General features: G+C 42.4%; 11 non-coding genes across 11 annotated transcripts; all 11 read left to right on the top strand.

Annotated features, from left to right (window-relative positions):
- The first annotated feature begins 9630 nt into the window (after positions 1-9630).
- trnav-cac lies at positions 9631-9703 on the top strand. The gene has a single exon. It is a non-coding gene; the product is annotated as a tRNA-Val (tRNA).
- Positions 9704-12996: 3293 nt separating this feature from the next.
- trnad-guc lies at positions 12997-13068 on the top strand. Its single transcript has one exon. It is a non-coding gene; the product is annotated as a tRNA-Asp (tRNA).
- A 4390-nt stretch (positions 13069-17458) lies between these two features.
- On the top strand, positions 17459-17531 carry trnav-aac. Its single transcript has one exon. It is a non-coding gene; the product is annotated as a tRNA-Val (tRNA).
- A 6141-nt stretch (positions 17532-23672) lies between these two features.
- On the top strand, positions 23673-23745 carry trnav-cac. The gene has a single exon. It is a non-coding gene; the product is annotated as a tRNA-Val (tRNA).
- A 3586-nt stretch (positions 23746-27331) lies between these two features.
- On the top strand, positions 27332-27404 carry trnav-aac. The gene has a single exon. It is a non-coding gene; the product is annotated as a tRNA-Val (tRNA).
- A 6144-nt stretch (positions 27405-33548) lies between these two features.
- Positions 33549-33621, top strand: trnav-cac. The gene has a single exon. It is a non-coding gene; the product is annotated as a tRNA-Val (tRNA).
- A 3600-nt stretch (positions 33622-37221) lies between these two features.
- trnav-aac lies at positions 37222-37294 on the top strand. The gene has a single exon. It is a non-coding gene; the product is annotated as a tRNA-Val (tRNA).
- Positions 37295-43447: 6153 nt separating this feature from the next.
- trnav-cac lies at positions 43448-43521 on the top strand. Its single transcript has one exon. It is a non-coding gene; the product is annotated as a tRNA-Val (tRNA).
- Positions 43522-47128: 3607 nt separating this feature from the next.
- Positions 47129-47202, top strand: trnav-aac. The gene has a single exon. It is a non-coding gene; the product is annotated as a tRNA-Val (tRNA).
- Positions 47203-53354: 6152 nt separating this feature from the next.
- On the top strand, positions 53355-53429 carry trnav-cac. The gene has a single exon. It is a non-coding gene; the product is annotated as a tRNA-Val (tRNA).
- Positions 53430-57037: 3608 nt separating this feature from the next.
- Positions 57038-57110, top strand: trnav-aac. Its single transcript has one exon. It is a non-coding gene; the product is annotated as a tRNA-Val (tRNA).
- Positions 57111-65027: the final 7917 nt, after the last annotated feature.

The following is a 65027-nucleotide window of genomic DNA, read 5'->3' as shown; positions in this document are numbered from 1 at the left end:
TCTGAAACTATATATTATTTGGGAAATGGAGTCTGCAAAAAACTGAAATGTAAGATGAATATTCTCTTTTGCTTTATTGTCAACTGTTGTTATGTTAAACAATACATGTATCTAAACTTGGTTAAAAAGGGATCATACTCAGAAATGTTGCATTGTTTTAATATTTGACTGTTTTGTGTGATACTGTATGTTCTGTACTGTTGATGCAATGACACACAGCAGTGACTTAATAATATTTTGTGAAATAACGTAAATTACTATTGAATTATACCAGATGATAAAATAGTATGTTATTGAAAATATAGAACAAAGCCATGTTGGTTCACTTTTATACAAACTTAAATAAACTGTGAGATATTTCTCATGATTCTTGTCGTGTTTACGCTTCCTTCTCTGTCAGATGGAGTCATCGAGCCTAATCCCAATAACTTTGTGTAAATCAACGAATATTAAAAACTAACAAGTTGTCCTGCATTTGAAATGTTTGCAGTTTAAAAGTTTGGTAAAGTCGAGAACTGTAGTTTGGTAAAACTACTAAATTAATATCTAAAGATACTTTTCTATTTTCTATAGCCTGTAAACTGAACTCCATTAAAGGGGACCTATCATGCAAAATGCACTTTCTGATGTCTTTTCTACATCAACATGTGTCCCCGGTGTGTCGGGGAACTCACGCAGCGTCAGAAAATAAAACCCTCTCTCTTTTCCTCCGTACCCAAATCTCTAAAAACGGGGAACAACGGAGCTGATCCAGATTTGCGTCCGATATGACCAGTGGCGAGCCGTGATTTTATACCTAGGCCCTCTGAGGCCCCATATTTCCACGCTCGCGCCAGGGCCGGGGGAGGGGTTACATGACGTGCATCTTGTGCTGCATTCACTTGCACTCGGACAATTAGAGACTTTCTCTCATAAATGTCCGATGAGCCACAACTTTTCTTTCAAAACAAAGCTGCCAACTGGGGTGGCAAGGCCTATTTTTTAGGGTGGCAGTTGCCACCCCGGTAGGTGAAACTATAGGCTACTAGCTACAGTACAGATGGAACTAGATGAGCTGTTAACTCTCGCTCTGACTTTTTTTTTTTTTAAACTCTCGCTCTGACTTAGACAGGTTGAAAGAGACGACACACGCATTTTTCCCACCGGCATTCCGCGAAGACCCGCCCTACTGTGCCTCTGATTCGCAGACTGTTGGTGGGGGGAAAAAACGCTGACGGGATGCTGAATGTGATTGGACCAAAGCGTTGACAGACACACAGACAGTGGAACAGTCGGACATGCAGAGCGCTGTTTGTAGTGGACATAGCGGATCATTTTGACTCGTTGTTTTGTGGCGATGTCTCGCAGATAACACAGATAATACATATGAAAAGTATAATTTGCTCAGAGTCCAGAGACAGTTGTAGTTCGGTCCGGACCCGGACCGGAGTCCGGACTTTGAGGATGCCTGGCCTAGAGGGCCCTGACGGCTCGCCACTGGATATGACGTAATATCTGAAATGTGGACCCACGGCCCAATCAGAAACGTTGCTATCAGAAACAATGCCCGACTGTTTTGGACGTAATATGGTCGGTGTTTACATTAGCATCGCTAACACTCAGAGCTAACCTGTACTGGAGAGCATGTGTGTGAAGAAGCAGGAAGTAAAAAGGAACTCACCTTGTTTCACCGGCAAGAGAGAAAGCCTTTGAGCTCCAGACTGTTTCAGAGAGAATCCTTGATAATCCATGATATGGCGTTTCATCACGGCAGCATTTAGTGTAGACAGTAGCTGCCGGGTCCCGCTCAGTGGCGCCTCCAGAGATTGTTCATAGGGGTGGCCAAATGGGGCCACTGAAAATCTTGGGGTGGCCCACCAAAACCAAGCATGTAATTGTTGTAAAAGTATAGACTAGAGGAAAACAATGGCAAAGAGAATCACCTACTGATATACTTTGGTTTCTTATTTTACATTTTCTGATACTATTCATCTGAAGTGAATATAATACGGATAGTTAACATTTCACTTCAAACAACATTTAAAAGAACCTTGTTTTGTGTTATGTATACTTGTGTTGGTGATTTATTGTTTTGTTTTTTATATATGCTCGTTGTTCTTTCCTTTTAAAAAGACAAATACAGCTTAATTTAAATAAGTTCCTTTATTGTAAGGCACACAATGTTCAGCATTCTCAACACATACAATATACAACAGCAACACAACATGTTCTTCAGTTATATTCTGTCTCTAGGTTATAAATAGTTTTAGACAAAGCTGTTTGTGTCACACTGGGATCAAAGATGATTGACATGACTTTATTAAATCAAGTTTTAAAACATCAAATCAAATCAAGTTTTATTTATATAGCACATTTATAAACGATTTTTGGTCGAGCCAAAGTGCTGTACATAAAATAAGAATAGCCTAGAGACACTTTACAGCAAATACAACAGCACAGATTGTTCAGAATATCAGTATGAGAAAAACGACACCCTCTATCCTTAGACCCTCTATCCTTAGACCCTCTGTACTTAGACCCTCTGTCCTTAGACCCTCTGTCCTTAGACCTTCACATCGTACAAGGAAAAACTTCCAGAGAAAACCCACAGTTTAAGGAAAAAAAAACATGACTATTTTATTTCAACAGGACCCAAAAACACAAGGGGTATAAAAGGGTAAATACATACTGTGATTGAACACAAAAACACCATCTATTATTGACCTTTATAGCAAATTCAAAACATTATAAATTATACAAAACACCACCTTTTAGTATTAGACAGAAAATACGTGACGAGACATTCTATTTTTTTAGATTAGGCCACTGTGGTGAGAGTAATACATATAGCTTGTATTCCATTTGTTTTGAAAATGTATATTTATACTTTATAAACAAACTGGTTACCCTTTTTTTAAATTAGCATACAGAACATTATGAAACAAACTGGACTAATGGTCGGCTCTAGCCTCAGAACACAGAAGAGGAAACTGCATAGATTCTCGTTTCATTTTGAAGGAGCTGCAGACCTAAAGTGTGTAGAAGACTGTTGCAAAGGTTACACGGCATTTCCGGTTATAGTCACGAATAAAATGCAATCTATTGATTCGTGTTCACCAACACGATTTCCCCCTTTTTTTCGTGTCACACAGAACGATTTTAAAAGCAATGTATTTCTATTGGTAGTGTGTTTCGTGCCTGCACCACGTATTTTTGTCCGGTCGGGTCGTGGAAGACCGGAAGCTGTGGGGTTCATAAAAACATGTTCTTACTCAATATCAAGCCACGATTATTGTTTTTATTTTAAATCGTATAATGTCGGACTTTTTTTGCCGTCCGTGAGGAAAAGAAATGGCTCAGAGCCTCAGAATACTGAAATCTGTATTTTTTAAATCTTTTTTTCCTTCTAATTTGTTATTCCTTGTTGCAGGCACGAAACATCCTACCAATAGAAATACATTGCTTTTAAAATCGTTCTGTGTGACACGAAAAAAAGGGGAAAATCGTGTTGGTGAACACGAATCAATAGATTGCATTTCGTGACTATAACACGAAATGCCGTGAGACTGAGTTGCACAACAGGGACATATGCAGGACAAATGTATTCATAGGATATAGCAACATTTACATATGCTATAAGATAGCTCAGAATTGTACAGTTTATTTGAATGTACGATTTGGAAATTATTATCTTATGTGTTCTGAAACACGGTGGAGACACGAATTAGAACCGTTAGCAAGACACAAAATATGCACAAACCGTTCGAAAGGACTCAAAACAAGTTAAGCATAATTCAATATGTAAACAGAGTACACCAGAATAATAGATGTAATATAAGATAAGATACGATTAGCTAAAAGTTAATGTTCGTGGTTAATGTTTGGGAGAGAAGACACTGATTCGAAACATTTATATAAAGTAATATGAGAGGATAGTTTAGTAAAGTATGAGACAAGAAAAAAAGGGAAATTAATATGTTCTTTGCACAGTTATCTAAAGGGTGTTTTATTTATTTTTAAATAAACATAAATCCACCAATGAACTAGCTAGCAGCTAACAGTTAGCTTAACATTGGTGTATGATGCTCGTGAGCGAGGTAACTGATCCTAAACAACAGGGACATTTGCATATATTATAGAAATAAGATGTGCAGAGTTCTCTTAAGGGTGCTTTTGAATACAATATGTGATCTAAACTTAAAGAAAAGTTCCTGTAGTGATTTTATATTTAAGCACACATTTTTCAAATTATATTTACATAAAGTAACTGTCTGTTATCACCATGGGGTGGGGCTTCCACCTGCAGAAAGAAAACTGATCCTGAATCAGATCTCTACCACTCAGGCGGACACGTGGACATGCATTCGGGAACTTTCTGTGGACGTTTTTAGACTTGTTTGCACGGACATTGAGCAGACTGCAAACCTTCTGCGGACCATGGGGGAGTTTTTGATGCACTCGTTTTTACATTTTGCACTTTAAACAGCTGCGTCGAACAAAAAGGGGTTTGCAGCTCTGTTAGTAAGTATCGTCCATGTTTGTTTGTGAATTTGTTGCATATAAAAACGTTTTCTAAAACCAACGGCGCTTTACGAGATGTTCCCTTGATTCAAATAACTCACAGCCTGCAATTACACGAGGGGACAGGATAGAGGAAAGTATATTTATGTGTTTAAGTTTCAATGTTCTCATTCAACGCTGTAATGTTGATTTGGACATTAGACTATTTGAAGTTGTTGCTAAATGTAATAACATTGTTTATTTCCTGTGATAATACAAGTATATTCATGTTAAGGGGGGTGGGAGTAATAAGCATTGGTGGAAGAAGTATTAAGATCCTTAACTAAAGTACTAGGAGTAAAAGTAATGCAATTAGTAAATGCAGAAATACATCGTTTGAAAACGGTATAACAAAGTTAAATTAATATATCAGTGTTTATTTCTTATAAATTACCAACAATTATTTTATTTATAAAAAAAATATTTTCTTTTATATTCTCTTTTTGCCTCTTACATTTGTTGTCTTTAACTTGTACGTTCCCTTCAAATCTAGAGGTAGAAGGGAACTAACAACACAAACAGAAAGAGGATAGGCCTACTGATTTGCAAACTGAAAATATGTTGTTTAATTAATCAAACATAAAGATGGCTCACTAGCCAAGTTACGTAACAACCCGAAGACACAATAAAACACTTTCTGACAAAAGAAAGAGATAACAATAAACACTGTATAAAGATACACACTTAAAAGAACTAGATAACGTCTCACTCAGAGACAAGACAACACACTACACGCTCGGAACACCTCGGGAGACAATCAGGCGGAGAGAGACACGATTCAAGAGAAAACAACAGTTTCATTAAGTGGGGAACAGCGCCCCCAAAATCCCATGTGTGGCCACAATTATATTACATCCTTAGTGATAAGAACTACCAAAGAGAATGAATGGTAAACATTTAAGGGAGTTAAGCCTTACTGTTACCATGGAAGATGTTCAAGTTTGTGGTTCTAAACCTGAGGCCTGTTCTACGAAGCTGGTTCAACCTAACCTGGATATGTTTGAGTTAGCCGGTTGGCCTAATCCAAAACATACGCGCTCTCGCTAAACTGTACTACGACGCGGGTTATCAAGTGGATCGCTCAAGCCAGCCGTGTCCTATCTAGTTAGGTGTTCACATGAAAGGGGTGGTATCTGGAGCATTCGACCAATCACAGACATGGAGAAGCGCACTGACAGCGCAGCGTCATACTTCCTGAATGAAAAGTCAACTTTAATATTAAACATATGAAGAAGTTAAACTTTAAACATCCATGACTTAAACACTTGATCCAGGATCAAAGCCACAGAGCTGCACCTGCAAGGTGAATACAGCTGGGAACAGAACAAGTGTTTGAATGCGTACATTAACAGGTTTATGATATCACTGCCCCGTCTAAGACACCATCTGACTTTCATTACATTTGTCTCGAGTGTTTCCTCAACTTAATGTGTTGCTTCAAATAATGCTTCTGCATCCAGTCTGTGACGCTGTGAGTGTTGCACGGCCAGATACGGCTCAGCTGACTCAGATCAGGAGATGATACATTATGAAGTGATATGGACTGTACTTAATGTTACTCTGATCCGGTTACTGATGTTGTGGCAGATATTTCAGTAAGCTTTCTTAACGCTAATGTTATAATATTCAGATTGCTCTGAAGATGGAGGTGATATTCTATTAATGTTCACGTTCACACAGTCGCTGATTGTTGCCGGCCGTCTTTCCTGCAACGGCAGCTTTTCTGTATTTCCTTTCTCCTGTAATATGACTTGATCGCTTTAAACTCCGCACACTGAGCTCTGATTGGTCAGCAGGCGGTGCTTTCACTGAGTTGAGCTCTTAGCCTGCAACCTAACCAGGGGGGTATACTACGAAGCAGGATGTTCGCTTAGCGGCTAACTTCAGGGAAAACTCCGGCTTTCCGGTCCTACGAAGCTGGTTCTCTTTTTAGCGGGCTAGATCTCCATGGTAACTTATGCTTAGCGGCTAACCTGGTCGGGACCAGGTTAGGTTGCAGGCTAAGAGCTCAACTCAGTGAAAGCACTGCCTGCTGACCAATCAGAGCTCAGTGTGCGGAGTTTAAAGCGATCTAGTCATATTACAGGAGAAAGGAAATACAGAAAAGCTGCCGTTGCAGGAAAGACGGCCGGCAAAAATCACCGACTGTGTGAACGTGAACATTAATAGAATATCACCTTCATCTTCAGAGCAATCTGACTATTATAACATTAGCGTTAAGAAAGCTTAATTAAATATCTGCCACAACATAAGTAACCGGATCAGAGTAACATTAAGTAGGCTACAGTCCACGGCATATCACTTCATAATGTATTAGTGTTGCACGGTGTACCGATACTTGAAAGGCACCGCGATACCCTGCCGTTAAAAACGGTACGATTCCTCCGTTTCATTAGTATCGGTACTTTAAGAATGACGGGGAAAAGTACTCTTTAATAAGAGCCGTGTGTGTTCAGCGCTCTGCTTCACTCCCTGCACTGCAGCCGTGCCTGTAGTCCCGCCCCTCTCAAGCACGCTCAAGTCCCTCCCCTCTCTCGTGCACGCGGCCACGCGCTAGCTGCCAGAGCATGTGAAAAAAAGAGAAGCATGGCTGCAAGTGGGAGTGCAACTGCCGCTGCGCCTCGGCTTGTTGACAAAAAAGACGCCAGAAGCGAAATTTGGAAGTATTTGAGCGATATCTCTGACAGTGAGGGCAAGCCTACGGACACCACGAGGCCTGTCTGTCAGACATGTTTTAGATCCCTGCAAACCAAGGGAGTCAACACATCAGACTTGGCTAAGCACCCGCCGACCGGCATCCAGAGCTGTTTAAAGAATTTAAAGACAGACAGGTTAGAGAATGTGATAGATAACATAATTACATCATGCTCAAGCCCATGCCCTCAAATCTAAGTCAAACAAGTGTAATTTGTAATCTTTTTAGCTAACTTACAATAATTCAATAATTATTTATATTACTGTACTATTACATGTTAATACAATTAAAAAATTATATTTTATAAAACAAAAAAGTTGTTTGACATGATGCTTAATTTAATTTAATACGAATTATTGTCATTTATTTTATTTATTGTTCTCATTGTTTAAAAGTTGGTGTTATGGTTCTGGTGTGAAATAAAGCACAATAATTACATTTAAGACTGTTTCCCTTTTTTTAAGAAAAGTATCGAAAAAGAATCGGAATCGCAATTCTTGACTTGGTATCGGTATCGAAACCAACATTTTGGTATCGTGACAACACTATAATGTATCATATATCTCCTTATCTGAGTCAGCTGAGCCGTATCTGGCCGTGCAACACTCACAGTGTCACAGACTGTATGCAGAAGGATTATTTTAAGCAACACATTAAGTTGACGAAACACTCAAGACAAATGTAATGAAAGTCAGATGGTGTCTTAGACGGGGCAGTGATATCATAAACCTGTTAATGTACGCATTCAAACACTTGTTCTGTTCCCAGCTGTGTTCACCTTGCAGGTGCAGCTATGTGGCTTTTATCCTGGATAAAGTGTTTAAGTCATGGATGTTTAAAGTTTAACTTCTTCATTTTTGACTAGTATTAAAGTTTACTTTTCATTCAGGAAGTGTGACGCTGCGCTGTCAGTGCGCTTCTCCATGTTTGTGATTGGTCGAATGCTACAGATACCACCCCTTTCATGTGAACGCGCACCTAACTAGATAGGACACGGCTGGCTTGAGAGATCCACTTGATAACCAGCGTCGTAGTACAGTTTAGCGAGAGCGCGTATGTTTTGGATTAGGCCAACCGGCTAACTCAAACATATCCAGGTTAGGTTGAACCAGCTTCGTAGTATAGGCCCCTGGTCCCGACCAGGTTAGCCGCTAAGCATCAGTTACCATGGAGATCTAGCCCGCTAAAAAGAGAACCAGCTTCGTAGGACCGGAAACCCCGAGTTTTCCCTGAATTTAGCCGCTAAGGCAAGGCAAGGCAAGTTTATTTATATAGCACCTTTCAACACAAGGCAATTCAAAGTGCTTTACAGAAAATGAAAGACATTAAGAAAATGATATTTAAAATCAGTCATTAAAAAGAAAAGCTAATAAAATAAACATTAAAAGAAAAAATACATGGATAAAAGTTACAGTGCTGTCTAAGATATGAATAGTTCAATTAAAAGCAGCGACAAAAATAAAAGTCTTCTTGCTGGATTTAAAAGTAGTCAGAGTTGCAGCGGACCTGCAGGTTTCTGGGAGTTTGTTCCAGATATTTGAAGCATAATAACTGAACGCTGCTTCTCCATGTTTAGTTCTGACTCTGGGGACAGAAAGCTGACCAGTCCCTGAAGACCTGAGAGATCTGGATGCTTCATCATTTAGCAGGAGGTCAGAAATGTATTTTGGGCCTAAACCATTCAGTGCTTTATAAACCAGCAGCAGTATTTAGAAATCTATTCTTTGACACACAGGAAGCCAGTGTAAAGACTTCAGAACAGGAGTGATGTGATCCACTTTCTTAGTGTTAGTGAGGACTCGAGCAGCGGCGTTCTGAATTAGCTGCAGCTTTCTAATAGATTTTTTAGTGAGACCTGCAAAGACACCATTGCAGTAGTCGAGTCACTGAAGATAAAAGCATGGACAAGTTTTTCCAAATCCTGCTGTGACATTAGTCTTTTAATCCTAGATATATTCTTTAGGTGATAGTAGGCTGATTTAGTAACTGTTTTAATGTGACTGTTGAAACTCAGGTCAGAGTCCATGACTACACCTAGATTTCTGGCTTTATCTGTTGTTTTGAACATTGCAGACTGAAGCTCAGCGCTAACTTTTATACGTTCTGCCTTGGCTCCAAAAACCATTAAGCGAAAATCCTGCTTCGTAGTACACCCCCCAGGTGGAAACTCTTGATCAATATTATTAAAACATATAATCATCATATTGTACATTTAATCAGCTGATTGTTGATCATAAACAGATTTTCTAACTGTTTTGACATATATGGTTTTGAAATGTATCCATTTTTAAAGTAATATTAAGCATGTACATCGAGGTTAATCTACTCGTTCTCACAATAAGAGTTGTAGTACCGACATATATTTATTAGCTAATCACTTGCATGTTCCTCCATCAGTTTCCGTAGTGTAGTGGTTATCACGTTCGCCTCACACGCGAAAGGTCCCCGGTTCGAAACCGGGCGGAAACATCGTTTTTAAATTTTTGTTGTAAAGCAGTATGGCAGGAACAGATATAAGACATTTTAAAAAGAAAGGGATGGATTTACAGTAACACATAATAAATAATTTCAGTATGCATAGATTTCAGTACGAATATAACCTCAATAAATTCACAATAAGGAATTATGTGGCAGCACAAATACCCCTTTTGGAACCAGTTACCTCTCGAGATATGGAGGACGCAACATAACATAAGTATACGTTTCTTCATCTTTGCGGGGTGTTCTTTGTGACATTAGGATTACTTTGTGTTTTAATATTTGCCTTGAGAGATGTCCTGTATATCCATTTTCGAGCTGAAATGTACACGAGCTAACTAGCTATTTTGAAAATCACACTTGCTCGTTTGTAATTGGCCCGCTGGTTTTATTTTTGATGCAGGCCAGCTAACAGTGTAAAACAACTTTTCCTCTGACATGTTGTGGAAAGTATAAAGTAGTAGAACTCAAGGATATCATTTGTTATAAAGTACTACAGTACTTAATTAAAAACACTGAATCATGCAGAACATGAACACACGTTTCTACCTGTGTTCAAAATTATTCATTTTTATTCAGAGTTTCTAACCATTGCAGTGTTTTCAGAGTATATCTAACAGCAGTTTATTGTAAACGAATACGGGAGTTAATGGTAAACGTACTGTTGGTGTTAAATTATATATCTTGGGCATTCATGTAAACAAACACACACACAGGCTTTCGGCTCGAGGAACTCACGGCAATTTCCACTCGCCACTCGCCACCTCAACAAAAACCAATAAACTCACGCACACATAAACCCACATGAACGGTAAGCGACTACATTTCGTAATTCATCCCAAAGTAGTGTCTACATGCATTATTTAATATAACTTACCTTATTACCTTAGTCGTTATGTCCTGGGGCCTCGTTTATAAAGGGATATACGCTCAAAAAATGGCGTACGCCAGTTTCTACGCAATGTTTGCGATTGATAAAATACTAACTTGACGGGAAAATGTGCGGTCCTCCACGCAAACTCTAACCCATGCGTACGCACTAGCACAAAAACGGGAGAGACGAGAAACTGCGACACCGTTGGCAGAAGGAAGAATTGAGAGAGATATGTGGGGGGGGGGGTTGAGACGCACGGGCTGCAGTGGAGACGCTGAGCACAGCTGATCGAAAGCTGGAACACAAACCACCAAATACAAAACAATAATTCAGATCCAGTCGTCATGACTCCACTCCGGAGGGATTCTCCGTTCACTTCTTACAGTCTCTCATCAAGGGGGGGGGTCTCCTGTCCCCGGTACAAACACACTGCCTGAGGAAGGCTATGCAGGGTCGGCGTCATGGGGGGTCATTCGCGGGCCATGCCCCCCCAAATGAGTCACTGTGCCCCCCCAACGCAGGGTGGGCAAGCCTTGCCACTTTTTTTTAAAAATCATATCAGTGAAAACGTTTCCACTAAAGGTTTTTTGTGCGAAATACATCATAAATAAATAATACAAATATAAAACAGCCTGAGGTGTGCTCACTGCTGCTCTCTGATTGGTGTGTTGCTTGACCAATGACCCCCGACCTTTGTTTTGTTATCATTACGTGGCTGTGTGTTTAGATGAAAGCCCAGTGGCGATCTGTTCATCTGTTACACTGATTATACAGTAAAGCCATCGAAAATAATATGATATACAGTAGAGTACAAGTAGCCTACTTCTGGGTCTCTGTGTTTCATTCAAGCTCGGCTCTGTGTGTGTGTGGCACGAGCGCATTTTGTGAGTGCGGGAGTGGTAACGTGGAATGTTGTTGTTAGCATCTGGTTAGCTAGCTATGCTAACGGATATAAAGAGCTGTTTCTACACCAAGCTGGAGGAGAGTCCTCTCCTGTCAGACTGGGAGGATCGTATAACCTCAGCTCAGTGAGGTAAGGACTCTCTCAGTGTTTAGATAGTTAACTTGAGTGTAAGTTATCTCAGTGGGTCTCAAACGGTTTGGTCACCATTTATGTAAACAAGTATTTGCGAGGAATACCTTTATATGATCATTATAGTTATTAAAGAATAAGAGACTAAATGAAAAACGGGTATGAAATAGGCTACTATAGGACAGTAACACAAGAATACAGTTTAAAAGGGGAGTGATTAGTAAAATATCCATAAAGAAAAAGTTAATCTGTTTACAGTTCTGTTTCATATGGATGCTGAGAGATAGGCTATAGATCTCTTCATTTGGCTCTCAAAGTGCACCAGATTGATGCTTTTAACTTCAATATTTTAAAAATAATCTTCCCGGGGGAGCTTGCCCCACGGACCCTCCTAGAGGAGGTTAGGTCCACCCCCCACCTAAAACATGTTCACATGGATAGGATACTAAATACATTTGCACACTTTTCATATGGTGGCCTATGTCCATATGTTTCTGTTTTGGTGGTCGTGCCACAACCGTGCATGTATGCACAAGTCATAGTACGCTATACAATAGCACTACACCCCTGCAATGTGTGTGAAATACACTTTACAGCATTTTTTTTAATTGAAGTTGCGTTGGTGTTTGTGTGTTGGTTGTTGACGGCAGTATGTGCCCCCCCATGATAAATGATTGCCCCCCCATTCGATTTGTTCTGGAGCCGACCCTGAGGCTATGTGTATTGTTTTTGTCATTAACCTTTTTCGGACCACTTATTTATTTATTTTGGTGACGACCCGACCTCCATGCTGCTACTCTGGTTCAAACTGCATCCACCAAACAATATGATTTATCTCCACCTCCCCAAAAGAACCAGAATCTGACACGGTGTGAGATGTTTTTTTAGCTGTTCTGTCGTCATTTCCTGCGATCTTCTTCATGCAGTCAGTCAGAATGAATGAATGAATGGGCGTTTCTTTGACTATTTATAGGCAAATATACGTGAAGCCCGCAAAAGCTGCGCCGCATTTCGAGTCGATTGTGATTTATAAAGGGAAACAGGCGTAGGACGTGCCGTATGCACTTCCCTCGCCGGGACGCAATGTTTTTTGAATTTGTACTACGTAAGCAACCTTCCCACGTGAATCCTGCGCACGGCGTTATAAATGAGGCCCCAGAGCTGAAGTAGATGTGTGCAGTCACTCTGCTTTCTCCGCCAGCCAACAGCTCCACTAGCGGCCAAAGATATATAACATCCGTAGTGGTTTATCACTACCATAGAGAATGAATTGAAAAGCGTTTAGGAAGTTTTAAATAATTAACCAACAGCGCCATCCTCTAATTGACTTTTGTGTGGTGGATAAATAGGGTACTGCAGCGAGGTATTTTCACCAATTCCTCGTTAGTATAGTGGTCAGTATCCCCGCCTGTCACGCGGGAGACCGGGGTTCAATTCCCCGACGGGGAGGAAACATTTTTTGTAATATATGATATAATTATGTTTTTCTATTTTTCTGTTAGAGAAATACCAGCACATCATCACCAGTGAGTTTTAACCGGACAGGAATTTATACATTTTGTAAAATTATTATTAATCTCTGTGCATCTTCGGTGAAGAAACACCATTTCTAAAGACTGCTTACCATTTCTAAATGCCAGATATAATATGGTAGTTTCCTAAATATCCAAACCTTCCATAGAAATAGTAAGGCTTATCTCTCTTAACTTTTACCATTCATTCTCTATGGTGGTTCTTATCACTACAGGTGTCATATATTTTAGGCCACAAATGGGATTTTAGGAGCGCTGTTCCCCCCTTAATGAGACACTGTTTTCACTGTTGTATCATCTTGGCTCAGAAGAAATATCTAAAAAATGTATTATGTTATTATTATTTATGTTTCTTTTTTAGACTATTATATAATACATGATCATTATGTGCTTTTATTATTGTCTTCTCAAATATTGTACATTAAAAGTGTATTGTTGTAGATGTTGCTGTTATAATCCTTATATTTATTATAGCGCTTTTTATCAATGACTCTCAAAGCGCTTTACAAATACACATTACACATACAGATCATACAATGGTCATCTACTGTGGACAATACCCACAGGAGCAAATTCGGGTGAAGTGTCTTGCCCAAGGACACAACGGCCTGACGCAGTGGGGTGTTGTTATAGCATTAAAACCCATTGTCTTAATACTGGTGAATCCTTTGATTTCTGACTTTTTTCATATTGCTTTTTATTTCAAGAACGACCCAATGAGAGATAGAGGAAGAAGGGAAGTTACCCGGCCCGGAGGCAGCCTGTCGTCCCCTTTTGAAACCAGAACCAGAAGGAGGACCTCCACTTCTCAGTCGTGCGGGTTCATGAACAACTGGAAGAAGTTATTGAGTATGGTGCCAGAAGGTTGGCAAAACTAGAATAAATCCTGTGCTGGTGGTGTCAAAGACACAGAACAGGGGGTCCGCGGGGTCTCAAAAAGTATTAAAAGTTGATAAATCAATTTAGCGAAAATGAAGGCTATTAAAAAGTATTAAACGGCATCTTCCAAGGTTTTACATTTTGTATCTTGTTTTCAATAAGTATATAAATGGTCCAAAGAGGTTGTGTTCTACAGTCTGCCTGAATGTAATCATTGCGTAGGTGTGTAGTGTGATTCTGTGTAGTTTATTGATGGCATCCCGTTGGACTTGACGTCATCTGAACAGGACATCGCACGCTCACTGCTTGATAGCTCGTGAAGGTCCGTTTACGCCGGTTGTTAAACAACATCGTTATGGGGAAATGCAAGTCTGCGTCCAAATGGTTGGAAGATCAGGAGGAAGGACAATCAATACTGTATATAGTCAATGTGAGGTGAAGTGTGTCGCCAAGGTAACCAGTTAGAACTCAAAGTGGAGATGAGGTCTTAAAATGTATGGGAAGGGTCTTAAAAGGTTTTACATTTGACTTCAGGAGTCCTGCAGAGACCCTGAAGAAAGAAAAAAAATCAAAACATTTGACAAAACTAACTCCGTATAAGCTGTTGAAGATGGATCCTTTTTATTGTTTTATTACCTTTGGGTAGGGATGGGTATCGAGAACCGGTACTAAGTCAGTACCGGTACCTGATTGGACGGTATTGGTATACCGTTAAGCCGCTGGACAAACGGTGCTGCTATCGGTATATGAATTACGTTACTTCCTTAGTTTAAACAATTCTGGTTGGTTTGGAACCCTCATCCCGTGTGACCTATCCGGTTTGAGTACCACTGATTGGCCACTGTGAATGCCACTCGTCATCTCTCCTAACAGCGCTCTTATTATTGTGAGACTCCCGGGGGCAGACCATAGGGGCAGACGCAACATCTTGCAAGAAACAGCGTCTCAAGGCTTCTTAACATTTAACAACCTATTAATGATGCATACCCACTTAACAGGAAAAACTCAGCTAACAGACGATATGAACCATTTGACCCACGGTACAGAAGTCCAACACCAAGAGTCTAAATCAACACTTAAAACGGGCTAACAGGGCTAACGGCTACTTTAGCACATAACTGGCAAAAGCGATATTTTCTACGTAATTGTATCTGCACAAACAACACCTCACATGAAAGCTGATTCCATTGGTGTCTCATCACTGTACGACCAAAGCTCACTGAACTAGCATCCTGGAAAGAGCAAGAAAACATCTTCCCTTTACGTAGCCATGATGGTAGTTATCAAAAGTTGTGTTTAAGGGCATAAAAACGGTTAATCCAATGTCTCTGTGTAACTTTAAAATGATAACTGATAATCCATCATTACAATTATTAATAATAAACGCAATATAATGGTTAGCCGGCCGGAGCTTCCGGTTTAGGAGGTCACGCAGTGTCTCGTTGTAATTACCGCCCCCCTTCCAGAGACACACTGTCAAACACAGTCATACCTGCTTGGTATGACATTGAAAAAGTTACATTAAATAATAAATAAATTACAATAAAATGACTGTTGTTTAATCTTCACATCTTGTAATCATGTCTATAATTTTGAGCACCAAATGATTGAAAAGTATCGATAAGAGTATCGAAAAATACCGGTATCGATAAGCAGTATCGGTATCAAGAAAACGATACCTACCTTTGGGTATTTTATTTACAGTCAGTTTTTTTTTGTCTACAGTACTGGTGGTTCCTGTTTTGAACATGTCAAGAAATATGTTTATTAATATGTTATATTTAATATATTACATGTGCTTATATAAATATGGATGTTTCCTCCTGGCTTTGAAACCTAGGACATGACAGCAACAGTAAGGCTCATCTCCCTTAACTCTTACCATTCATTCTCTATGGGAGTCCTTATCACTACGGATGTGATATATCTTTGACCATAAGAGGGATCTGGGGGGCGCTGTTCACTGAAGACTCGGGGTTGTAATCAGGTTGGATGTGGCTATATAATGAATAACCACTAGAGGTGCTCTCACTGAGTTTCCGTAGTGTAGTGCAGTGGTTCTCAAATGGGGGTACGCGGACCCCTAGGGGTACGTTGGAGTACTGCAGTGAGATTTATTTTATGTTAATGAAAAAAAAAAAGTTTGAGCAGTGTGGGTTTTATATTAACAGAGTTACACATATTTCAAAACGCGAAGTGTAATAACTGCAGTTTGCCTCCCTGTCAGAATGACAAAGGTCCTCAGTGAAGCTCAAGCCCATGTTTCACTACATTAAGTACAACTTATTAAAAAGAACAGTTCAATGCAACTAATGTCGTCTTAGTGTTATTGCATGATGTTAAAATTGGTTTGCCATGAATTTAGTGATGGATTGTAAACATTTGAAATGTAGCATTTAAAGGTGGGGTAGGTACGTTTGAGAAACCGGCTCGAGATACACTTTTTGTTATATTCCATGGAATGCTCTTAACATCCCGATAGCAATGAATATCTGAAGTGCTTTGACAAAAAATCCATAAAAAATGTCATCTGTGGAAGCCGTAATACTGTAAAAAGCACGACCAATCCGTTTAGCCACGGATTGGATTGCCGCCCTGTCTGTCAGCCTTCCATCTCGTGCACGCACAAATGTATCTCGTGCCCTCATTGGGCGTGCATTGCGCGTTCATGTGTGTTGGAGGAGGTGCTCTGTAAGGAAGTCTGAAGGAAGAGGCGGATTCTTTTCGGCTGTGTACTTTCAAATTTTAGTACCCCACCTTTAAGTGTTTCTCAGTGATAAGGTTGTTGTTTTAATAGTTGTTTGAATTTTGTTTTCAAAGGGGGTACATTATTGAAAAAAGTTTGGGAATAACTGGTGTAATTACTGTAATTACTGGTGTAACTGGTGGTTAATATCACGTTCGCCTAACACGCGAAGGTGAGCCGTGTATAGAGAGGCGAAGTCCCGCCCATTTACTTCCTACCCATGGGACCTTATTTCTGGAAACATTATGTATTGAAGTCTGAACATTTCAACTGTAAAGATGTGTATACCGTCCATGAAGGCAGCAGACAAACTGCTACACTTTCTAACTTGTCTAATTAGAGCCAGGTGTTAATTTTCACATGAAAAGCATGTTGAGTAAAAATGGTTGAGTCGATTTTAGAGCCCCGGTTACCATGGCTTGTGAAATGAACAGTGTGCATGTAAGTTTAGTGTGTATGTTATAATTGTTGATATAACTTTTGTTAAGCATCAGTTTCATCTTCAATGCAGGGCCTGAAACATTGGAAGTGTCTTACACCCTTCAAAAGTAATTTTCAGAGGGTGGTTTCAAAGGGTGTTGTGGGGTTCACTATATATTACAAGCAGGTGGTTGAATATCCGCCCTGACGGGGAATCGAACCCGGGTCCCCTGTTTGACAGGCGGCAAAGGCCCTTTCATCTGTTTCCGTAGTGTAGTGGTTATCACGTTCGCCTAACACGCGAAAGGTCCCCGGTTCGAGACCGGGCGGAAACACATTATGTCTTGTTTGCTTCCACACATATATCAAATAAATGAAATAGATAGAAAGACGTCATTCATTGAAAAATGCCAAAATGTCGAGAAAAGCGAAATTATCTTGTAATAATTGACAACAATATAATTTGGTGTTCATGTCAATTATGAGACAGATCGCTATGTGTCCCTTGATTGTCTGTTTAACGGATATTACTGATGCGTCCTCGAACTCAGCTTTAAGGGGGCGTCAACATGCACGTGAGTTGCTGTTGCTTTTTGGCGGCTGTGTGTTGCTTATGAAGCACCTCGTGGGGAGTTTTGGTCAGAGACACTTCATGGCCGCATCACTTCTCCATCTTTCAAACCACCGGGTTGACCGGCGTGTGCTCCGGTCCTCCGTAGGTATGCTGCTGTCCGCCTGTTGTGCTAAAACCTAGCCTTAGCTTTCCTTTGAGGGGGAGGCTAACATTAGCATTGTGCCGCATCGTTTTCTCTATATAAACCAAACACAAAAAGTAAGGAAATGTGTGTTTGTTGGATTATGTCTTTGCTGAAACAATACTTTTTGGCAATACATGTCATACCGTAGGAAAGCCTGTGTATATATATCTTTTTAAATGGTGCCACATTTGTGAGGAACATACATTTGTGTGATCGGCCACATCTTTTTTTTTTGGCTGTTGACGGCAGTTAATGATTTAAAGTTACAGATGCATTTATAAATAAATAACATAGTTGTTCAGAGTACAAAGTGACCAAAATGTATTAATTGATATTAAATATAATTGGTTTGGTCGAGGTAAAACATGTTATGATGTCATTTAACCATATTGCAGTGAAGATATTGGTGTCTGTAAATGCTACTAGTATACAAACTGTAGTATCATATAATGTCCTTTGTTTTCTGTCATGTTTGTATTAATGTTTGGAACTAATTGAAGCAGGTCACCATTGTAAAAGAGGGCTATGATCTCAATGGGTTTTATCTGTATAAATAAAGGTTTTGAATTGAATTTGAATTGAAGTGAAGATCAGAATCATTATCAGGTTTCATGCAGTTTTTTTTCATAAACGAAGATTTTGCTGTGGTGTATTTGTGCTTAACAATAAACATAGTGAGAACAATAGCAAGTACAGCAAGTGTCAATTCACATTTGATATAGATGACTAAATGTACAATCAGGTTTATTTAGAACCAAATTGCAATGAGTTTCTAGTGATTGTAAAACACTAGAATGAATCTTCAGAAATTAGCCCGTGGATCGCACAGCTCCAGTATTGAAAGGTTTGAGGATGTTAAACTTTACTAACTCAAACATGTTCTGTGTTTGCCCACAGGCGGAGAAAAGGTCACAGTGATGCAGTACAGCAGACAATGTCTGCACTCAGCATCTCTGAAGAACAAAAGAAGTATCTGGATTGTAACTTCAAAGGCTGGGAGTTGAATCCACCTCTAGGTTTTTGGTAACAAAAGAGCACGTCACCTAGCTCAGGATCCTCCAGTTCTCCTTCATGATGGCATAGGAAGACACGGTGCTGGACGACAGCACAACCTTCCTAGCCCCTCTGCGAGTGTGATCTGACCTCAGGGCCTGTCCAAAGGCCCCCTGAAGCAGCAGAGTGAGGAGCTCCTCCACCTGGACCAGGTAGAGGGAAGAGACACAAACTCCACAGCAGCCATCACCGTCCGAGTATCCACCACATGCAGCCGGAGTATCTTCCTGTCTGAGGAACCCAGTGATGGTCCTTTGGCCGTAGACTCCTGCCTCAGCATCCCTGACATTCTGCACACACAGCAGGTAGGCCAGGTGAGCTCTCTCATATTTGAGATTGAGCGCCTCCGTCAGCTGCTTGGACGTGTCCTCTGGGGATCTGCCGCTGCGCCTCATCTCATCCAGGACACATTTGCAGACGGCCTTTTTGTGCGTCAGGAAGGCCGGCACGATGTTGCTGAAGCCCCGGGGTAGCTTCTCCAGCCACTGGGGCTTGTCAGCATGCCAGTACTTTTTGCAGACCTTGCAGGTGAGTCGAGAAGCTAAAATATAGTACTGGCCGCTTGTCCCAAGGATGACTCTTGGCCTTCCAGTGCCAGAAGAAACAACCTGAGGGTTCGGAGAGCCATAGAGACAGGGCAAGACACCATTGTTTCTCACCTTCTCCGTGATCGCATGCTCTGGCTTCCAAATGAAATATGGATGAAACTGATAGTACTTGGGTGAAGGCAGGTCAGAGATTGAGTCTATGAGCTCAGGCTGAGGCGGATAACGCCACAGGGACAACATGTTCATAAGGTGTCACACGGGACTTGAACCTGGCCACAGACCCAATGTTTCCAACTCAGTCTTCATCCAAATGTTCTGCTGGTGCGAGCAGTTCCAGTGGGCAACATCCTGACTATAGCCCGGGACAGAGGCTGCAGGCTGGTGTGCTGCGACCAGAGGGACAGGAGGCGCTGGACAAGGCAGATCTGTGAATCACCGTAGTACATACACAACAAGAGAACATGTAATAAAGCCTTAAATATGTGACTGCCATGATTAAAGCGTGTCACAGATATCAATACCTTCATCGAGGACAGCGTCTTGCGTGGCCTTTGATGGTTGAAGGTCCCACCTCTCTCCTCCTCTTCCACCTTTTCCATCAGGTTACTGGTGTAGCCGACATCATTCACATGGAATGAAACTGTAATAAATATTCCCCCATCACCTCGAGTCGGGCGGACCCTTGCCCTCCCCTCTGAAGGACCTCAGTGAGAGCATTTGTCCTCACATGCTTCTGAGGGGCAGACTTGTCCTGAAGGGAAGGATTTTTTTTGATTCTCATTCCCTCCTCTGAAGGGTCCTGTCGCAGGTGGCCAGATGGACCCTTCCTGAGAGACATCCTTATCTTCCCTGGGAAAAGTTGGTCTCCTTCCTCCTGCACACAGAAAAACACTGATTGTAATGTTTTGGTCACAACTTTTATATTACATGACCCGACGGAGAGGAAGGTGGACAGGCAGGCAGATGTATTACTTCACTGTACATGTGGTTGATTACAACAATAGTGAATCCTTTCAGTCACAAAGCACATTGACTACTGTTGGAGCTCTACATCAGTTTAAGTCATTTGGTCAGCTTTCTGTCCCCAGAACTAAACATGGAGACGTTCAGTTATGATGCTCCAAACATCTGGAACAAACTCCCAGAAACCTGCCGGTCCGCTGCAACTCTGACGACTTTTAAATCCAGGCTGAAGACTTTTCTTTTTGCCGCTGCTTTTAATTGAACTATTCATATCTGAAACTGCACTGTAACTTTTATTCAGGTATTTTTTCTTTTAATGTTAATTGTATTATCTTTGCTTTTTAATGACTGATTTTAAATGCCATTTTCTTAATGTCTTTCATTTTTGTAAAGCACTTGAAAGGTGCTATATAAATAAACTTATGTAATTTATCTGTTTGTGTTAATGTGAAATTAATAATTGTTTTATTGTAATGACTTTTGTTGTAATTATTTAAGTTAAGCAAAGCCATTTTTAAAGGTAGTTTTGGGCACCAGCTGATCAGGTTTTTATTGGAGGTGGTGGTGTGATTGCTGCACCAGAATGAAATGCCACAGGTGAAACCAATGTTCTTTATATGTTGGATTATTGGAATACAACAAAAATAAATGGAAAAAACCACGTCTTGCCTTGACAATGTTTTCCAGCGTAAGATGTGCTCACTGGGGCCTTGCAGCTGTTTTTAAGCACTATATAGCAGATGGGTAACATAATTTACCCGTCAAATAATCACAAATGCATAAAAGAAAATAGCTAAAATGGATGGACAGATATAACAATAATAATTCTCTATTAGTTTTGTACCTGGAGTTTATTTAAAAAGAGACTGAATACTGTAGTATTTACCCATTTAAAATGCACAGTAGTAAATTATTCTGTTGCAAAAAAATCACGATGAAAATGTATGTCCTAAACAGTAGTTCAAATGTGATCTTTAAACGCACAGATTTTTGGATTTCGGATCAGTATTGACAAGATACACTTTAAAACACAATTGACAACTCTTTGTTAAGCAAACATTGCAGATATTGTAAAGACGTTAGCTAACAGTAAGTTACATTACCTTAGCTAACAATACACAGAGTGTAAGACGTCAAAACTACTAACAAAAAAAGTGTACTAATATGAGATTTGTTTAGTCACAGAAAAAATAAGCTCCACTTACGTTTGATACATTTTACGGGATGTAGGTTGCGTGATATTACTCGAATTTTGTCGGCAATGTGATCTCTTGTCCTTTTGCTGTTGGTGCTGCTCCTCCGTCGCGGTTGTCCCTGGAAACGGGGTCTACACAGCGCCTGCTTTTGGCAAAAAATATATTACATCCGTAGTTAATTTAGCATTTTATTTATGTTTATATGTCAGCCCCACAGTTAAACTTGTAGTATTCATTTTCTCGGTTATTGTGTTGCTTTTACTCGAGTGATATCTAAACAAGAAGAACTACCTGTATCTATGGCAACGATTACAATCTATTAGCAGTAGTGTGTGGTTGCCTTTTAGCTTGTTCGTAGTGGCTGTTACTTACAAATCAACCCTAATGTATCTGTCATTTCTGTCGCTTTTAGTTTCAAACGCTGTACACAGTTACTGTATATATATTGCAAGTTATTACAAATACGAAAAAAGTAGCCTACCTGTTGGCTAACTGTAGCTAACGCCAAGTGCTAGTTTAGCTAACACTAAACCAAAAGCGTTTTCCGAATGTTTACAACTAGCGATATTGAATACTATCTTGATGGCAGATAGTTGGAGCACAGATATACAGGAGAAGCTGTGTATAGGTCCCGGGATGCTGTTAAGAACTTGAAAATAAGGCGAGTAGCTCAAAAGCACTGCTTGTTTTGAGTGCCATTGTATCTTTCAAAGAAGTGGTGATAAACTCGTCCCGACGGGGAATCGAACCCGACTATTGTGATTGACAGGTGGCAAAAGCCCTTTCATCAGTTTCCGTAGTGTGGTTATAACGTTCTCCTAACACGCGAAAGGTCCCCGGTTCGAGACCGGGCGGAAACAAATCTTTGTCTTGCTTGTCTCCAAATACACAAAATAAAGTCGATAAAAAAGGCAGCATAGATTGAAAAATAGAAATATGTAGAGAAAAGAGATATTATTCATTCACTTCTGCATTCACCCCGGAAACTATACATTGTGGACTTTGGAAAGAGCGGAGAAATGTACCTTGTATTTCAAATGACATTGATTCCACAATGGGGATTATTTGTGTTTTTTTTTGTATTATATGGTCCTAGATTAAAAGTAAGAAATAGCACATAGTTGCCTCCCTTTGAACATGTGTAACCAACTGTCAGGATTTGTATACAGTCCATGAAGGCAGCAGACAAAGGGACATTGACCAACTGCATTCCCTAACTCGTCTAATTAGTGTGTGAGTTCATTTTCACATTAAAAACATGTTGAGTAAAAATCGTATGATTTTTGAGTTTTGTATTGGACACAACAAACAAATAGCAATCACGTATGCATTCTATTTCTAGGATTATTATCCCCTGTCTAAAAAATAAAACACAGAAAAGTTATGTTATTAATGACTTTTTGTGTATCCCTTTTCCCACAAATGCTCATCATTCACTTTGGGTCACATTATTTAGGAAAGGGCGCCCCCGAAATACAGCTTGTGGCCAGAAATATATTACATCCGTAGTGATAAGAACTACCATAGAGAATGAATGGTAAAAGTTAAGGGAGTTAAGCCTTACTATTGCCGTGCAAGATCCGTAGGTTTCAGTTTGACTCCGGCTCAGGGCTTTGACAATCTGCTTTCGTTTGAATTGAAAGATTTGGATCATGAGACTCGATTTTAGAGCCCAAGTTATAATGGCTTGTATTTACACAGCATGTAAATTGAACATGTGAATGTTAGAATTGTGCTAAAATAACTATTGGTTGTTTTGTTATCAGTTTAATCCCCATTGCAGGTCCTGAAGCATTGCATGCCTCTTACACCATTTAAATGTCATTTTTATCGCTGAAATGTGTTTTTCTAAGTTGGGGCTTGTGAGTTTCATTGTCTGAAGTGGAGGAAAACTCTCGTCGCGACCGGGAATCGAACCCTACTCAGCCGTTTGACAGGCGGCAAAATCCCTTTCATCTGTTTCCGTAGTGTAGTGGTTATCACGTTCGCCTCACACGCGAAAGGTCCCCGGTTCGAGACCGGGCGGAAACACATTATGTCTTGATTGTCTCAATTTATAGAAAATTCAAAAGATTGATCAGGCAGCACAGATTGAAGAATAACAATATGCAGAGCAGGGCTATTCAATTAGTTTGGAATGGGGGCCGGTTGATGAAAATGATCCAAAGCAAGGGGCCGGGAAAAAGATGGCTTGAAATATGAGCAATCATATTAAGAGCTTTGGATACAGTAAATACTACAAGGGCATAGTGGAGTGCATATATTGTGTTTAATTAAATCAAACAACATAGCCCCAAGGCCTTTATAGATCTAAATGGCATCTTTCAGATCAGATAGATCTTTCATTTTTGTAAAGCACTTTGAATTGAAAACTGTCCGACACCTCAGGAGGGGGAAGCAGGGAATCATCCAAGCTGTGTACAGTAAGGATGGGACGTTGTTGACCTCAACTGATGGAGTGTTAGGGCGTTGGAAGGAACACTTTGAGGAACTCCTGAACCCGACAACTCCGCCCTCTATGTTAGAGGCAGAGCTGGAGTATGACGGGGGATCAACACCAATCTCCCGGGGGGAAGTTACTGAGCTCGTCAAACAACTCCACAGTGGCAAAGCCCCGGGGGTGGATGAGATCCGCCCGGAAATGCTGAAGGCTCTGGGTGTTGAGGGACTGCCATGGTTGACACGTCTCATCAACGTTGCGTGGAAGTCGGAAACAGTACAGAAGGAGTGGCAGACCGGGGTGGTGGTTCCACTTTTTAAAAAGGGGGATCAGAGGGTGTGTGCCAATTACAGAGGCATCACACTACTCAGCCTCCCCGGGAAAGTTTACTCTAAGGTACTCGAAAGGAGGGTCAGGCCGATTGTCGAACCTCAGATTGAGGAGGAACAATGCGGATTCCGTCCTGGTCGTGGAACGACGGATCAGCTTTTTACTCTCGCAAGGATCCTGGAGGGGGCTTGGGAGTATGCTTATCCGGTCTACATGTGTTTTGTAGACTTGGAGAAGGCGTATGACCGAGTTCCCAGGGAGTTACTGTGGGAGGTGCTGCGGGAGTATGGGGTGAGGGGGTCTCTACTCAGGGCCATCCAATCTCTGTACTCCCAAAGCCAGAGCTGTGTCCGGGTCCTCGGCAGTAAGTCGGACCCATTTCCGGTGAGGGTTGGCCTCCGCCAGGGCTGCGCTTTGTCACCAATCCTGTTTGTAATATACATGGATCGGATTTCGAGGCGTAGTCATGGGGGCGGGGGTTTGCAGGTCGGTGGACTAAGGATTGCACCACTGCTTTTTGCAGATGATGTGGTTCTAATGGCTTCATCGGTCTGCGACCTTCAGCACTCAATGGATCGGTTCGCAACCGAGTGTGAAGCGGCTGGGATGAGGATCAGCACCTCCAAATCTGAGGCCATGGTTCTCAGCAGGAAACCGATGGACTGTCCACTTCAAGTAGGGAATGAGTCCTTACCCCAAGTGAAGGAGTTCAAGTATCTCGGGGTCTTGTTCTCGAGTGAGGGAACAATGGAGCGTGAGATGGGCCGGAAAATCGGAGCAGCGGGAGCGGTACTGCAGTCGCTTTACCGCACCGTTGTGACGAAAAGGGAGCTGAGCCAGAAGGCAAAGCTCTCTGTCTACCGGGCCATTTTCGTTCCTACCCTCACCTATGGTCATGAAGGATGGGTCATGACCGAAAGAACGAGATCGCGGATACAAGCGGCCGAGATGGGTTTTCTCCGCAGGGTGGCTGGGATAAGGTGAGAAGTTCGGTCATCAGGGAGGGACTCGGAGTTGAGCCGCTCCTCCTTCGCGTCGAAAGGAGCCAGTTGAGGTGGTTCGGGCACCTAGTTAGGATGCCACCTGGGCGCCTCCCTAGGGAGGTGTTCCAGGCACGTCCAGCTGGGAAGAGACCAAGGGGTAGACCTAGGACCAGGTGGAGGGATTATATCTCTTCGCTGGCCTGGGAGCGCCTTGGGATCCCCCAGTCAGAGCTGGTTGATGTCGCCAGGGAAAATAAAGTTTGGGGCTCTCTGCTGGAACTGCTACCCCCGAGACCCGACCACGGATAAGCGGGAGAAGATGGATGGATGGATGGACTTTGAATTGCCTTGTGTTGAAAGGTGCTGTTAGAGAATAATTCTGTCTTTACTTCTAGATATTTAACTTTATTTTGTGTGTTGACATGTACGACCATCCCTGCTTCTAATCTCCCGTAAGGAATGTGTTGATGCAGTCGTATGTTGATACTAGGTTTTACAGCTTGACCTACAGGGCATAGGGAGGGTTTTGTGAGTGTGAAAACGCTAGTTTATAAGCTCCAGAGATGGGAGAGACATCTCCTCTGCAAATGTGTTTACGCCATGGTTTACGCCCATCCCCAATATGTGGATTTGACTCTCTGTAAACTATTTAAAGGGTCTACCAAGATGCGAGGCTGATCAGAATTGACATGACAACCCACCCGTGCAGTCAGAACCTTTTGCTGCTGTGACTTGTGATATGAATTCTCCGGCCGTTGACTTGTAATAAACTACCAGTGTTTGACATCAAAGCTCCAACTCTCCTCGTGTCTCTCTGAGTCCTGACTCTCCATTGCTGCAGAAGTTTCCCTTACAGGTGCTATATAAATAAACTTGCCTTGCCTTATGCAATTTAGTAATTCAACATTTATTTTCTAGCTGTTTGCGCTAATGTGAAATTAATAATTGTTTTATTGTAATTACTTTTGGTGTAATTATTTAAGTAAGCAAAGCAATTTGTAAAGTCCGCCTGAAATGTACACTAGCTAAGAAATAATAATGAATGTTATATTGAATATATTACATGTGCTTATATAAATATGGATGTTTCCTCCTGGTTTCGAAACCTAGGACATGTAAACCTAGGACAGTAAGGCTCATCTCCCTCAACTTTTATTAAGTCATTCTCTATGGGAGTCCTTATCACTACGGATGTGATATATCTTTGACCATAAGAGGGATCTGGGGGGCGCTGTTCACTGAAGACTCTGGGTTGTAATCAGGTTGGATGTGGCTATATAAATCATAACCACTAGGGGTGCTCTCACCGAGTTTCCGTAGTGTAGTGGTTATCACGTTCGCCTAACACGCGAAGGTGAGCCGTGTATAGAGAGGCGAAGTCCCGCCCATTTACTTCCGACCCATGGGACCTTATTTCTGGAAACATTATGTATTGAAGTCTGAACATTTCAACTGTAAAGATGTGTATACCGTCCATGAAGGCAGCAGACAAACTGCTACACTTTCTAACTTGTCTAATTAGAGCCAGGTGTTAATTTTCACATGAAAAGCATGTTGAGTAAAAATGGTTGAGTCGATTTTAGAGCCCCGGTTACCATGGCTTGTGAAATGAACAGTGTGCATGTAAGTTTAGTGTGTATGTTATAATTGTTGATATAACTTTTGTTAAGCATCAGTTTCATCTTCAATGCAGGGCCTGAAACATTGGAAGTGTCTTACACCCTTCAAAAGTAATTTTCAGAGGGTGGTTTCAAAGGGTGTTGTGGGGTTCACTATATATTACAAGCAGGTGGTTGAATATCCGCCCTGACGGGGAATCGAACCCGGGTCCCCTGTTTGACAGGCGGCAAGGGCCCTTTCATCTGTTTCCGTAGTGTAGTGGTTATCACGTTCGCCTAACACGCGAAAGGTCCCCGGTTCGAGACCGGGCGGAAACACATTATGTCTTGTTTGCTTCCACACATATATCAAATAAATGAAATAGATAGAAAGACGTCATTCATTGAAAAATGCCAAAATGTCGAGAAAAGCGAAATTATCTTGTAATAATTGACGACAATATAATTTGGTGTTCATGTCAATTATGAGAGAGATCGCTATGTGTCCCTTGATTGTCTGTTTAACGGATATTACTGATGCGTCCTCGAACTCAGCATTAAGAGGGCGTCAACATGCACGTGAGTTGCTGTTGCTTTTTGGCGGCTGTGTGTTGCTTATGAAGCACCTCGTGGGGAGTTTTGGTCAGAGACACTTCATGGCCGCATCACTTCTCCATCTTTCAAACCACCGGGTTGACCGGCGTGTGCTCCGGTCCTCCGTAGGTATGCTGCTGTCCGCCTGTTGTGCTAAAACCTAGCCTTAGCTTTCCTTTGAGGGGGAGGCTAACATTAGCATTGTGCCGCATCGTTTTCTCTATATAAACCAAACACAAAAAGTAAGGAAATGTGTGTTTGTTGGATTATGTCTTTGCTGAAACAATACTTTTTGGCAATACATGTCATACCGTAGGAAAGCCTGTGTATATATATCTTTTTAAATGGTGCCACATTTGTGAGGAACATACATTTGTGTGATCGGCCAAATCTTTTTTTTTTGGCTGTTGACGGCAGTTAATGATTTAAAGTTACAGATGCATTTATAAATAAATAACATAGTTGTTCAGAGTACAAAGTGACCAAAATGTATTAATTGATATTAAATATAATTGGTTTGGTCGAGGTAAAACATGTTATGATGTCATTTAACCATATTGCAGTGAAGATATTGGTGTCTGTAAATGCTACTAGTATACAAACTGTAGTATCATATAATGTCCTTTGTTTTCTGTCATGTTTGTATTAATGTTTGGAACTAATTGAAGCAGGTCACCATTGTAAAAGAGGTCTATGATCTCAATGGGTTTTATCTGTATAAATAAAGGTTTTGAATTGAATTTGAATTGAAGTGAAGATCAGAATCATTATCAGGTTTCATGCAGTTTTTTTTCATAAACGAAGATTTTGCTGTGGTGTATTTGTGCTTAACAATAAACATAGTGAGAACAATAGCAAGTACAGCAAGTGTCAATTCACATTTGATATAGATGACTAAATGTACAATCAGGTTTATTTAGAACCAAATTGCAATGAGTTTCTAGTGATTGTAAAACACTAGAATGAATCTTCAGAAATTAGCCCGTGGATCGCACAGCTCCAGTATTGAAAGGTTTGAGGATGTTAAACTTTACTAACTCAAACATGTTCTGTGTTTGCCCACAGGCGGAGAAAAGGTCACAGTGATGCAGTACAGCAGACAATGTCTGCACTCAGCATCTCTGAAGAACAAAAGAAGTATCTGGATTGTAACTTCAAAGGCTGGGAGTTGAATCCACCTCTAGGTTTTTGGTAACAAAAGAGCACGTCACCTAGCTCAGGATCCTCCAGTTCTCCTTCATGATGGCATAGGAAGACACGGTGCCGGACGACAGCACAACCTTCCTAGCCCCTCTGCGAGTGTGATCTGACCTCAGGGCCTGTCCAAAGGCCCCCTGAAGCAGCAGAGTGAGGAGCTCCTCCACCTGGACCAGGTAGAGGGAAGAGACACAAACTCCACAGCAGCCATCACCGTCCGAGTATCCACCACATGCAGCCGGAGTATCTTCCTGTCTGAGGAACCCAGTGATGGTCCTTTGGCCGTAGACTCCTGCCTCAGCATCCCTGACATTCTGCACACACAGCAGGTAGGCCAGGTGAGCTCTCTCATATTTGAGATTGAGCGCCTCCGTCAGCTGCTTGGACGTGTCCTCTGGGGATCTGCCGCTGCGCCTCATCTCATCCAGGACACATTTGCAGACGGCCTTTTTGTGCGTCAGGAAGGCCGGCACGATGTTGCTGAAGCCCCGGGGTAGCTTCTCCAGCCACTGGGGCTTGTCAGCATGCCAGTACTTTTTGCAGACCTTGCAGGTGAGTCGAGAAGCTAAAATATAGTACTGGCCGCTTGTCCCAAGGATGACTCTTGGCCTTCCAGTGCCAGAAGAAACAACCTGAGGGTTCGGAGAGCCATAGAGACAGGGCAAGACACCATTGTTTCTCACCTTCTCCGTGATCGCATGCTCTGGCTTCCAAATGAAATATGGATGAAACTGATAGTACTTGGGTGAAGGCAGGTCAGAGATTGAGTCTATGAGCTCAGGCTGAGGCGGATAACGCCACAGGGACAACATGTTCATAAGGTGTCACACGGGACTTGAACCTGGCCACAGACCCAATGTTTCCAACTCAGTCTTCATCCAAATGTTCTGCTGGTGCGAGCAGTTCCAGTGGGCAACATCCTGACTATAGCCCGGGACAGAGGCTGCAGGCTGGTGTGCTGCGACCAGAGGGACAGGAGGCGCTGGACAAGGCAGATCTGTGAATCACCGTAGTACATACACAACAAGAGAACATGTAATAAAGCCTTAAATATGTGACTGCCATGATTAAAGCGTGTCACAGATATCAATACCTTCATCGAGGACAGCGTCTTGCGTGGCCTTTGATGGTTGAAGGTCCCACCTCTCTCCTCCTCTTCCACCTTTTCCATCAGGTTACTGGTGTAGCCGACATCATTCACATGGAATGAAACTGTAATAAATATTCCCCCATCACCTCGAGTCGGGCGGACCCTTGCCCTCCCCTCTGAAGGACCTCAGTGAGAGCATTTGTCCTCACATGCTTCTGAGGGGCAGACTTGTCCTGAAGGGAAGGATTTTTTTTGATTCTCATTCCCTCCTCTGAAGGGTCCTGTCGCAGGTGGCCAGATGGACCCTTCCTGAGAGACATCCTTATCTTCCCTGGGAAAAGTTGGTCTCCTTCCTCCTGCACACAGAAAAACACTGATTGTAATGTTTTGGTCACAACTTTTATATTACATGACCCGACGGAGAGGAAGGTGGACAGGCAGGCAGATGTATTACTTCACTGTACATGTGGTTGATTACAACAATAGTGAATCCTTTCAGTCACAAAGCACATTGACTACTGTTGGAGCTCTACATCAGTTTAAGTCATTTGGTCAGCTTTCTGTCCCCAGAACTAAACATGGAGACGTTCAGTTATGATGCTCCAAACATCTGGAACAAACTCCCAGAAACCTGCCGGTCCGCTGCAACTCTGACGACTTTTAAATCCAGGCTGAAGACTTTTTCTTTTTGCCGCTGCTTTTAATTGAACTATTCATATCTGAAACTGCACTGTAACTTTATTCAGGTATTTTTTCTTTTAATGTTAATTGTATTATCTTTGCTTTTTAATGACTGATTTTAAATGCCATTTTCTTAATGTCTTTCATTTTTGTAAAGCACTTGAAAGGTGCTATATAAATAAACTTATGTAATTTATCTGTTTGTGTTAATGTGAAATTAATAATTGTTTTTATTGTAATGACTTTTGTTGTAATTATTTAAGTTAAGCAAAGCCATTTTTAAAGGTAGTTTTGGGCACCAGCTGATCAGGTTTTTATTGGAGGTGGTGGTGTGATTGCTGCACCAGAATGAAATGCCACAGGTGAAACCAATGTTCTTTATATGTTGGATTATTGGAATACAACAAAAATAAATGGAAAAAACCACGTCTTGCCTTGACAATGTTTTCCAGCGTAAGATGTGCTCACTGGGGCCTTGCAGCTGTTTTTAAGCACTATATAGCAGATGGGTAACATAATTTACCCGTCAAATAATCACAAATGCATAAAGAAAATAGCTAAAATGGATGGACAGATATAACAATAATAATTCTCTATTAGTTTTGTACCTGGAGTTTATTTAAAAAGAGACTGAATACTGTAGTATTTACCCATTTAAAATGCACAGTAGTAAATTATTCTGTTGCAAAAAAATCACGATGAAAATGTATGTCCTAAACAGTAGTTCAAATGTGATCTTTAAACGCACAGATTTTTGGATTTCGGATCAGTATTGACAAGATACACTTTAAAACACAATTGACAACTCTTTGTTAAGCAAACATTGCAGATATTGTAAAGACGTTAGCTAACAGTAAGTTACATTACCTTAGCTAACAATACACAGAGTGTAAGACGTCAAAACTACTAACAAAAAAAGTGTACTAATATGAGATTTGTTTAGTCACAGAAAAAATAAGCTCCACTTACGTTTGATACATTTTACGGGATGTAGGTTGCGTGATATTACTCGAATTTTGTCGGCAATGTGATCTCTTGTCCTTTTGCTGTTGGTGCTGCTCCTCCGTCGCGGTTGTCCCTGGAAACGGGGTCTACACAGCGCCTGCTTTTGGCAAAAAATATATTACATCCGTAGTTAATTTAGCATTTTATTTATGTTTATATGTCAGCCCCACAGTTAAACTTGTAGTATTCATTTTCTCGGTTATTGTGTTGCTTTTACTCGAGTGATATCTAAACAAGAAGAACTACCTGTATCTATGGCAACGATTACAATCTATTAGCAGTAGTGTGTGGTTGCCTTTTAGCTTGTTCGTAGTGGCTGTTACTTACAAATCAACCCTAATGTATCTGTCATTTCTGTCGCTTTTAGTTTCAAACGCTGTACACAGTTACTGTATATATATTGCAAGTTATTACAAATACGAAAAAAGTAGCCTACCTGTTGGCTAACTGTAGCTAACGCCAAGTGCTAGTTTAGCTAACACTAAACCAAAAGCGTTTTCCGAATGTTTACAAACTAGCGATATTGAATACTATCTTGATGGCAGATAGTTGGAGCACAGATATACAGGAGAAGCTGTGTATAGGTCCCGGGATGCTGTTAAGAACTTGAAAATAAGGCGAGTAGCTCAAAAGCACTGCTTGTTTTGAGTGCCATTGTATCTTTCAAAGAAGTGGTGATAAACTCGTCCCGACGGGGAATCGAACCCGACTATTGTGATTGACAGGTGGCAAAAGCCCTTTCATCAGTTTCCGTAGTGTGGTTATAACGTTCTCCTAACACGCGAAAGGTCCCCGGTTCGAGACCGGGCGGAAACAAATCTTTGTCTTGCTTGTCTCCAAATACACAAAATAAAGTCGATAAAAAAGGCAGCATAGATTGAAAAATAGAAATATGTAGAGAAAAGAGATATTATTCATTCACTTCTGCATTCACCCCGGAAACTATACATTGTGGACTTTGGAAAGAGCGGAGAAATGTACCTTGTATTTCAAATGACATTGATTCCACAATGGGGATTATTTGTGTTTTTTTTTGTATTATATGGTCCTAGATTAAAAGTAAGAAATAGCACATAGTTGCCCTCCCTTTGAACATGTGTAACCAACTGTCAGGATTTGTATACAGTCCATGAAGGCAGCAGACAAAGGGACATTGACCAACTGCATTCCCTAACTGGTCTAATTAGTGTGTGAGTTCATTTTCACATTAAAAACATGTTGAGTAAAAATCGTATGATTTTTGAGTTTTGTATTGGACACAACAAACAAATAGCAATCACGTATGCATTCTATTTCTAGGATTATTATCCCCTGTCTAAAAAAATAAAACACAGAAAAGTTATGTTATTAATGACTTTTTGTGTATCCCTTTTCCCCCAAATGCTCATCATTCACTTTGGGTCACATTATTTAGGAAAGGGCGCCCCCGAAATACAGCTTGTGGCCAGAAATATATTACATCCGTAGTGATAAGAACTACCATAGAGAATGAATGGTAAAAGTTAAGGGAGTTAAGCCTTACTATTGCCGTGCAAGATCCGTAGGTTTCAGTTTGACTCCGGCTCAGGGCTTTGACAATCTGCTTTCGTTTGAATTGAAAGATTTGGATCATGAGACTTGATTTTAGAGCCCAAGTTATAATGGCTTGTATTTACACAGCATGTAAATTGAACATGTGAATGTTAGAATTGTGCTAAAATAACTATTGGTTGTTTTGTTATCAGTGTCATCCCCATTGCAGGTCCTGAAGCATTGCATGCCTCTTACACCATTTAAATGTCATTTTTATCGCTGAAATGTGTTTTTCTAAGTTGGGGCTTGTGAGTTTCATTGTCTGAAGTGGAGGAAAACTCTCGTCGCGACCGGGAATCGAACCCTTCTCACCCGTTTGACAGGCGGCAAAATCCCTTTCATCTGTTTCCGTAGTGTAGTGGTTATCACGTTCGCCTCACACGCGAAAGGTCCCCGGTTCGAGACCGGGCGGAAACACATTATGTCTTGATTGTCTCAATTTATAGAAAATTCAAAAGATTGATCAGGCAGCACAGATTGAAGAATAACAATATGCAGAGCAGGGCTATTCAATTAGTTTGGAATGGGGGCCGGTTGATGAAAATGATCCAAAGCAAGGGGCCGGGAAAAAGATGGCTTGAAATATGAGCAATCATATTAAGAGCTTGGATACAGTAAATACTACAAGGGCATAGTGGAGTGCATATATTGTGTTTAATTAAATCAAACAACATAGCCCCAAGGCCTTTATAGATTTAAATGGCATCTTTCAGATCAGATAGATCTTTCATTTTTGTAAAGCACTTTGAATTGAAAACTGTCCGACACCTCAGGAGGGGGAAGCAGGGAATCATGCAAGCTGTGTACACTAAGGATGGGACGTTGTTGACCTCAACTGATGGAGTGTTAGGGCGTTGGAAGGAACACTTTGAGGAACTCCTGAACCCGACAACTCCGCCCTCTATGTTAGAGGCAGAGCTGGAGTATGACGGGGGATCAACACCAATCTCCCGGGGGGAAGTTACTGAGCTCGTCAAACAACTCCACAGTGGCAAAGCCCCGGGGGTGGATGAGATCCGCCCGGAAATGCTGAAGGCTCTGGGTGTTGAGGGACTGCCATGGTTGACACGTCTCATCAACGTTGCGTGGAAGTCGGAAACAGTACAGAAGGAGTGGCAGACCGCGGTGGTGGTTCCCCTTTTTAAAAAGGGGGATCAGAGGGTGTGTGCCAATTACAGAGGCATCACACTACTCAGCCTCCCCGGGAAAGTTTACTCTAAGGTACTCGAAAGGAGGGTCAGGCCGATTGTCGAACCTCAGATTGAGGAGGAACAATGCGGATTCCGTCCTGGTCGTGGAACGACGGATCAGCTTTTTACTCTCGCAAGGATCCTGGAGGGGGCTTGGGAGTACGCTTATCCGGTCTACATGTGTTTTGTAGACTTGGAGAAGGCGTATGACCGAGTTCCCAGGGAGTTACTGTGGGAGGTGCTGCGGGAGTATGGGGTGAGGGGGTCTCTACTCAGGGCCATCCAATCTCTGTACTCCCAAAGCCAGAGCTGTGTCCGGGTCCTCGGCAGTAAGTCGGACCCATTTCCGGTGAGGGTTGGCCTCCGCCAGGGCTGCGCTTTGTCACCAATCCTGTTTGTAATATACATGGATCGGATTTCGAGGCGTAGTCATGGGGGAGGGGGTCTGCAGGTCGGTGGACTAAGGATTGCACCACTACTTTTTGCAGATGATGTGGTTCTAATGGCTTCATCGGTCTGCGACCTTCAGCACTCACTGGATCGGTTCGCAACCGAGTGTGAAGCGGCTGGGATGAGGATCAGCACCTCCAAATCTGAGGCCATGGTTCTCAGCAGGAAACCGATGGACTGTCCACTTCAAGTAGGGAATGAGTCCTTACCCCAAGTGAAGGAGTTCAAGTATCTCGGGGTCTTGTTCTCGAGTGAGGGAACAATGGAGCGTGAGATGGGCCGGAGAATCGGAGCAGCGGGAGCGGTACTGCAGTCGCTTTACCGCACCGTTGTGACGAAAAGGGAGCTGAGCCAGAAGGCAAAGCTCTCTGTCTACCGGGCCATTTTCGTTCCTACCCTCACCTATGGTCATGAAGGATGGGTCATGACCGAAAGAACGAGATCACGGATACAAGCGGCCGAGATGGGTTTTCTCCACAGGGTGGCTGGGATAAGGTGAGAAGTTCGGTCATCAGGGAGGGACTCGGAGTTGAGCCGCTCGGAGTTGAGCCGCTCCTCCTTCGCGTCGAAAGGAGCCAGTTGAGGTGGTTCGGGCACCTAGTTAGGATGCCACCTGGGCGCCTCCCTAGGGAGGTGTTCCAGGCACGTCCAGCTGGGAAGAGACCAAGGGGTAGACCTAGGACCAGGTGGAGGGATTATATCTCTTCGCTAGCCTGGGAGCGCCTTGGGATCCCCCAGTCAGAGCTGGTTGATGTCGCCAGGGAAAAGAAAGTTTGGGGCTCTCTGCTGGAACTGCTACCCCCGAGACCCGACCACGGATAAGCGGGAGAAGATGGATGGATGGATGGACTTTGAATTGCCTTGTGTTGAAAGGTGCTGTTAGAGAATAATTCTGTCTTTACTTCTAGATATTTAACTTTATTTTGTGTGTTGACATGTACGACCATCCCTGCTTCTAATCTCCCGTAAGGAATGTTGTTGATGCAGTCGTATGTTGATACTAGGTTTTACAGCTTGACCTACAGGGCATAGGAGGGTTTTGTGAGTGTGAAAACGCTAGTTTATAAGCTCCAGAGATGGGAGAGACATCTCCTCTGCAAATGTGTTTACGCCATGGTTTACGCCCATCCCCAATATGTGGATTTGACTCTCTGTAAACTATTTAAAGGGTCTACCAAGATGCGAGGCTGATCAGAATTGACATGACAACCCACCCGTGCAGTCAGAACCTTTTGCTGCTGTGACTTGTGATATGAATTCTCCGGCCGTTGACTTGTAATAAACTACCAGTGTTTGACATCAAAGCTCCAACTCTCCTCGTGTCTCTCTGAGTCCTGACTCTCCATTGCTGCAGAAGTTTCCCTTACAGGTGCTATATAAATAAACTTGCCTTGCCTTATGCAATTTAGTAATTCAACATTTATTTTCTAGCTGTTTGCGCTAATGTGAAATTAATAATTGTTTTATTGTAATTACTTTTGGTGTAATTATTTAAGTAAGCAAAGCAATTTTTAAAGGCCGCCTGAAATGTACACTAGCTAAGAAATAATAATTAATGTTATATTGAATATATTACATGTGCTTATATAAATATGGATGTTTCCTCCTGGTTTCGAAACCTAGGACATGTAAACCTAGGACAGTAAGGCTCATCTCCCTCAACTTTTATTAAGTCATTCTCTATGGGAGTCCTTATCACTACGGATGTGATATATCTTTGACCATAAGAGGGATCTGGGGGGCGCTGTTCACTGAAGACTCTGGGTTGTAATCAGGTTGGATGTGGCTATATAAATCATAACCACTAGGGGTGCTCTCACCGAGTTTCCGTAGTGTAGTGGTTATCACGTTCGCCTAACACGCGAAGGTGAGCCGTGTATAGAGAGGCAAAGTCCCGCCCATTTACTTCCGACCCATGGGACCTTATTTCTGGAAACATTATGTATTGAAGTCTGAACATTTCAACTGTAAAGATGTGTATACCGTCCATGAAGGCAGCAGACAAACTGCTACACTTTCTAACTTGTCTAATTAGAGCCAGGTGTTAATTTTCACATGAAAAGCATGTTGAGTAAAAATGGTTGAGTCGATTTTAGAGCCCCGGTTACCATGGCTTGTGAAATGAACAGTGTGCATGTAAGTTTAGTGTGTATGTTATAATTGTTGATATAACTTTTGTTAAGCATCAGTTTCATCTTCAATGCAGGGCCTGAAACATTGGAAGTGTCTTACACCCTTCAAAAGTAATTTTCAGAGGGTGGTTTCAAAGGGTGTTGTGGGGTTCACTATATATTACAAGCAGGTGGTTGAATATCCGCCCTGACGGGGAATCGAACCCGGGTCCCCTGTTTGACAGGCGGCAAGGGCCCTTTCATCTGTTTCCGTAGTGTAGTGGTTATCACGTTCGCCTAACACGCGAAAGGTCCCCGGTTCGAGACCGGGCGGAAACACATTATGTCTTGTTTGCTTCCACACATATATCAAATAAATGAAATAGATAGAAAGACGTCATTCATTGAAAAATGCCAAAATGTCGAGAAAAGCGAAATTATCTTGTAATAATTGACGACAATATAATTTGGTGTTCATGTCAATTATGAGAGAGATCGCTATGTGTCCCTTGATTGTCTGTTTAACGGATATTACTGATGCGTCCTCGAACTCAGCATTAAGAGGGCCGTCAACATGCACGTGAGTTGCTGTTGCTTTTTGGCGGCTGTGTGTTGCTTATGAAGCACCTCGTGGGGAGTTTTGGTCAGAGACACTTCATGGCCGCATCACTTCTCCATCTTTCAAACCACCGGGTTGACCGGCGTGTGCTCCGGTCCTCCGTAGGTATGCTGCTGTCCGCCTGTTGTGCTAAAACCTAGCCTTAGCTTTCCTTTGAGGGGGAGGCTAACATTAGCATTGTGCCGCATCGTTTTCTCTATATAAACCAAACACAAAAAGTAAGGAAATGTGTGTTTGTTGGATTATGTCTTTGCTGAAACAATACTTTTTGGCAATACATGTCATACCGTAGGAAAGCCTGTGTATATATATCTTTTTAAATGGTGCCACATTTGTGAGGAACATACATTTGTGTGATCGGCCAAATCTTTTTTTTTTGGCTGTTGACGGCAGTTAATGATTTAAAGTTACAGATGCATTTATAAATAAATAACATAGTTGTTCAGAGTACAAAGTGACCAAAATGTATTAATTGATATTAAATATAATTGGTTTGGTCGAGGTAAAACATGTTATGATGTCATTTAACCATATTGCAGTGAAGATATTGGTGTCTGTAAATGCTACTAGTATACAAACTGTAGTATCATATAATGTCCTTTGTTTTCTGTCATGTTTGTATTAATGTTTGGAACTAATTGAAGCAGGTCACCATTGTAAAAGAGGTCTATGATCTCAATGGGTTTTATCTGTATAAATAAAGGTTTTGAATTGAATTTGAATTGAAGTGAAGATCAGAATCATTATCAGGTTTCATGCAGTTTTTTTTCATAAACGAAGATTTTGCTGTGGTGTATTTGTGCTTAACAATAAACATAGTGAGAACAATAGCAAGTACAGCAAGTGTCAATTCACATTTGATATAGATGACTAAATGTACAATCAGGTTTATTTAGAACCAAATTGCAATGAGTTTCTAGTGATTGTAAAACACTAGAATGAATCTTCAGAAATTAGCCCGTGGATCGCACAGCTCCAGTATTGAAAGGTTTGAGGATGTTAAACTTTACTAACTCAAACATGTTCTGTGTTTGCCCACAGGCGGAGAAAAGGTCACAGTGATGCAGTACAGCAGACAATGTCTGCACTCAGCATCTCTGAAGAACAAAAGAAGTATCTGGATTGTAACTTCAAAGGCTGGGAGTTGAATCCACCTCTAGGTTTTTGGTAACAAAAGAGCACGTCACCTAGCTCAGGATCCTCCAGTTCTCCTTCATGATGGCATAGGAAGGACACGGTGCCGGACGACAGCACAACCTTCCTAGCCCCTCTGCGAGTGTGATCTGACCTCAGGGCCTGTCCAAAGGCCCCCTGAAGCAGCAGAGTGAGGAGCTCCTCCACCTGGACCAGGTAGAGGGAAGAGACACAAACTCCACAGCAGCCATCACCGTCCGAGTATCCACCACATGCAGCCGGAGTATCTTCCTGTCTGAGGAACCCAGTGATGGTCCTTTGGCCGTAGACTCCTGCCTCAGCATCCCTGACATTCTGCACACACAGCAGGTAGGCCAGGTGAGCTCTCTCATATTTGAGATTGAGCGCCTCCGTCAGCTGCTTGGACGTGTCCTCTGGGGATCTGCCGCTGCGCCTCATCTCATCCAGGACACATTTGCAGACGGCCTTTTTGTGCGTCAGGAAGGCCGGCACGATGTTGCTGAAGCCCCGGGGTAGCTTCTCCAGCCACTGGGGCTTGTCAGCATGCCAGTACTTTTTGCAGACCTTGCAGGTGAGTCGAGAAGCTAAAATATAGTACTGGCCGCTTGTCCCAAGGATGACTCTTGGCCTTCCAGTGCCAGAAGAAACAACCTGAGGGTTCGGAGAGCCATAGAGACAGGGCAAGACACCATTGTTTCTCACCTTCTCCGTGATCGCATGCTCTGGCTTCCAAATGAAATATGGATGAAACTGATAGTACTTGGGTGAAGGCAGGTCAGAGATTGAGTCTATGAGCTCAGGCTGAGGCGGATAACGCCACAGGGACAACATGTTCATAAGGTGTCACACGGGACTTGAACCTGGCCACAGACCCAATGTTTCCAACTCAGTCTTCATCCAAATGTTCTGCTGGTGCGAGCAGTTCCAGTGGGCAACATCCTGACTATAGCCCGGGACAGAGGCTGCAGGCTGGTGTGCTGCGACCAGAGGGACAGGAGGCGCTGGACAAGGCAGATCTGTGAATCACCGTAGTACATACACAACAAGAGAACATGTAATAAAGCCTTAAATATGTGACTGCCATGATTAAAGCGTGTCACAGATATCAATACCTTCATCGAGGACAGCGTCTTGCGTGGCCTTTGATGGTTGAAGGTCACACCTCTCTCCTCCTCTTCCACCTTTTCCATCAGGTTACTGGTGTAGCCGACATCATTCACATGGAATGAAACTGTAATAAATATTCCCCCATCACCTCGAGTCGGGCGGACCCTTGCCCTCCCCCCTGAAGGACCTCAGTGAGAGCATTTGTCCTCACATGCTTCTGAGGGGCAGACTTGTCCTGAAGGGAAGGATTTTTTTTGATTCTCATTCCCTCCTCTGAAGGGTCCCTGTCGCAGGTGGCCAGATGGACCCTTCCTGAGAGACATCCTTATCTTCCCTGGGAAAAGTTGGTCTCCTTCCTCCTGCACACAGAAAAACACTGATTGTAATGTTTTGGTCACAACTTTTATATTACATGACCCGACGGAGAGGAAGGTGGACAGGCAGGCAGATGTATTACTTCACTGTACATGTGGTTGATTACAACAATAGTGAATCCTTTCAGTCACAAAGCACATTGACTACTGTTGGAGCTCTACATCAGTTTAAGTCATTTGGTCAGCTTTCTGTCCCCAGAACTAAACATGGAGACGTTCAGTTATGATGCTCCAAACATCTGGAACAAACTCCCAGAAACCTGCCGGTCCGCTGCAACTCTGACGACTTTTAAATCCAGGCTGAAGACTTTTCTTTTTGCCGCTGCTTTTAATTGAACTATTCATATCTGAAACTGCACTGTAACTTTTATTCAGGTATTTTTTCTTTTAATGTTAATTGTATTATCTTTGCTTTTTAATGACTGATTTTAAATGCCATTTTCTTAATGTCTTTCATTTTTGTAAAGCACTTGAAAGGTGCTATATAAATAAACTTATGTAATTTATCTGTTTGTGTTAATGTGAAATTAATAATTGTTTTATTGTAATGACTTTTGTTGTAATTATTTAAGTTAAGCAAAGCCATTTTTAAAGGTAGTTTTGGGCACCAGCTGATCAGGTTTTTATTGGAGGTGGTGGTGTGATTGCTGCACCAGAATGAAATGCCACAGGTGAAACCAATGTTCTTTATATGTTGGATTATTGGAATACAACAAAAATAAATGGAAAAAACCACGTCTTGCCTTGACAATGTTTTCCAGCGTAAGATGTGCTCACTGGGGCCTTGCAGCTGTTTTTAAGCACTATATAGCAGATGGGTAACATAATTTACCCGTCAAATAATCACAAATGCATAAAAGAAAATAGCTAAAATGGATGGACAGATATAACAATAATAATTCTCTATTAGTTTTGTACCTGGAGTTTATTTAAAAAGAGACTGAATACTGTAGTATTTACCCATTTAAAATGCACAGTAGTAAATTATTCTGTTGCAAAAAAAATCACGATGAAAATGTATGTCCTAAACAGTAGTTCAAATGTGATCTTTAAACGCACAGATTTTTGGATTTCGGATCAGTATTGACAAGATACACTTTAAAACACCAATTGACAACTCTTTGTTAAGCAAACATTGCAGATATTGTAAAGACGTTAGCTAACAGTAAGTTACATTACCTTAGCTAACAATACACAGAGTGTAAGACGTCAAAACTACTAACAAAAAAAGTGTACTAATATGAGATTTGTTTAGTCACAGAAAAAATAAGCTCCACTTACGTTTGATACATTTTACGGGATGTAGGTTGCGTGATATTACTCGAATTTTGTCGGCAATGTGATCTCTTGTCCTTTTGCTGTTGGGTGCTGCTCCTCCGTCGCGGTTGTCCCTGGAAACGGGGTCTACACAGCGCCTGCTTTTGGCAAAAAATATATTACATCCGTAGTTAATTTAGCATTTTATTTATGTTTATATGTCAGCCCCACAGTTAAACTTGTAGTATTCATTTTCTCGGTTATTGTGTTGCTTTTACTCGAGTGATATCTAAACAAGAAGAACTACCTGTATCTATGGCAACGATTACAATCTATTAGCAGTAGTGTGTGTGGTTGCCTTTTAGCTTGTTCGTAGTGGCTGTTACTTACAAATCAACCCTAATGTATCTGTCATTTCTGTCGCTTTTAGTTTCAAACGCTGTACACAGTTACTGTATATATATTGCAAGTTATTACAAATACGAAAAAAGTAGCCTACCTGTTGGCTAACTGTAGCTAACGCCAAGTGCTAGTTTAGCTAACACTAAACCAAAAGCGTTTTCCGAATGTTTACAACTAGCGATATTGAATACTATCTTGATGGCAGATAGTTGGAGCACAGATATACAGGAGAAGCTGTGTATAGGTCCCGGGATGCTGTTAAGAACTTGAAAATAAGGCGAGTAGCTCAAAAGCACTGCTTGTTTTGAGTGCCATTGTATCTTTCAAAGAAGTGGTGATAAACTCGTCCCGACGGGGAATCGAACCCGACTATTGTGATTGACAGGTGGCAAAAGCCCTTTCATCAGTTTCCGTAGTGTGGTTATAACGTTCTCCTAACACGCGAAAGGTCCCCGGTTCGAGACCGGGCGGAGGAAACAAATCTTTGTCTTGCTTGTCTCCAAATACACAAATAAAGTCGATAAAAAAGGCAGCATAGATTGAAAAATAGAAATATGTAGAGAAAAGAGATATTATTCATTCACTTCTGCATTCACCCCGGAAACTATACATTGTGGACTTTGGAAAGAGCGGAGAAATGTACCTTGTATTTCAAATGACATTGATTCCACAATGGGGATTATTTGTGTTTTTTTTTGTATTATATGGTCCTAGATTAAAAGTAAGAAATAGCACATAGTTGCCTCCCTTTGAACATGTGTAACCAACTGTCAGGATTTGTATACAGTCCATGAAGGCAGCAGACAAAGGGACATTGACCAACTGCATTCCCTAACTGGTCTAATTAGTGTTGTGAGTTCATTTTCACATTAAAAACATGTTGAGTAAAAATCGTATGATTTTTGAGTTTGTATTGGACACAACAAACAAATAGCAATCACGTATGCATTCTATTTCTAGGATTATTATCCCCTGTCTAAAAAATAAAACACAGAAAAGTTATGTTATTAATGACTTTTTTGTGTATCCCTTTTCCCCCAAATGCTCATCATTCACTTTGGGTCACATTATTTAGGAAAGGGCGCCCCCGAAATACAGCTTGTGGCCAGAAATATATTACATCCGTAGTGATAAGAACTACCATAGAGAATGAATGGTAAAAGTTAAGGGAGTTAAGCCTTACTATTGCCGTGCAAGATCCGTAGGTTTCAGTTTGACTCCGGCTCAGGGCTTTGACAATCTGCTTTCGTTTGAATTGAAAGATTTGGATCATGAGACTTGATTTTAGAGCCCAAGTTATAATGGCTTGTATTTACACAGCATGTAAATTGAACATGTGAATGTTAGAATTGTGCTAAAATAACTATTGGTTGTTTTGTTATCAGTGTCATCCCCATTGCAGGTCCTGAAGCATTGCATGCCTCTTACACCATTTAAATGTTCATTTTTATCGCTGAAATGTGTTTTTCTAAGTTGGGGCTTGTGAGTTTCATTGTCTGAAGTGGAGGAAAACTCTCGTCGCGACCGGGAATCGAACCCTTCTCACCCGTTTTGACAGGCGGCAAAATCCCTTCATCTGTTTCCGTAGTGTAGTGGTTATCACGTTTCGCCTCACACGCGAAAGGTCCCCGGTTCGAGACCGGGCGGAAACACATTATGTCTTGATTGTCTCAATTTATAGAAAATTCAAAAGATTGATCAGGCAGCACAGATTGAAGAATAACAATATGCAGAGCAGGGCTATTCAATTAGTTTGGAATGGGGGCCGGTTGATTGAAAATGATCCAAAGCAAGGGGCCGGGAAAAAGATGGCTTGAAATATGAGCAATCATATTAAGAGCTTTGGATACAGTAAATACTACAAGGGCATAGTGGAGTGCATATATTGTGTTTAATTAAATCAAACAACATAGCCCCAAGGCCTTTATAGATTTAAATGGCATCTTTCAGATCAGATAGATCTTTCATTTTTGTAAAGCACTTTGAATTGAAAACTGTCCGACACCTCAGGAGGGGGAAGCAGGGAATCATCCAAGCTGTGTACAGTAAGGATGGGACGTTGTTGACCTCAACTGATGGAGTGTTAGGGCGTTGGAAGGAACACTTTGAGGAACTCCTGAACCCGACAACTCCGCCCTCTATGTTAGAGGCAGAGCTGGAGTATGACGGGGGATCAACACCAATCTCCCGGGGGGAAGTTACTGAGCTCGTCAAACAACTCCACAGTGGCAAAGCCCCGGGGTGGATGAGATCCGCCCGGAAATGCTGAAGGCCTCTGGGTGTTGAGGGACTGCCATGGTTGACACGTCTCATCAACGTTGCGTGGAAGTCGGAAACAGTACAGAAGGAGTGGCAGACCGCGGTGGGTGGTTCCCCTTTTTAAAAAGGGGGATCAGAGGGTGTGTGCCAATTACAGAGGCATCACACTACTCAGCCTCCCCGGGAAAGTTTACTCTAAGGTACTCGAAAGGAGGGTCAGGCCGATTGTCGAACCTCAGATTGAGGAGGAACAATGCGGATTCCGTCCTGGTCGTGGAACGACGGATCAGCTTTTTACTCTCGCAAGGATCCTGGAGGGGGCTTGGGAGTACGCTTATCCGGTCTACATGTGTTTTTGTAGACTTGGAGAAGGCGTATGACCGAGTTCCCAGGGAGTTACTGTGGGAGGTGCTGCGGGAGTATGGGGTGAGGGGGGTCTCTACTCAGGGCCATCCAATCTCTGTACTCCCAAAGCCAGAGCTGTGTCCGGGTCCTCGGCAGTAAGTCGGACCCATTTCCGGTGAGGGTTGGCCTCCGCCAGGGCTGCGCTTTGTCACCAATCCTGTTTGTAATATACATGGATCGGATTTCGAGGCGTAGTCATGGGGGAGGGGGTCTGCAGGTCGGTGGACTAAGGATTGCACCACTACTTTTTGCAGATGATGTGGTTCTAATGGCTTCATCGGTCTGCGACCTTCAGCACTCACTGGATCGGTTCGCAACCGAGTGTGAAGCGGCTGGGATGAGGATCAGCACCTCCAAATCTGAGGCCATGGTTCTCAGCAGGAAAACCGATGGACTGTCCACTTCAAGTAGGGAATGAGTCCTTACCCCAAGTGAAGGAGTTCAAGTATCTCGGGTCTTGTTCTCGAGTGAGGGAACAATGGAGCGTGAGATGGGCCGGAGACTCGGAGCAGCGGGAGCGGTACTGCAGTCGCTTTACCGCACCGTTGTGACGAAAAGGGAGCTGAGCCAGAAGGCAAAGCTCTCTGTCTACCGGGCCATTTTCGTTCCTACCCTCACCTATGGTCATGAAGGATGGGTCATGACCGAAAGAACGAGATCACGGATACAAGCGGCCGAGATGGGTTTTCTCCACAGGGTGGCTGGGATAAGGTGAGAAGTTCGGTCATCAGGGAGGGACTCGGAGTTGAGCCGCTCGGAGTTGAGCCGCTCCTCCTTCGCGTCGAAAGGAGCCAGTTGAGGTGGTTCGGGCACCTAGTTAGGATGCCCCCTGGGCGCCTCCCTAGGGAGGTGTTCCAGGCACGTCCAGCTGGGAAGAGACCAAGGGGTAGACCTAGGACCAGGTGGAGGGATTATATCTCTTCGCTAGCCTGGGAGCGCCTTGGGATCCCCCAGTCAGAGCTGGTTGATGTCGCCAGGGAAAAGAAAGTTTGGGGCTCTCTGCTGGAACTGCTACCCCCGAGACCCGACCACGGATAAGCGGGAGAAGATGGATGGATGGATGGACTTTGAATTGCGTTGTGTTGAAAGGTGCTGTTAGAGAATAATTCTGTCCTTTACTTCTAGATATTTAACTTTATTTGTGTGTTGACATGTACGACCATCCCTGCTTCTAATCTCCCGTAAGGAATGTGTTGATGCAGTCGTATGTTGATACTAGGTTTTACAGCTTGACCTACAGGGCATAGGGAGGGTTTTGTGAGTGTGAAAACGCTAGTTTATAAGCTCCAGAGATGGGAGAGACATCTCCTCTGCCAAATGTGTTTACGCCATGGTTTACGCCCATCCCCAATATGTGGATTTGACTCTCTGTAAACTATTTAAAGGGTCTACCAAGATGCGAGGCTGATCAGAATTGACATGACAACCCACCCGTGCAGTCAGAACCTTTTGCTGCTGTGACTTGTGATATGAATTCTCCGGCCGTTGACTTGTAATAAACTACCAGTGTTTGACATCAAAGCTCCAACTCTCCTCGTGTCTCTCTGAGTCCTGACTCTCCATTGCTGCAGAAGTTTCCCTTACAGGTGCTATATAAATAAACTTGCCTTGCCTTATGCAATTTAGTAATTCAACATTTATTTTCTAGCTGTTTGCGCTAATGTGAAATTAATAATTGTTTTATTGTAATTACTTTTGGTTGTAATTATTTAAGTAAGCAAAGCAATTTTTAAAGGCCGCCTGAAATGTACACTAGCTAAGAAATAATAATTAATGTTATATTGAATATATTACATGTGCTTATATAAATATGGATGTTTCCTCCTGGTTTCGAAACCTAGGACATGTAAACCTAGGACAGTAGGCTCATCTCCCTCAACTTTTATTAAGTCATTCTCTATGGGAGTCCTTATCACTACGGATGTGATATATCTTTGACCATAAGAGGGATCTGGGGGGCGCTGTTCACTGAAGACTCTGGGTTGTAATCAGGTTGGATGTGGCTATATAAATCATAACCACTAGGGGTGCTCTCACCGAGTTTCCGTAGTGTAGTGGTTATCACGTTCGCCCTAACACGCGAAGGTGAGCCGTGTATAGAGAGGCAAAGTCCCGCCCATTTACTTCCGACCCATGGGACCTTATTTCTGGAAACATTATGTATTGAAGTCTGAACATTTCAACTGTAAGATGTGTATACCGTCCATGAAGGCAGCAGACAAACTGCTACACTTTCTAACTTGTCTAATTAGAGCCAGGTGTTAATTTTCACATGAAAAGCATGTTGAGTAAAAATGGTTGAGTCGATTTTAGAGCCCCGGTTACCATGGCTTGTGAAATGAACAGTGTGCATGTAAGTTTAGTGTGTATGTTATAATTGTTGATATAACTTTTGTTAAGCATCAGTTTCATCTTCAATGCAGGGCCTGAAACATTGGAAGTGTCTTACACCCTTCAAAAGTAATTTTCAGAGGGTGGTTTCAAAGGGTGTTGTGGGGTTCACTATATATTACAAGCAGGTGGTTGAATATCCGCCCTGACGGGGAATCGAACCCGGGTCCCCTGTTTGACAGGCGGCAAAGGGCCCTTTCATCTGTTTCCGTAGTGTAGTGGTTATCACGTTCGCCTAACACGCGAAAGGTCCCCGGTTCGAGGACCGGGCGGAAACACATTATGTCTTGTTTGCTTCCACACATATATCAAATAAATGAAATAGATAGAAAGACGTCATTCATTGAAAAATGCCAAAATGTCGAGAAAAGCGAAATTATCTTGTAATAATTGACGACAATATAATTTGGTGTTCATGTCAATTATGAGAGAGATCGCTATGTGTCCCTTGATTGTCTGTTTAACGGATATTACTGATGCGTCCTCGAACTCAGCATTAAGAGGGCGTCAACATGCACGTGAGTTGCTGTTGCTTTTTGGCGGCTGTGTGTTGCTTATGAAGCACCTCGTGGGGAAGTTTTGGTCAGAGACACTTCATGGCCGCATCACTTCTCCATCTTTCAAACCACCGGGTTGACCGGCGTGTGCTCCGGTCCTCCGTAGGTATGCTGCTGTCCGCCTGTTGTGCTAAAACCTAGCCTTAGCTTTCCTTTGAGGGGGAGGCTAACATTAGCATTGTGCCGCATCGTTTTCTCTATATAAACCAAACACAAAAAGTAAGGAAATGTGTTGTTTGTTGGATTATGTCTTTGCTGAAACAATACTTTTTGGCAATACATGTCATACCGTAGGAAAGCCTGTGTATATATATCTTTTTAAATGGTGCCACATTTGTGAGGAACATACATTTGTGTGATCGGCCAAATCTTTTTTTTTTTTGGCTGTTGACGGCAGTTAATGATTTAAAGTTACAGATGCATTTATAAATAAATAACATAGTTGTTCAGAGTACAAAGTGACCAAAATGTATTAATTGATATTAAATATAATTGGTTTGGTCGAGGTAAAACATGTTATGATGTCATTTAACCATATTGCAGTGAAGATATTGGTGTCTGTAAATGCTACTAGTATACAAACTGTAGTATCATATAATGTCCTTTGTTTTCTGTCATGTTTGTATTAATGTTTGGAACTAATTGAAGCAGGTCACCATTGTAAAGAGGTCTATGATCTCAATGGGTTTTATCTGTATAAATAAAGGTTTTGAATTGAATTTGAATTGAAGTGAAGATCAGAATCATTATCAGGTTTCATGCAGTTTTTTTTCATAAACGAAGATTTTGCTGTGGTGTATTTGTGCTTAACAATAAACATAGTGAGAACAATAGCAAGTACAGCAAGTGTCAATTCACATTTGATATAGATGACTAAATGTACAATCAGGTTTATTTAGAACCAAATTGCAATGAGTTTCTAGTGATTGTAAAACACTAGAATGAATCTTCAGAAATTAGCCCGTGGATCGCACAGCTCCAGTATTGAAAGGTTTGAGGATGTTAAACTTTACTAACTCAAACATGTTCTGTGTTTGCCCACAGGCGGAGAAAAGGTCACAGTGATGCAGTACAGCAGACAATGTCTGCACTCAGCATCTCTGAAGAACAAAAGAAGTATCTGGATTGTAACTTCAAAGGCTGGGAGTTGAATCCACCTCTAGGTTTTTGGTAACAAAAGAGCACGTCACCTAGCTCAGGATCCTCCAGTTCTCCTTCATGATGGCATAGGAAGACACGGTGCCGGACGACAGCACAACCTTCCTAGCCCCTCTGCGAGTGTGATCTGACCTCAGGGCCTGTCCAAAGGCCCCCTGAAGCAGCAGAGTGAGGAGCTCCTCCACCTGGACCAGGTAGAGGGAAGAGACACAAACTCCACAGCAGCCATCACCGTCCGAGTATCCACCACATGCAGCCGGAGTATCTTCCTGTCTGAGGAACCCAGTGATGGTCCTTTGGCCGTAGACTCCTGCCTCAGCATCCCTGACATTCTGCACACACAGCAGGTAGGCCAGGTGAGCTCTCTCATATTTGAGATTGAGCGCCTCCGTCAGCTGCTTGGACGTGTCCTCTGGGGATCTGCCGCTGCGCCTCATCTCATCCAGGACACATTTGCAGACGGCCTTTTTGTGCGTCAGGAAGGCCGGCACGATGTTGCTGAAGCCCCGGGGTAGCTTCTCCAGCCACTGGGGCTTGTCAGCATGCCAGTACTTTTGCAGACCTTGCAGGTGAGTCGAGAAGCTAAAATATAGTACTGGCCGCTTGTCCCAAGGATGACTCTTGGCCTTCCAGTGCCAGAAGAGAACAACCTGAGGGTTCGGAGAGCCATAGAGACAGGGCAAGACACCATTGTTTCTCACCTTCTCCGTGATCGCATGCTCTGGCTTCCAAATGAAATATGGATGAAACTGATAGTACTTGGGTGAAGGCAGGTCAGAGATTGAGTCTATGAGCTCAGGCTGAGGCGGATAACGCCACAGGGACAACAGTTCATAAGGTGTCACACGGGACTTGAACCTGGCCACAGACCCAATGTTTCCAACTCAGTCTTCATCCAAATGTTCTGCTGGTGCGAGCAGTTCCAGTGGGCAACATCCTGACTATAGCCCGGGACAGAGGCTGCAGGCTGGTGTGCTGCGACCAGAGGGACAGGAGGCGCTGGACAAGGCAGATCTGTGAATCACCGTAGTACATACACAACAAGAGAACATGTAATAAAGCCTTAAATATGTGACTGCCATGATTAAAGCGTGTCACAGATATCAATACCTTCATCGAGGACAGCGTCTTGCGTGGCCTTTGATGGTTGAAGGTCCCACCTCTCTCCTCCTCTTCCACCTTTTCCATCAGGTTACTGGTGTAGCCGACATCATTCACATGGAATGAAACTGTAATAAATATTCCCCCATCACCTCGAGTCGGGCGGACCCTTGCCCTCCCCCCTGAAGGACCTCAGTGAGAGCATTTGTCCTCACATGCTTCTGAGGGGCAGACTTGTCCTGAAGGGAAGGATTTTTTTTGATTCTCATTCCCTCCTCTGAAGGGTCCTGTCGCAGGTGGCCAGATGGACCCTTCCTGAGAGACATCCTTATCTTCCCTGGGAAAAAGTTGGTCTCCTTCCTCCTGCACACAGAAAAACACTGATTGTAATGTTTTTGGTCACAACTTTTATATTACATGACCCGACGGAGAGGAAGGTGGACAGGCAGGCAGATGTATTACTTCACTGTACATGTGGTTGATTACAACAATAGTGAATCCTTTCAGTCACAAAGCACATTGACTACTGTTGGAGCTCTACATCAGTTTAAGTCATTTGGTCAGCTTTCTGTCCCCAGAACTAAACATGGAGACGTTCAGTTATGATGCTCCAAACATCTGGAACAACTCCCAGAAACCTGCCGGTCCGCTGCAACTCTGACGACTTTTAAATCCAGGCTGAAGACTTTTTCTTTTTGCCGCTGCTTTTAATTGAACTATTCATATCTGAAAACTGCACTGTAACTTTTATTCAGGTATTTTTTCTTTTAATGTTAATTGTATTATCTTTGCTTTTTAATGACTGATTTTAAATGCCATTTTCTTAATGTCTTTCATTTTTGTAAAGCACTTGAAAGGTGCTATATAAATAAACTTATGTAATTTATCTGTTTGTGTTAATGTGAAATTATAATTGTTTTATTGTAATGACTTTTGTTGTAATTATTTAGTTAAGCAAAGCCATTTTTAAAGGTAGTTTTGGGCACCAGCTGATCAGGTTTTTATTGGAGGTGGTGGTGTGATTGCTGCACCAGAATGAAATGCCACAGGTGAAACCAATGTTCTTTATATGTTGGATTATTGGAATACAACAAAAATAAATGGAAAAAACCACGTCTTGCCTTGACAATGTTTTCCAGCGTAAGATGTGCTCACTGGGGCCTTTGCAGCTGTTTTTAAGCACTATATAGCAGATGGGTAACATAATTTACCCGTCAAATAATCACAAATGCATAAAAGAAAATAGCTAAAATGGATGGACAGATATAACAATAATAATTCTCTATTAGTTTTGTACCTGGAGTTTATTTAAAAAGAGACTGAATACTGTAGTATTTACCCATTTAAAATGCACAGTAGTAAATTATTCTGTTGCAAAAAATCACGATGAAAATGTATGTCCTAAACAGTAGTTCAAATGTGATCTTTAAACGCACAGATTTTTGGATTTCGGATCAGTATTGACAAGATACACTTTAAAACACAATTGACAACTCTTTGTTAAGCAAACATTGCAGATATTGTAAAGACGTTAGCTAACAGTAAGTTACATTACCTTAGCTAACAATACACAGAGTGTAAGACGTCAAAACTACTAACAAAAAAAGTGTACTAATATGAGATTTGTTTAGTCACAGAAAAAATAAGCTCCACTTACGTTTGATACATTTTACGGGATGTAGGTTGCGTGATATTACTCGAATTTTGTCGGCAATGTGATCTCTTGTCCTTTTGCTGTTGGTGCTTGCTCCTCCGTCGCGGTTGTCCCTGGAAACGGGGTCTACACAGCGCCTGCTTTTGGCAAAAAATATATTACATCCGTAGTTAATTTAGCATTTTATTTATGTTTATATGTCAGCCCCACAGTTAAACTTGTAGTATTCATTTTCTCGGTTATTGTGTTGCTTTTACTCGAGTGATATCTAAACAAGAAAGAAACTACCTGTATCTATGGCAACGATTACAATCTATTAGCAGTAGTGTGTGGTTGCCTTTTAGCTTGTTCGTAGTGGCTGTTACTTACAAATCAACCCTAATGTATCTGTCATTTCTGTCGCTTTTAGTTTCAAACGCTGTACACAGTTACTGTATATATATTGCAAGTTATTACAAATACGAAAAAAGTAGCCTACCTGTTGGCTAACTGTAGCTAACGCCAAGTGCTAGTTTAGCTAACACTAAACCAAAAGCGTTTTCCGAATGTTTACAACTAGCGATATTGAATACTATCTTGATGGCAGATAGTTGGAGCACAGATATACAGGAGAAGCTGTGTATAGGTCCCGGGATGCTGTTAAGAACTTGAAAATAAGGCGAGTAGCTCAAAAGCACTGCTTGTTTTGAGTGCCATTGTATCTTTCAAAGAAGTGGTGATAAACTCGTCCCGACGGGGAATCGAACCCGACTATTGTGATTGACAGGTGGCAAAAGCCCTTTCATCAGTTTCCGTAGTGTGGTTATAACGTTCTCCTAACACGCGAAAGGTCCCCGGTTCGAGACCGGGCGGGAAACAAATCTTTGTCTTGCTTGTCTCCAAATACACAAAATAAAGTCGATAAAAAAGGCAGCATAGATTGAAAAATAGAAATATGTAGAGAAAAGAGATATTATTCATTCACTTCTGCATTCACCCCCGGAAACTATACATTGTGGACTTTGGAAAGAGCGGAGAAATGTACCTTGTATTTCAATGACATTGATTCCACAATGGGGATTATTTGTGTTTTTTTTTTGTATTATATGGTCCTAGATTAAAAGTAAGAAATAGCACATAGTTGCCTCCCTTTGAACATGTGTAACCAACTGTCAGGATTTGTATACAGTCCATGAAGGCAGCAGGACAAAGGGACATTGACCAACTGCATTCCCTAACTGGTCTAATTAGTGTGTGAGTTCATTTTCACATTAAAAACATGTTGAGTAAAAATCGTATGATTTTTGAGTTTTGTATTGGACACAACAAACAAATAGCAATCACGTATGCATTCTATTTCTAGGATTATTATCCCCTGTCTAAAAAATAAAACACAGAAAAGTTATGTTATTAATGACTTTTTGTGTATCCCTTTTCCCCCAAATGCTCATCATTCACTTTGGGTCACATTATTTAGGAAAGGGCGCCCCCGAAATACAGCTTGTGGCCAGAAATATATTACATCCGTAGTGATAAGAACTACCATAGAGAATGAATGGTAAAAGTTAAGGGAGTTAAGCCTTACTATTGCCGTGCAAGATCCGTAGGTTTCAGTTTGACTCCGGCTCAGGGCTTTGACAATCTGCTTTCGTTTGAATTGAAAGATTTGGATCATGAGACTTGATTTTAGAGCCCAAGTTATAATGGCTTGTATTTACACAGCATGTAAATTGAACATGTGAATGTTAGAATTGTGCTAAAATAACTATTGGTTGTTTTGTTATCAGTGTCATCCCCATTGCAGGTCCTGAAGCATTGCATGCCTCTTACACCATTTAAATGTCATTTTTATCGGCTGAAATGTGTTTTTCTAAGTTGGGGCTTGTGAGTTTCATTGTCTGAAGTGGAGGAAAACTCTCGTCGCGACCGGGAATCGAACCCCTTCTCACCCGTTTGACAGGCGGCAAAATCCCTTTCATCTGTTTCCCGTAGTGTAGTGGTTATCACGTTCGCCTCACACGCGAAAGGTCCCCCGGTTCGAGACCGGGCGGAAACACATTATGTCTTGATTGTCTCAATTTATAGAAAATTCAAAAGATTGATCAGGCAGCACAGATTGAAGAATAACAATATGCAGAGCAGGGCTATTCAATTAGTTTGGAATGGGGGCCGGTTGATGAAAATGATCCAAAGCAAGGGGCCGGGAAAAAGATGGCTTGAAATATGAGCAATCATATTAAGAGCTTTGGATACAGTAAATACTACAAGGGCATAGTGGAGTGCATATATTGTGTTTAATTAAATCAAACAACATAGCCCCAAGGCCTTTATAGATTTAAATGGCATCTTTCAGATCAGATAGATCTTTCATTTTTGTAAAGCACTTTGAATTGAAAACTGTCCGACACCTCAGGAGGGGGAAGCAGGGAATCATCCAAGCTGTGTACAGTAAGGATGGGACGTTGTTGACCTCAACTGATGGAGTGTTAGGGCGTTGGAAGGAACACTTTGAGGAACTCCTGAACCCGACAACTCCGCCCTCTATGTTAGAGGCAGAGCTGGAGTATGACGGGGGATCAACACCAATCTCCCGGGGGGAAGTTACTGAGCTCGTCAAACAACTCCACAGTGGCAAAGCCCCGGGGGTGGATGAGATCCGCCCGGAAATGCTGAAGGCTCTGGGTGTTGAGGGACTGCCATGGTTGACACGTCTCATCAACGTTGCGTGGAAGTCGGAAACAGTACAGAAGGAGTGGCAGACCGCGGTGGTGGTTCCCCTTTTTAAAAAGGGGGATCAGAGGGTGTGTGCCAATTACAGAGGCATCACACTACTCAGCCTCCCCGGGAAAGTTTACTCTAAGGTACTCGAAAGGAGGGTCAGGCCGATTGTCGAACCTCAGATTGAGGAGGAACAATGCGGATTCCGTCCTGGTCGTGGAACGACGGATCAGCTTTTTACTCTCGCAGGATCCTGGAGGGGGCCTGGGAGTACGCTTATCCGGTCTACATGTGTTTTGTAGACTTGGAGAAGGCGTATGACCGAGTTCCCAGGGAGTTACTGTGGGAGGTGCTGCGGGAGTATGGGGTGAGGGGGTCTCTACTCAGGGCCATCCAATCTCTGTACTCCCAAAGCCAGAGCTGTGTCCGGGTCCTCGGCAGTAAGTCGGACCCATTTCCGGTGAGGGTTGGCCTCCGCCAGGGCTGCGCTTTGTCACCAATCCTGTTTGTAATATACATGGATCGGATTTCGAGGCGTAGTCATGGGGGAGGGGGTCTGCAGGTCGGTGGACTAAGGATTGCACCACTACTTTTTTGCAGATGATGTGGTTCTAATGGCTTCATCGGTCTGCGACCTTCAGCACTCACTGGATCGGTTCGCAACCGAGTGTGAAGCGGCTGGGATGAGGATCAGCACCTCCAAATCTGAGGCCATGGTTCTCAGCAGGAAACCGATGGACTGTCCACTTCAAGTAGGGAATGAGTCCTTACCCCAAGTGAAGGAGTTCAAGTATCTCGGGGTCTTGTTCTCGAGTGAGGGAACAATGGAGCGTGAGATGGGCCGGAGGAATCGGAGCAGCGGGAGCGGTACTGCAGTCGCTTTACCGCACCGTTGTGACGAAAAGGGAGCTGAGCCAGAAGGCAAAGCTCTCTGTCTACCGGGCCATTTTCGTTCCTACCCTCACCTATGGTCATGAAGGATGGGTCATGACCGAAAGAACGAGATCACGGATACAAGCGGCCGAGATGGGTTTTCTCCACAGGGTGGCTGGGATAAGGTGAGAAGTTCGGTCATCAGGGAGGGACTCAGAGTTGAGCCGCTCGGAGTTGAGCCGCTCCTCCTTCGCGTCGAAAGGAGCCAGTTGAGGTGGTTCGGGCACCTAGTTAGGATGCCACCTGGGCGCCTCCCTAGGGAGGTGTTCCAGGCACGTCCAGCTGGGAAGAGACCAAGGGGTAGACCTAGGACCAGGTGGAGGGATTATATCTCTTCGCTAGCCTGGGAGCGCCTTGGGATCCCCCAGTCAGAGCTGGTTGATGTCGCCAGGGAAAAGAAAGTTTGGGGCTCTCTGCTGGAACTGCTACCCCCGAGACCCGACCACGGATAAGCGGGAGAAGATGGATGGATGGATGGACTTTGAATTGCCTTGTGTTGAAAGGTGCTGTTAGAGAATAATTCTGTCTTTACTTCTAGATATTTAACTTTATTTTGTGTGTTGACATGTACGACCATCCCTGCTTCTAATCTCCCGTAAGGAATGTGTTGATGCAGTCGTATGTTGATACTAGGTTTTACAGCTTGACCTACAGGGCATAGGGAGGGTTTTGTGAGTGTGAAAACGCTAGTTTATAAGCTCCAGAGATGGGAGAGACATCTCCTCTGCAAATGTGTTTACGCCATGGTTTACGCCCATCCCCAATATGTGGATTTGACTCTCTGTAAACTATTTAAAGGGTCTACCAAGATGCGAGGCTGATCAGAATTGACATGACAACCCACCCGTGCAGTCAGAACCTTTTGCTGCTGTGACTTGTGATATGAATTCTCCGGCCGTTGACTTGTAATAAACTACCAGTGTTTGACATCAAAGCTCCAAACTCTCCTCGTGTCTCTCTGAGTCCTGACTCTCCATTGCTGCAGAAGTTTCCCTTACAGGTGCTATATAAATAAACTTGCCTTGCCTTATGCAATTTAGTAATTCAACATTTATTTTCTAGCTGTTTGCGCTAATGTGAAATTAATAATTGTTTTATTGTAATTACTTTTGGTGTAATTATTTAAGTAAGCAAAGCAATTTTTAAAGGCCGCCTGAAATGTACACTAGCTAAGAAATAATAATTAATGTTATATTGAATATATTACATGTGCTTATATAAATATGGATGTTTCCTCCTGGTTTCGAAACCTAGGACATGTAAACCTAGGACAGTAAGGCTCATCTCCCTCAACTTTTATTAAGTCATTCTCTATGGGAGTCCTTATCACTACGGATTGTGATATATCTTTGACCATAAGAGGGATCTGGGGGGGCGCTGTTCACTGAAGACTCTGGGTTGTAATCAGGTTGGATGTGGCTATATAAATCATAAACCACTAGGGGTGCTCTCACCGAGTTTCCGTAGTGTAGTGGTTATCACGTTCGCCTAACACGCGAAGGTGAGCCGTGTATAGAGAGGCAAAGTCCCCGCCCATTTACTTCCGACCCATGGGACCTTATTTCTGGAAACATTATGTATTGAAGTCTGAACATTTCAACTGTAAAGATGTGTATACCGTCCATGAAGGCAGCAGACAAACTGCTACACTTTCTAACTTGTCTAATTAGAGCCAGGTGTTAATTTTCACATGAAAAGCATGTTGAGTAAAAATGGTTGAGTCGATTTTAGAGCCCCGGTTACCATGGCTTGTGAAATGAACAGTGTGCATGTAAGTTTAGTGTGTATGTTATAATTGTTGATATAACTTTTGTTAAGCATCAGTTTCATCTTCAATGCAGGGCCTGAAACATTGGAAGTGTCTTACACCCTTCAAAAGTAATTTTCAGAGGGTGGTTTCAAAGGGTGTTGTGGGGTTCACTATATATTACAAGCAGGTGGTTGAATATCCGCCCTGACGGGGAATCGAACCCGGGTCCCCTGTTTGACAGGCGGGCAAAGGCCCTTTCATCTGTTTCCGTAGTGTAGTGGTTATCACGTTCGCCTAACACGCGAAAAGTCCCCGGTTCGAGACCGGGCGGAAACACATTATGTCTTGTTTGCTTCCACACATATATCAAATAAATGAAATAGATAGAAAGACGTCATTCATTGAAAAATGCCAAAATGTCGAGAAAAGCGAAATTATCTTGTAATAATTGACAACAATATAATTTGGTGTTCATGTCAATTATGAGAGAGATCGCTATGTGTCCCTTGATTGTCTGTTTAACGGATATTACTGATGCGTCCTCGAACTCAGCATTAAGGGGGCGTCAACATGCACGTGAGTTGCTGTTGCTTTTTGGCGGCTGTGTGTTGCTTATGAAGCACCTCGTGGGGAGTTTTGGTCAGAGACACTTCATGACTGTAGCGATGGAAAAAACCCACAGTAACACAGAAAAGATGGTCTTAACAGTCTGACCCAGCGGTCTAGTAGTTAATAAAAAACAATAATATCAAAACAGATTATTACTACTAACTTTATTGTGAAATTAAAACAGAACGGTAAAAGAATAGTTTCCGGTCTATTCTGATGCCCGATCTCTGTAGATAAATAAAGAACTACGATAGATGTGTAATATTTAATGCAGCCAAACCATTTATTACAATGCATTCATGTGATGACTTTCAAAGAGTAAAGCAAGCACTGCTGAATAAAGTATGATTTGATCTTTTACGAAACGTGTTTTTTCATATGGAATGCAGTTGGAGGTCAACCAATCACAGAGCTTGAGGACTGATCATGGGGTTTGTCAAACAGAGCACATGGTGTAGTCCCAAACGATAGCTGAGGATTCTGGGTAGTGTAGTGTCTTCTGCCATCCAAAAACTCCGAACAAATATTCGTTTCTCCGAATCGAAGGGGAAAATACAAAAGCATTGTACACAATTTAAACCAATCAATGTTGTGTAATTAACAAGGATAATCTGGTGTTTTTTAGTTGATGAGTAGTGCAGATATCACTGTAAAATCAATCGACAGTAAGGAGAATACTTACTTCCGGGTGTAAAATTCTCCGTTATCCAATGGGAATGGATGCTCGTAATACAATAAAGGGGACATGATCATTATCTTTTAAATAACGTTAACTAAAGGGAACAATCTATTGACACAGCTGAAGCTCTGGCCTTCCTTAAAAACTAACTAATTTAATAAAAATCACAGTTGTATTACACACAATGCACTGTTTTTTGAGAACAAAAATGCGTAACTAATGCACCATAATACATTCTGACGACAAATAAAAATTATTATGAATACAAATAAAATAAAAGAAGCCTCCCGTGAGTTACTACAAGCTATAAAGTAGATTTAAAAAACGTTTTATAGAATAAAAGCTCACTGCGGGACGTTGTAGAAATGCGTGTGTGCACCACGACAAAAGAGCCTCATTCACTTTACATTGGGGTTTTTTGCGTGGTGCCGACACGTAAATGTAGCAGAATGCGTGACTCCACCACGCAATGCGGTGTTAAGGTTGCGTGGTGGAGTCACGCATTCTGGTGAGATCAGGTTGAATAATGATTATATGAAGTCTGTTGAACTAGTTATGTCCCAACAGATATACATTTAGTTATTTCTGGATATTCATTTTTTAATTCCTTAGGAGGAAGAAAGATGAACGTCGATTATTGCAGGGATATATTAACGATATTTTACTGAATCATTTAATCCGTGTGTTGTGTTCAAAATCTGTTACCGTTCATGGTGTTCGTGGGTCAATTTTGACCCACGATTTATTTCAGTCCAAAACACAAACTATCATCCAATATTGTTTTAACTACATCATAACTAACTTATAATGCATTCACAACCGTACAATCCTGTTGTAATTGTATGCTATGGCACCACATATTACACCACATATTGCATGTGTGTGTTCAGGTTCAAGTGTTAGTGTACATATTCTTTGAGAAAGGTGGAGTTCCCATGGGGTAAGGGGGGCAGAGGGAGAGGAGACCAGGTGCAAATTATTGTTACAGTTGATGAAGGGGGTGGGGCTGGGGTGTCTAAAGTCAAAGATGAGTCTTGATTGGGCCAAATCTGACCTCGAGTCACCAAAACAATTCTGCTGGCTCTCTCCAAACCCGAACACCAAATTATACACTTTTTAGAGACCTTGAGACTTGGCATTATTGTGAAAATCAGTTTTGCAGTGTTTATATAGCTGTTGTGGAGGATATCATGAAGCCTTGTTCCGAAAAAAGAAAAAAAACTAGAGCGTAGTTATTATATAATTTTAACTTGAAACGGGTCACGGGAGACTCGAACACAACATAAGGGTTAAGACAGCGTTGGTTTGCTTTAACCTGTTGAACCCCATCCCCCTGCTAGGGGGGGCCAGTCAGGTACCCAAACAAATTAAAAATACATGTTTTATTTGTTTTATTTGGTTAAAATAATAACAAGTGGTGACCCTTTTTAATTTTTGATTGTTTGTTATGTGGATTTGTAGTATTTGTGTTACTCTATGTTCAATAAAGGTGTATTTTTGCTAAATCTTGAGACATTGCCACTGTATGTACTGGCAGGGCCGATTTTTGGCATAGGGGTGCCAGCTCTGGGAGGGGAAAAAACGTTTTTGACCGTTGGCGCTCATCCCAATTTTCAGCCTTGATGTAACAACATTCATAATTAAGTAAATGTAACACCCTTTTCACCCCGGTTACACTTTTCATTTTCCCTGTACGATGGCCGCTGTAAGTGATGAAAATGGGGGATGTTAGCTTATCAGGCGCCCGCAGCTCACAGCCAAAGTGCGAGCGTGGGAGCGAACGAGGGAGAGAGAGAGAGGGCGCACCGGTATCGGCGCTGTTGTTATTAGAATGTGTGTGCTTAAAGTGCTCCAGATTGAAGCATTTTACTTAGAGGAGGTGATGTCCACCCCCCAATTAAAACATGTTCCTACAATACTGAATACATTTGAAGCCATTTTGAGGTATGTCAATAAGTTTCTGTTTTTGTAGTGTTTTTGTCTTTTGTAGAGATTTTTCATTTATTCTTTATATATAAAATCTCACCTAGGGCAGCAAATTGTCTAGAGCCGGCCCTGGTGCTAGGCCTCAAGAGCCTTTCTTGTGCTGGCAGACAGATAGAAACAAATTGGCGGGGCGCACTTCGCACACACTAAAAAATTCCGCACATTTTGCTGGGCCCACGTGCCTTAGCACCGCTGCTATGACTCCGTCCTAAGGGAAACACTTCCCCAATATTCTCATTTCCTTTGAGCAGTGACTCACTCCTAACCTAAAGGAGCAATGCACTGTTTTCTAGCAGCGACCCAATGCCTCCTTCTGAAAACAGAAGCAGAATCTCAACCCGACCACTTCAGAAACGCTTGATCTGATAAAGCCAGCAGAAAAACGTAATCTTTAAAAAATCAAAGATGCATTCCTCAGAAACCGAACCTCAAGAATTGGAGGCTCTGCTCAAAGTGAGGAGTTCAGGTTTACTGGGGTCTTGTTTACAGAGTTTAGATTAGTTTGAGATCGAGAATCTATAAGTACAGTCTTTCTTAAAGGTTTGTACTCACTTTCCGTGGATGAGTCCAATTGCAAGTGGTTCAATGGTTACTACAAATGAGTGTACATCAGTCTGGTTCTCTACATTAAGTGGTGTCCAAGGAGTTTTTGCTGTCCTTTGTTTTCTTTTCAGGAATAATTACATTCATTCAATCTCCTAATGCAACCTCTCCTCAAACAAACGAGCTATAAATGAATACGCTAACAACTGGACTGAAGTCAGGAACAAATGTTATTTGAGGACAATAGCGGACCCTCGCAGACACAGGGATCCTCTAGGGAGGTCCATCTCGAAGTCGGAACCCAAGCTTCCTACAAAGGAAATGTGTCTCTCTATCCCTGATTTATATATATTTGACTACAAGACATATGAACCCAGATACAACATAAACTACGTCAGTCGGAGGTTGCTAAGTGTCTAAATGAGACGACTAAATATCATCACGCCCCAACATTAGCCGCCTTTAGCTTAGCGGTGGTGACGTGAAGTAGGGCTGTACCCGAATATCCGAATATTCGTTCGTTGGAGTACTATTCGGGTTTCAATTTCGTTTTTGATTGAATTTATTGAAATCTCCAATATCAACGTAAGAGCTTAGCACCCCCCTCTTCGGGGGGTGCTAACACTTAACCATACACTTTATTGTTTACTTTCTCCGTCTTTATATGTAGATATGACTTTTCTCCGTTAATCTCCATCACATTGTTTCCATAGCAACAACAACTTCCTGTCAACAGCGCTAACACTCCTTCAAAATAAAAGCATGTCCATAAAAAATAGGAAGCCAAGCCACATTACACTTAAGACACAACTGCAACGAAAGTAACAAACACGATGCGATATCCTTTCCAATTTCAAAGAACACAAACTGGGTTACATTAACAAATAACTATAAAACAACAATACTGTAGAATAACAAAATTAATGCCGTGAATACACCGAAATACACGTGTCGAAGCTGATGACTTTTCTGCAATAATCCAAAATCACAGGGAGGAATCCCATTGGATCAGGGACCGAAATGCATCATCCTGCAGCACCTTATATTATTCTCAATAAAGGATAAGCTAAGAAACAATGCATGTAGCATTTTTACAATAGTGTGTGTGTGTGTGTGTGTGTGTGTGTGTGTGTGTGTGTGTGTGTGTGTGTGTGTGTGTGTGTTGTGTGTGTGTGTGTGTGTGTGTGTGTGTGTGTGTGTGTGTGTGTGTGTGTGTGTGTGTGTGTGTGTGTGTGTGTGTGTGTGTGTATATATGCATACAGAAAGGAGAGGAGCACAGAAACAAACATGGATGGAGTGATGCAATGAAGACATGGGGAGGAAGGGGTGAAAAGGAGGATGTGAAAGAGGCTGTTGATGCGTTCAAGAGACCAGTTTGAGGAACACTGGGAACAGAACACAATGCAAACAGAAGGAAGGAGTCCCAGTGCAACATGTCCTCATGAACAGACAGGAAGTAAACAGTTATATATTTATCAGAATACATAAACACACATTTGTTTTATCTTCCATACGTTGCTTCTTCCTTGTTGCTTCACTCGTTTCCTGAGCCTCAAAGAAACTTCTGCACCTTATTTTTCATCACCTTTTTAAGTCTGCGTTGAACGCCATAAGGCAGGTTTTGTGCAGTGCCATAAAGCAGAGGGATTAGCTCCTGTGTGCTTTAGCGTCCCTTTGTGGCGCTGATAACAGCTGTTTGCTGCGCTGAAAGGGGATTTGCTGTATCTCCATGTAACACAGGCACAGTGTGTTCCCCCGCAGGATTATGAGGGTTCAGGTGAGAGGTAGAGGTAGGTGTGTGAGGAAGGAAATCAGGATGATTTACTCTGAAGAAATACGTTTCAAGAAGTCCTTTTACTTTTAGTAACTTTAACTAATGAAAACAGGAGAGAGAAAAGTATGAGTGATGTGTAGTTTTGCAGATAGCTTAGCATCGTCTTCAGAAACCCAGGAGGCAACGGGTCGATTTAGGGATGTTCATCTGAAGCGCTTATTTAGTCAAACTGAAATACAAACACTCAAATATACAAGGTGGTGGACTGTTGTTGTTATAACATAAATACAGGAACATGACATATCCAAAATGTTCAGCTGACTAACGATTAGCATTAATGCTAACTTAACATTGAAATCCCCATTGACATGCAGTGGCGGCGCCAGAGATTTTCTTTCGGGGGTGCTGTGGGGTAGCTTAACGTTTCACAGAGGGTGCTCAAACATTTAAGATTTTCCCTTAATCTACCGGGCGCTACAGTGGAATGTTCTACTGCCACACTCCCCATGCACACACACAGTGTACCTGTTACAATGAAGGCTCGATAATCAGCTCACGGCATATAGGTGTAAGCAGGGGTAAAGTGCTATTTTTATAAGTGGGGGGTGGACCTAACATCCTCTAGGGGGGTCCGGGGGCATGCTCCCTCGGGAAGATTTGTTTTAATATTGAAGTTAAAAGCATCAACCTGGTGCACTTTGAGAGCAACATGAAGAGATCTATGGATACATCTCTCAACACCCAGATGAAACAGAAGTACTTTTTCTTTATGGATATTTCACTAATCACTCCCCTTTTAAAGTGTATTCTTCTGTTTTTCATGTATTCTCTTATTGTTTTATAACTATAATGATCATATAAAGGTGTGCCTCGGAAATTATTGTTTACATAAATAAATATATAAAATAATAAATCGTGACCAAACCGTTTCAGACCCACTGAGATAACTTAGACTAAAGTGAACTATCTACACACTCAGAGAGTCCTTTAGCTCACCTGAGTCCCTCAGTCTGAGAGGAGAGGACATTCCCTTCACCTTGTTGTAGAAACAGCTCCTTATAGTCGTTAGTGCAGCTAGCTAAACAGATGCTAACAACACGGTCCCTGGCACGGTGTGCTCTCGCTCTCTCGCTCGCTCGCTTAATCACACTAAATGCGCGCCTGCCACACACACACAGAGCCGAGCTTGAATGAAACACAGAGACACAGAAGTACTTGTTCTGTACTGTGGCATATTATTTTCTCATCAATCATTTTTCAAATTATGAATTCCACACGTAAAAATAAAAAAAGACATACATTTCTTGGGGGTGCTTGGGGGGTGCTATGGCTAGGGGGAGCTTCAGCACCCCCTAGCGCCCCCCTGGCGCCGCCTATGTTGACATGCTATCCCACTTAGCATTGCCATTGTTTTAAAGTTTTCTCACATATAGAATCAATCAATCAATCAATGTTTATTTATAGCCCAATATCACAAATGTTACATTTGTCTCAGTGGTCTTCACAGTGTGTACAAAATATCAGTATGACAATACGACACCCTCTGTCCTTAGACCCTCTGTCCTTAGACCCTCTGTCCTCAGACCCTCTGTCCTCAGACCCTCTGTCCCTCTGTCCTCAGACCCTCTGTCCTGAGACCCTCTGTCCTTAGACCCTCTGTCCTCAGACCCTCTGTCCTCAGACCCTCTGTCCTGAGACCCTCTGTCCTTAGACCCTCTGTCCTCAGACCCTCTGTCCTCAGACCCTCTGTCCCTCTGTCCTCAGACCCTCTGTCCTGAGACCCTCTGTCCTTAGACCCTCTTTCCTCAGACCCTCTGTCCTTAGACCCTCTGTCCTCAGACCCTCTGTCCTCAGACCCTCTGTCCTCAGACCCTCTGTCCTCAGACCCTCTGTCCTTAGACCCTCTGTCCTTAGACCCTCTGTCCTGAGACCCTCTGTCCTTAGACCCTCTGTCCTGAGACCCTCTGTCCTTAGACCCTCTGTCCTCAGACCCTCTGTCCTTAGACCCTCTATCCTTAGACCCTCTATCCTTAGACCCTCTGTCCTGAGACCCTCTGTCCTTAGACCCTCTGTCCTGAGACCCTCTGTCCTTAGACCCTCTGTCCTCAGACCCTCTGTCCTTAGACCCTCTGTCCTCAGACCCTCTGTCCTTAGACCCTCTGTCCTGAGACCCTCTGTCCTTAGACCCTCTGTCCTCAGACCCTCTGTCCTTAGACCCTCTGTCCTGAGACCCTCTGTCCTTAGACCCTCTGTCCTCAGACCCTCTGTCCTCAGACCCTCTGTCCTCAGACCCTCTGTCCTTAGACCCTCTATCCTTAGACCCTCTGTCCTTAGACCCTCTGTCCTCAGACCCTCTATTCTTAGACCCTCACATCGTACAAGGAAAAACTTCCAGAGAAAACCCACAGTTTAAGGGAACAAATGGGAGAAACCTCAGGGAGAGCAACAGAGGAGGGATCCCTCTCCCAGGACGGACAGACGTGCAATAGATGCCGTGTGTAAATCCAAGAGATAATACATTTGACAGCATATAGACAGAATGTTAGGAAATGCATGTGTCTGTAATAAGAAGATGAATCCACGAGGATGTTAGCTACAATCCTGAGGAAGCCATCAGGGAAGCAGCATGGTGAGAGTCAGGCAGGACCGCAGAGACAGGTTC

This window comes from Gymnodraco acuticeps, unplaced genomic scaffold (assembly GCF_902827175.1).
Source record: "Gymnodraco acuticeps unplaced genomic scaffold, fGymAcu1.1, whole genome shotgun sequence".
Taxonomy (NCBI): Eukaryota; Metazoa; Chordata; class Actinopteri; order Perciformes; family Bathydraconidae; genus Gymnodraco; species Gymnodraco acuticeps.
Note: the sequence above shows the minus strand (reverse complement) of the source record. Positions and strands in the feature narration are given on the sequence as shown.